Source organism: Simochromis diagramma, unplaced genomic scaffold (assembly GCF_900408965.1).
Source record: "Simochromis diagramma unplaced genomic scaffold, fSimDia1.1 OVJJ01000340.1, whole genome shotgun sequence".
Taxonomy (NCBI): Eukaryota; Metazoa; Chordata; class Actinopteri; order Cichliformes; family Cichlidae; genus Simochromis; species Simochromis diagramma.
In genome coordinates, this window is record NW_024387310.1 from 988 (window position 1) to 73,012 (window position 72,025).

The following is a 72,025-nucleotide window of genomic DNA, read 5'->3' on the forward strand; positions in this document are numbered from 1 at the left end:
TACTGCTAGCTAGTTTTTGTGATGGTGCTGTTTTTTTTATTATGTGCTCTTTGTTGTTTGCTTCTCTTCTGTTTTTTCTCCATACAGGTGACCCAGGTGTTTGTTTTTTTGTTTGTTTGTTTTTTTTCTTTCTTTCCCCCCTTCTCACCGTCTCTTCTCCCCTTTGGTTTTCTTTCTCTCCCTCTCTTTCTTTCATTCTTTCTCCCTGTCCTATCCCCCAGTTATGTCTGTCCCGTTTGTAGCAACTGAAAATAAAATAAATTCATAATTATAATAAAGGTCAATCAAATGGACCAATATGGCAAGGCCATGATGATCCACTTGGTAAAATAAATCCGCTTGGCATCTTTCTTGGCCTTAAGACAACAATTCTGATGGCTAAAGATCCAAACGGGACACAAAAAAAAAAAAAAGAAAAGAAAATTAGTAATAAACTTTGCTGAAATACTTTTGAGTTGTCCTTTCTTAGTTTTGAGAGGCAGTTGTTGACTGTAAACAGATATTTATATGACACAATCCTAAGCCTTCTGGAAAGCCTTCCTATAGGGAGTGCAGAATTATTAGGCAAGTTGTATTTTTGAGGAATAATTTTATTATTGAGCAACAACCATGTTCTCAATGAACCCAAAAAACTCATTAATATCAAAGCTGAATGTTTTTGGAAGTAGTTTTTAGTTTGTTTTGAGTTTTAGCTATTTTAGGGGGATATCTGTGTGTGCAGGTGACTATTACTGTGCCTAATTATTAGGCAACTTAACAAAAAACAAATTATACCCATTTCAATTATTTATTTTTACCAGTGAAACCAATATAACATCTCCACATTCACAAATATACATTTCTGACATTCAAAAACAAAACAAAAACAAATCAGCGACCAATATAGCCACCTTTCTTTGCAAGGACACTCAAAAGCCTGCCATCCATGGATTCTGTCAGTGTTTTGATCTGTTCACCACAGGGGCCGTCACTAGGTTTTAAGGACAGGGGGGGCTTAGCCCCCAAGAGATGCACACGACATGAATGAACGTAGTGAATGAGCACAAAATTTCACAAACAGAAAACAAAGACTGAGAAATTGTTTTCCTACTTTTTTGGACAGATTAAACATCCTAGGCCACCAATAGATCTATTGTTTTATTTCAGTCTGCTTTATAATACAATACAACAAAAAAAACAGAGGAAATGTGTTTGCTGCATCAATAACAAAAAACTGAAAATAAAAAAGTACATTTTTCTGGCTGCAATCACCAGTTACTTGGTGGGTGGAAGCATCAAAGAATGACGTCTGTTTTTAAGAGTGGCAAATCGGTCAATCACTCTGTTGTGACTCAGATGCTGAAGCGTGTCTTTTTCAGTAGACATGACTGCAAGACTGTGAAGTCTTTTCTGACCCATTGTTTGACGCAGCCAGAAGTGCAGCCGACGCAGTGCACTAAAGGACCGTTTCGCACGAGCAGCTGCTACAGGCACTGTTAGGGCAACTTGGATGGTTGCCTTCAGAGAGGGAAACATGTCTGAATCAAGGAGGTTGTACACAGACAACATATTTTTGGGTGGACATCCAGCCTCTGTTTTCCGGGTAAGAAAGTTTCTGGCCACCAGAACCTCCTCTTTTTTCAGGTCAAGTCTGTAGTGCTTTGCAAGTTCATTCAAGTGTGGTTCACTCAAGAAGTTCTCAGATTTAGGACTGCATGCCTGGACGCCTTTTAGCAGCCCTGCATCTACACTGCAAAATCTTTGATCAAGCTCGCCAACCATCCGATCCACACAAGGGAAAAGTAACTCTCTTTTCAATGTGTCTGAGTTGTTCCAATTCAGTGCGTGAACCCACAGTTGCCTCCAGGACAAAATCCTCCATTTTCCTCTGTTTGTGCCTTGTCTGGCACCCTGGTTCAGGGATACTGGGGGTGTTACACAGGGCCTTGTTTTCTCATACAGCTCTGTAGCAAATGCATCTGAGTGTTTTCCCTTAATTGTGTCACACACAGCTTGTTTGCAGATAAAAGCTTCTGCAGGTCTAAAGTCTCTTTCTGCAGGAATTTGTGGAGTCCTTCGGTTACAGACAGAATCAACTGAAACATCAGTAGTGCATAGACTGCTGAGAACTTGTAGAGCTTTGCTCTGAGACCAACAGCTATGGGGGATCCAATTGCAGATAGGCACTCCAAAATGGCAGGCAATGTCTCAAGAACTGCACTGATTGATCGCAACTGACATGCCCAGCGAGTGTTTGAAAGTTGCACAAGCTCAAGTTTTTGTCAATCCAAGCTTTGCCTGAGTCTCCATGAACTTATGATGATTGACTAGGGAGGTGCTGAAGAAAGAATACACACCTCCAACAAGCTGAAAAGCTCCACAGCCTCTGGGACAGCCTTGCAAGTATTGCACAAAACCAGGTTGAGTTGATGAGCATAACAATGCACATAGATAGCCTCAGGATGGAGCCTTCTAAAATGTGCTTGTACACCTCCAGTGGAGCCACTCATAACGGCTGCACCATCATATGTTTGTGCTACACACTTAAGCTCTGCAAGACCATAGTTTTGGATCTGCTGCTGAATCTCATTTGCAATGGACTGGGCATCAAATGGTTTTATCTCTGCAAGTGCAAGGAAACGCTCTTTCACTGCCCCCTCTGACACGTACCTGACACAAACAGCTAACTGCTCTGCCTTTTTTATCCCTTGCCTCATCCACCATGATGGAATAGACTTTAGACTTTGTCATTTCAGATACAATGACACTAGTAACTTCCTGGGCACAACAGTCAATCATGTCATTCTGGGATGTTGGCGAGATATACTGTGCATTTGATGGGGGATTATGTTTTTTGAAGAAAAGGATCAAACTCCTTCAAAAGCTCCATGCACGCAAGAAAATTCCCTCTGTTGGGCTGTCTTCACCTTCATCATGGCCACGAAAAGGGAGTCCCTGTCTCCCTAACATAGAGGTGACTGCAACAATTCGTCTGAGATACTCTCTTCTTTCGACTATCTCACTCACATTTGCAGTTGCTATCATCTGTGCCACATTTCCCTGTTTGCTAGTTCCCTGGTAGCTTTTTCCATGTAACAACACTGTCCTTATGTGTTTGAGCCATCTCATGCTTGCCAAAGATGACTAAAGCTTTCTTCCAGTTCTTGCAACCGCTACTGACCAAACTATCATGTTTGATGTTTTTTGCCAAACACTCTACATGGGAAGCAGAAAGCTGCATTCTGGTTGACTGAATATTCTAACCAGTTGTGCTTTTCAAACCAGCTGTGGTTAAATGCTTGCTTCTGTGTACCAAAAGTATCATGTGGATAGCTCTTCAGCTTCACCTGTCTGGGCCCCTGTGTCTTTGTCACCTAAATCAAACCCTGTAGTAGAATGAGTTGCTGCAGCTGCTTCATCATTTTCCCTCTCTTGGCCTGTTTGCTCTCCTCTCTCTGTAATAACTTGATCTTCCTCTGCCTCTCGATCCATTTGCTGCAGCTCCTCTGTCTCTCCTTGCTCTCTCTGACTTGAACTTGCCTGTTGACCTTTTTCTCCCTCAGCCTCTCCTTCTGCCTCACCCTTCAAGATACATTAAAACATACTGAATTGTAATGTAAATTGCTAATATCATGACTTCTGCTCCCGCTCCACAGTAATTTGTTGCTCCCAAATATTTTGAAGTTACAAACATTATATTTTGAGCACGCATGTGACTAAAATGGTTGCAATTTAAAGCCCTGAAAAATATTACTAAATTACTTGAATTGAAGTAATATTAAAATAGAACCCTCAAAAATATGTGAGTCAGGCTAATTTGACTTATATATATATCTCTCTCTTTGCTCTCTCCACTTTCTAACCTTGACTCTCCTAAATAAAAGCTCAAGTTAAACAGGTCTTATATGTTGTACCGTGACTGAAATGTTTCATATTTCATATCCATATTGAGTCCCATAAAATTCTAATCAGACTGTCTGCATCACAAATGACTCCATCCTTTGACTCACCTCTCCAGCAGACGTCTCTCCCCTCTGCCTCTCTGTGCTCCTCTGCCCTGACTCCTACAGGTTAATGGGGATGGAGTGATTATTATTATTTCCACTGATGATAACCATACCTGAATGAGCTCAGCTCGATTTTTCAGAGCTAAAACGAGTGACAGAAATTAACATTATGCTAACAATTTAACTTAGTGCGCTAGCCAGGTTTTTATTTATCAAAATGGGGAGCACCTGGTTCATTATTTACGTGGGACTCTCTGCTGTTAGCTGGAGCTAACTAATTGTTACTACCAGCCAGTGATGAAGACTTACTTTCTTGAAAAACTTGCGTATATCCATGATTTCTTGCCGTTTGCCACATGTACGCTAGTGTGTCCGCAGGTGTATACGAGCGGAGTGTAAAGTAGCAGTGAAAACGAGGACTGGATTTTCAGTCATGTGGATGTCCCCTGTGAACAACTGGGACGGATTGGATAACGAAGCACTGACGCTACCTTAACAATGTAAAGCGAAAGGGACCAACCGAGTTATGATCATATTTGTGTGAATAGCGACAGGTTTATATTATTATTTCTTTAAACTCATATTCCTGCATCTTTATATTGAATTTGTCTGCAAGTTCTGTAAAAAAAATCGAATAAGTTAAAAAAAAAAACTAAAAAAAAAACCCCACCAAATTATTTAGGGGGGCTTAAGAATATTTTAGGGAGGCTTCAGCACCCCTAAAATAGGCCTAACGACGCCACTGGTTCACCATCAACATTGCGTGCAGCAGCAACCACAGCCTCCAGACACTGTTCAGAGAGGTGTACTGTTTTCCCTCCTTGTAAATCTCACATTTGATGATGGACCACAGGTTCTCAATGGGGTTCAGATCAGGTGAACAAGGTGGCCATGTCATTAGTTTTTCTTCTTTTATACCCTTTCTTGCCAGCCACGCTGTGGAGTACTTGGACGCGTGTGATGGAGCATTGTCCTGCATGAAAATCATGTTTTTCTTGAAGGATGCAGACTTCTTCCTGTACCACTGCTTGAAGAAGGTGTCTTCCAGAAACTGGCAGTAGGACTGGGAGTTGAGCTTGACTCCATCCTCAACCCGAAAAGGCCCCACAAGCTCATCTTTGATGATACCAGCCCAAACCAGTACTCCACCTCCACCTTGCTGGCGTCTGAGTCGGACTGGAGCTCTCTGCCCTTTACCAATCCAGCCACGGGCCCATCCATCTGGCCCATCAAGACTCACTCTCATTTCATCAGTCCATAAAACCTTAGAAAAACCAGTCTTGAGATATTTCTTGGCCCAGTCTTGACGTTTCAGCTTGTGTGTCTTGTTCAGTGGTGGTCGTCTTTCAGCCTTTCTTACCTTGGCCATGTCTCTGAGTATTGCACACCTTGTGCTTTTCGGCACTCCAGTGATGTTGCAGCTCTGAAATATGGCCAAACTGGTGGCAAGTGGCATCTTGGCAGCTGCACGCTTGACTTTTCTCAGTTCATGGGCAGTTATTTTGCGCCTTGGTTTTTCCACACGCTTCTTGCGACCCTGTTGACTATTTTGAATGAAACGCTTGATTGTTCGATGATCACGCTTCAGAAGCTTTGCAATTTTGAGACTGCTGCATCCCTCTGCAAGATATCTCACTATTTTTGACTTTTCTGAGCCTGTCAAGTCCTTCTTTTGACCCATTTTGCCAAAGGAAAGGACGTTGCCTAATAATTATGCACACCTGATATAGGGTGTTGATGTCATTAGACCACACCCCTTCTCATTACAGAGATGCACATCACCTAATATGCTTAATTGGTAGTAGGCTTTCGAGCCTATACAGCTTGGAGTAAGACAACATGCATGAAGAGGATGATGTGGACACAATACTCATTTGCCTAATAATTCTGCACTCCCTGTAGATGATTTGAAGCTGTTATAGCTGCAAAGGGTGGGTCAACATCATATTAAACCCTTGGATTAAGAATGGAATTTTGCTCAAGTTCATACGCATGTGAAGGCAGACAAGAGAAATCTTTGACCAATATAGTGTATATTTAGATATATAAAATATTTAACAGTTGAAAGGTGAATCTCTTCACTCATCCATTCAAATGCCAGTGGATACCAGTAAGGTTATGAGCTGTGTCACAGCTTGTCACTGACTGACAGTGTGTGACACAGGCAGCTGCACTCCCTGTCAGGCTTCACCTCACATAATTCAAATCACTGAACTGGACCTCTGAAATGTATCTGCCATTTCTGTTTGTCTGGAGCATTTAAAATGACTAAATATTATATTTGGTGAAATCTATCAGATTAGATCTGTAATGTGATACATAGCATATGAAGTACATGAAGTACAACGAGCTATTGTTAAGAATATTTACCTGGTCATACACAAATGAATTCTTGTGCTAAATACTCATTTTTGTAGCTTCAGTGAACCCAGGCAGCCATGAGTTCCGATTAACCTGTGACAGAAAGAAGTGTAAGTGAGACTCCAGCAACTTGAGTACCTTGATCAACTACACGGCTTTGAAAGAGTATTTGCCCCTCCCTGATTTCCAAGTTTTGGGCATATTTAACACACCTAAATGTTTCAGATCATTCAACAAACTGTGACATTAGACAAAGGTGAATTTAAGTAAATCCAAAATTCAGTTTTAAAATCATGATTTCATTAATTAATGGGGACTAGCTCTTCAAATCTACCTAAACCTATGTGAAAAAGTCATCTGAAAACTCACCACCTCTGAATGACAATCAAAATCAAAATGGTTTTTAGAGTGGCCTAGTAAAAGTCCTGAGATGCTTTGGCATGACCATTCATTCTTGAAAACACTCCAGTATGGCTAAACACTTCTGCAAAGAAGAGTAGGTCACAAGTGTGAAAGAGACAGTCATCACTGATGCTTGCAGTTCTTGCCACCAAGGGTGGAGCAATCAGGTATTATGACATAGGGCTGTATTTGTTTTCTCTAATTCTTAATTTGTGACAAACAAATCAAGGATGGCAGGACATATTATTGTGTATGTATTCTTTATGTATTCTTTATTACAAATAAGAAGCTTTTTTGTTAAAAAGCATTATAAACATTTTTTTTTTATTAAAATCATCTATCATATATAAAATGTGACACTGAATGAAACACAGGTTCTTCATAGGAGAAGAAGATTAACAACAACAAAAAAATTATATATATATTAATTATATATATATATATATATATATATATATATATATATATATATATATATATATATACATATATATATATATATATACACATATATATATATATACACATATATATATACATATATATACTACCGACCAATAACCTGCCTCAGTACCACATGGAAGCTCCTATCAGGCATCATATCGGCTAAGATGAACAGGCACATGGGTCAATACATGAGCGGGACACAGAAAGGAATTGGCAAGAATACCAGAGGCGCAAAACACCAGCTACTGGTAGACAGAACAGTCAGCCGAGACTGCAAGACCAGACTGACCAACCTGTGCACTGCCTGGATTGATTACAAGAAGGCCTATGACTCAATGCCCCACAGCTGGATACTGGAATGCCTAGAATTGTACAAGATCAATGGGACCCTAAGAGCCTTCATCAGGAACTCAATGGGGATGTGGCGCACAACACTAGAGGCCAACTCCAAGCCCATAGCACAAGTCACCATCAAGTGCAGGATCTACCAAGGAGATGCTCTGTCCCCACTGCTGTTCTGCATAGGCCTGAACCCCCTCAGTGAGATCATTAACAAGACTGGCTACGGATACCGACTACGGAACGGAGCAGTTGTCAGCCACCTCCTGTACATGGATGACATCAAGTTGTATGCCAAGAGTGAACGAGACATCGATTCACTGATCCACACTACCAGGCTATACAGCAATGACATTGGAATGTCATTCGGACTGGAGAAGTGTAGTCGGATGGTAACAAAGAGAGGGAAGGTAGTCAGAACTGAGGGGATTGAACTACCAGAAGGCAACATTGCAGACATAGAGGACAGTTACAAGTACCTGGGGATCCCGCAGGCGAATGGGAACCATGAAGAGGCCGCTAGGAAAGCTGCAACCACCAAGTACCTGCAGAGGGTCAGGCAAGTCCTGAGGAGTCAGCTGAATGGTAAGAACAAGATCCGGGCCATCAACACGTACGCCCTGCCCGTGATCACGTACCCTGCTGGGGTAATAGGCTGGCCAAAGGAGGAGATAGAAGCCACTGACATAAAGACAAGAAAGCTCCTTACCATGCATGGAGGGTTTCACCCCAAGTTCAGCACCCTGAGGCTGTACGCTAAGCGGAAGGAAGGGGGCCGGGGACTGGTGAGTGTCAGCACCACAGTCCAGGATGAGACAACGAACATCCAAGAATACATTGGGAAGATGGCCCCAACTGACCGAGTGCTCAGTGAATACCTCAGGCAGCAGAAACCTAAGAAAGAGGAGGGAGGCGAGGAACCATCATGGAAGGACAGGCCCCTGCACGGTATGTACCACCGGCAGATAGAGGAGGTGGCTGATATCCAGAAATCCTACCAGTGGCTGGACAAAGCTGGACTGAAAGACAGCACAGAGGCACTAATCATGGCAGCACAAGAACAAGCTCTGAGTACAAGATCCATAGAGGCTGGGGTCTATCACACCAGGCAAGACTCCAGGTGCAGGCTGTGTAAAGATGCCCCAGAGACAATCCAGCACATAACAGCAGGGTGCAAGATGCTAGCAGGCAAGGCATACATGGAACACCATAACCAAGTGGCCGGCATAGTGTACAGGAACATCTGTGCCGAGTATAACCTGGAAGTCCCGAGGTCAAAATGGGAGATGCCCCCAAGGGTGGTGGAGAATGACCGAGCTAAGATCCTGTGGGACTTCCAGATACAGACGGACAAAATGGTGGTGGCTAACCAACCGGACATAGTGGTGGTAGACAAACAGAAGAAGACGGCCGTAGTGATCGATGTAGCGGTTCCGAATGACAGCAATATCAGGAAGAAGGAACACGAGAAGCTGGAGAAATACCAAGGGTTCAGAGAAGAGCTCGAGAAGATGTGGAGGGTGAAGGTAACAGTGGTCCCTGTGGTAATCGGAGCACTAGGTGCGGTGACTCCCAAGCTAGGCGAGTGGCTCCAGCAGATCCCGGGAACAACATCGGAGATCTCTGTCCAGAAGAGCACAGTCCTGGGTGTTAACTTGTTATTTTCTGTTTTATCGCGAGAGTACTGTTGCCCGCGAAGTGTTGTTGTTGTGGTCCGTATGAAAAATGGCGGAACGAATAAAGCGCTGTGAATGAGAGTACGACGCCGTGTCTTTTGAGTTAACATTGGTAGCAGAGGATGGTTTCCAATTACAAAGTACCACCAAAGCTTGATGAAGCCAGGCCATACGAATGCTGGAAGAATGAAGTCAATATCTGGAGAAGAGTTACGGAGCTGAATAAAAAGAAACAGGCACTCGCGGTGGCGCTGGGGCTCGAGGGAAGAGCCAGAGAAACGGCCATGGAGATACCCGCGGAAGATTTGGACAAAGATGACGGTATGGAAATACTACTTGCAAAACTTGACGCGGTGTTTCAGAGAGAAGAGAAAGACCGCGCTTATGAAGCCTACTCGTGTTTTGACTCCATTGCAAAGAACCATAGCGTGTCCATGGCAGACTACATTATAGACTTTGAACAGCGTTATAACCGGATGAAAAAGTACAACATGACGCTGCCTGACGCTGTGCTAGCATTTAAGCTTCTAGATACAGCTTGTCTTGATGAGAAAAGTCGACAGCTTGCACTGACAGCGTGCACGGACTTAACGTTTGCGTCTATGAAGTCTGCACTGAAACGGATTTTCGGAGGGAAAGTAACCGGAGTTTTCAGCGGAATTCAACTGAACCAAGAAGCAGTTTTCCTTACGGAACAAAAAGGTCCCAAAATACAAACGAAACAACGGTACTTCGTCGCGGAGTGGACAACGACAACCACTACAAGGTACCAACCCACTTGACAAGTTTGGCAAGCGAACAAGATGTGCTATTTGTCAGAGCACTTACCACTGGGCGAAAGACTGTCCTCATCGTAATGGTGACCAAGTAAAGCTAACTGAAGATGGGAAAGTGGAGGAGTGTAACATTACTTTGTACACTAAAGCCTCAATGACAGACTCTGAAATCTTCCTGACTGAGGCACTGGGGTCAGCCATTATTGATACTGCATGTACACGTACAGTTTGTGGTCAGAAGTGGCTAGATAGTTACATGCGTGACCTCAGCCAAGGCCAAGTAAACAAGCTGTTGCAATCAGAAACCCCCAGCTCCAGACCATTTCGCTTTGGGGATGGTATTGTAGTGTATTCCAGCAGAAAAGTGAAACTTCCAGCCAAAATTGGACAAACAAAATGTGACATTGAAAGTGAAGTAGTTCCTGTTGACATTCCACTACTACTGAGCAAAACGTCTCTCAAGAAAGCAGGGACTGTTCTAGACATGGAGAATGACAGTGTTGTCATGTTCAAGCAGCCTGTTCCCCTAGAGCTCACTAGTTCGGGACACTATTGTGTGAACATTAGAGATGAAAATACTACAGAAAGCTGCAATGAAAATGAAGTTCTCATGGTAACTGCTGAAATGTCTACAAAAGAGAAACAGAAAGTCCTTGTGAAACTTCATAAGCAGTTTGGTCATGCATCTGCAGAGAGGTTATTGAGGCTCATCCAAAGCTCTGGCAATACAGATAAACAATGTGCAGTTATTCTACAAGAGATAGTTCGTGACTGTGACATTTGTCAGAAATATTGCAAAACCAAGCCGAGACCTGCTGTTGGTCTACCCCTGGCTTCTGAGTATAATGAGACAGTAGCGATGGATCTACATGAGCTGGAGCCCAATGTGTGGTACCTTCACATCATCGATCACTTCACACGCTTCAGTGCCGGCAGCATCGTAAAGACAAAGAAAGCTGCAGAGATCGTCAACTCCTTCATTCACACCTGGATAAGCATTCACGGTGCCCCCAGACGGCTCTACACAGACAACGGCGGAGAGTTCAACAACACAGACATTCGGGACATGGCTGAAAACTTCAACATTGAGGTAAAAACAACAGCGGGGTATAGTCCCTGGAGCAACGGACTACTGGAGAGACATAACATGACACTTACAGAAATCCTCCTGAAGGTAAAAAAGGAACGAGGATGTGACTGGCACACTGCGCTAGACTGGGCCCTTATGGCCAAAAACAGTATACTTAATGTACATGGTTATAGTCCACATCAACTTGTGTTTGGCCAAAACCCCAACCTTCCTTCTGTGTTGATGGATAAGCCACCTGCCTTAGAGGGCACAACTGTAAGTGCAAGAGTAGCTGAACATATCTCCGCATTACATGCTTCCAGGAAAGCATTTACTGAGGCAGAGTGTTCAGAAAGGATCAGGAGAGCACTACGCAAACAACTTAGGCCTACAGATGACAAATATGAGGCAGGAGATAAAGTATACTACAAACGAGTCGACTGTACAGAGTGGAAGGGTCCAGGTGTAGTTATTGGGCAGGATGGAACTGTTGTATTTGTAAGACATGGGGGGACTCTTGTAAGAGTACACCAGTCAAGATTGACTAAAGTGGATTCACAGACTGGAGATAAACAAATACCACACAGTACTACTGATGATGACAACAAAGACGCAGTTGAAAATGATGACACTGACACACCCGATGGTGAACAGACTATTAGTGAGGAAGAAGACATCACTATTGACAGAGAAACTAACACTACAGAAAACATGTCTGTCACACAAACTGCAAATGAGCCCTCTACACCCACTGATTATGTCTCTGCAAATGTAAAGTTAAGATCAGGACAGCTGATTGCTTTTACCAACAGAGACAACGGTGTTCAACACACAGCCAGAGTGCTAGGCAGAGCGGGAAAAGCAAAAGGGCAATACAAAAACTGGTACAATGTGCAATATCTTGAGCATGATGGTAGTGAAGGTGAAAAGAAAGCTGTAGACATGTCACTTGTTGATGGTCTTTGCACTGAAGCTGAAAACAGAGATGCAGATGTACTCATAACAAAAGATATTTCCTTTGATTCTGCTAAGCAGCAGGAGATTGAGAGCTGGCAAAGTAATGGTGTGTTTGATGAAGTGAAAGACCTGGGTCAAAAATGTGTGTCTACTAGATGGGTCTGTACACTCAAAGAAACTACTAATGGTGTTGTCCCAAAGGCTCGACTTGTGGCACGGGGGTTTGAAGAGGTAAATACTAAAGAACTACAGAAAGACTCTCCAACATGTGCGTCTGAGTCCCTCAGACTGGTGCTAGCTGTGATATGTCAAAACAAGTGGAGAGTAAATTCAATGGACATTAAATCTGCCTTCTTGCAGGGAATGGAACTGTCAAGAGACATCTATCTTCGTCCCCCACCTGAAGCTGGCAAGGACAATGTTCTATGGAAACTGAAAAAGTGTGTTTATGGACTTGCAGATGCTTCACTTTATTGGTACAATAAGGTCAAAGACATTATGCTCAAAACTGGTGGTAAAATATCACAGGTTGATCCTGCAGTGTTCTATTGGCAGAATGAACAATCTGAGGTTACAGGAGTGCTTGCATGTCACGTTGATGATTTCCTTTGGGCTGGTTCAAGTCACTTTGCAACTCATATCATTCCTGTACTGAAATCTACCTTCCTTGTGGGCCGTGAAGAACATGACAGCTTTTCTTATGTTGGTATGGACATTTGTACAGTTAATGATGTAATAGAGGTGCATCAACAACTTTACATTGACAACCTACAACCGGTTCAGTTACAAGCAGCACGGGCTGTACAGAGGGAGGCTTCCTTAAGTGAAACAGAACGTGAGCAACTCAGGTCAAAAATAGGACAGATTTTGTGGGTTGCCAAACAAACAAGGCCTGATGTTATGTTTGACACATGTAGCCTTGGATCTAATATCAAAGATGCAACTGTACAGTCTATTCATGAAGTGAACAAAGTTATCCGTAAACTTAAGGCAGAGAAAGTGACTCTTAAGTTTCAGCACTTGGGTAACAGTGAGGATCTGGCATTGGTTGTTTTCAGTGATGCTTCATTGGCAACCTTCCTGATGGCGGTACTCAAGGAGGGGCATTAATCGCCCTTATGGGTAAAGGAGGAAAGTTTTGTCCTCTCTTCTGGCAGTCTAAAAAAATCAGGCGCATGGTCAGAAGTACACTGGCAGGAGAAACTCTTGCCATGTCAGATGGAATAGACAGTGCTGTCTTCCTGGCAACACTTTTTTCTGAGCTTACAACTGGTAACACTGGTCTAAACGCTCTTCCTTTGATCTGTGTAACTGATAATCATTCCTTGTTTGATGCACTCAAGTCTACTAAGCAGGTTACAGAGAAGAGACTGAGGCTAGAAATGAGCAGCATTAAAGAGCTCATACAAGCCAAGAAAATCAGACAGGTTTGTTGGTCAGATTCAAAATCTCAACTTGCTGATTGTCTGACAAAAAAGGGAGTTTCACCTTTAACCCTTCTAAAGGCACTAGATGAAGGACTCTGGATACTGTAATCCTTTGTCTACAAAGTTGTCTTTGCATTCAAATGTACCATTGTTTATTATGTGCAATGATAGTATGCTTTAAGTAAGCAAAGCACTTTTGAAATGTTTTTTTGTTTATATAAATATATACATATATGTATACAAATGTTTACAGGGGTGTGTTTATACTTTTTTTTTTTTTTTTTAAGAAAGAGGGAGATTGTTAACTTGTTATTTTCTGTTTTATCGCGAGAGTACTGTTGCCCGCGAAGTGTTGTTGTTGTGGTCCGTATGAAAAATGGCGGAACGAATAAAGCGCTGTGAATGAGAGTACGACGTCGTGTCTTTTGAGTTAACACTGGGAACAGCTAAGATACTGCGCAGGACCCTCAAGCTCCCAGGCCTCTGGTAGAGGACCCAAGCTTGAAGGATAAACCGCCCGCAGGGGCGTGCTGGGTGTTTTGTTTATATATAATTGAATACTTTGGTCAAAATTTCAATTTTGACCAAAGTATATAAAGGAGCACACAGCAAAGATCTGATACTTTGATTGACAGGAAAGGCTAGAGGAAGTGAACCACATGTGCCTTGATTTTAAAGCTTGACCGATAATCAGGCTGAGGTTTGCCCTCAAGGCTTCCAGTTTACAAAGAGAAATCAAAGACACTGTTCACAGCAGATCAAATATCAACATTAACAATATAAATAGATCAGTCTCCTCAGCATCTCCTGAAAATAGATGGTATTACATTGGATGGCATAAAAGAGGACTGATGCAACCTCCTGATGCTACTGTACAAGACAATGGAGAAGGTAGACATCCATGTCAGTGAGAGTTTATGTATTGTATTTTACCAATGTATGAGTATTACAATTGGTCTTATGAACAGGGCTGGACTGTCGCTCTCTCTGTCTCAGTCTCTCAACATGTATATACGCATATATGGCGAGGTGGTCAGAGGAATTATGATCCGAATGCAACAATACCACCTAAGAGAATTTCACCCCTAGGTAATAAAAACAAAACGGATTACACAGGTTCAAAAATACACTACTGAGGCAGATTGGTTCCAATAATAAAATACCTTTATTAAATATATTTGTTTAAAAAAAGGAATTATAAGCAGTTGCAGCACGGATCACAATAAAAGTTGACTGTAGCACAGCCTTTCATAGTGTCCTAAATTAAGTAACACAACCAATATATTAATATATATCAATATTGAGTCTTGAGACCTACCAGTAGCTGAGGACCACGAGAAGAGGAAGATCGCACATACAAACCAACCAAACTAATATTCAAACATCACACATACACACTTTTAAAACAAAGAAAATAAAAGGTTCACAATCCAAATAGCTTTTTACACTGCACAGGTGAACTGCAGCCTGCCAGGAGAGAACTGTAGATGTCATGGACCCGGGTCTGGGGACTCGGGGTCCATGGGCAGTGGGGACTATGACTGTTGTTATTATCATTATTATTATTATTATTATTGTCATTATTATTATCACTTGGTGTGTCGTCTGCATTGCCTCCTATCTCATCCGTATGTAGGCAGGTGTGTGTGTGTTGCTGTTTTCTGTGGCCATGTTACAGGCACCTTGTGGCCTGGCTTGAGGACTGGCCACACACCTGCTCCTCATCTGGGCTCGTCAGGGGAGCTATTTAGAAGAGCGATGGAGCTTCCACCGACGCTGGATTATTGAGTTTGACTTCACGGCAGTCTTCTAGCATAGTCAGAAAGTGTGAGTGTATGCCTGCTGGGATAAAGTGTGTAACGGCTGCCTCTATTGTTTTCCCTCAGGAGGAATGTGGGACGAGAAGGAGCAGTGAGCACGGGGAGTGCAGGGACACTGGGACTTTTCTGGGAAGAAAACACTACACGGGAGTCTGGGAAACTGGGGAATTTATTGTTGCTTACTTCACCACTCTGTAAATAAACACTGTTGCACTGAAGAGTCCGGCGTTTGGGTCCTGTTTCCCCACCTCCCCACGGTCTGCCAGCCAGACCGTGACAGTAGACAACACAGTAAACAAAACAAAACAGTTGACAAGACAAGACAGGAGTTTCTCAAAGGACGGGCCACAAAATAGTGACTGCTGCAGGCGGTTTCCTCAACTTGACTGAGCCGGACACTCAAACGGAGGTTATGGCTGGCAGCGATCTGGTTCCCAGAATTAAAAGGATGCTAACTGTCCTCTCCACAACGGCCGGAAATAAGTAAGTCGGCCACTCGGTAACTGTTGCAGAGCCTAAAATGCCCAAAAAAGTACTGGCACCTGATACCATGCTCAGGAAAGGCAAAGGAGCAATTCTTTGTGATTAGTGCTAGCAATAGTAGCCTCCAGTGACTATAAAGAGTTTCTTACTACTTGTTGCTGGTACTGCTGCTGATGGTGCAGCAGCTGCTGGAACACCTAACACGTCAGTTAATCCAACACATTTTGCAGCAAGTTTTTTTTTTATTTTTCTGTCTTAGCTTTTCTGCCTTTCGCCACTTTTTCTACACTAAACTCTGTTCTACAAGAAGCATTTGCAAAAAAAGAAGTGTGTAGCACTGTGAGAAATCTTGGAGTAGTTTTTGATCAGGATGCATCATTTAATGTGCACATTAAACAAATATGTTCATTTGTGAAATATCACCAAAACTTGAAACATCCTGTCTCAGAGTTATGTTGAAATGCTAGCTTATGCATTTAATACTTCCAGGCTTGACTACTGTAATTTATCAATATCAGGTCACTTGAAAAGAACCTGAAAAGCTTTCAGTTATCCAGAACAGTACCTTTTTATTCTAACAGAACACTTCATTCTCAGACTGCAGGTTTACTTGTGTTTCTTACAGTTTCTAAAAGTAGAATGTGAGTCAGAGCCTGTACTTGGATTTGGATACAGGGCAATTGGGATGAATCATAATACCAAAAAAGAGGGTGGTGAAATATAATTGTCGATTTCTCTGCTGGAATCCCTCCAGTTAGTTTTTGCCTGTCTGTGACTCTGTCTGCCTTTCAACTCTCTGACACTTCATATGCTGGCAAAGTCACAAGAGAGCTGAGCAGAGCTGTCAATCACAAGTAAACACATACACAGAAGAATGAGCGCGCATCTATCCCTAGGACATGTTATAATGATGCCTCCATGTGAATGGGTTAGTCATGCAGCAGGTGTTTAGTGTGTGTGTGTGTGTGTGTGTGTGTGTGTGTGTGTGTGTGTGTGTGTGTGTGTGTGTGTGTGTGTGTGTGTGTTCACATTATTTTATCAAAACTGAAAGAGCTTTTTCTTTTCAAACATCTTGTGTGTGTAGTTGTCCACCATGCTTAGTCCATTAATGTTTCCAAGTAGAAAACCAATAAATTAATTATGCTAAAATAAACACACATATTTTATGTTTGGGGTCGAATTCTTGCCACAGGTTTAAACAAAGAGAATAAAGTGCATTTGTTACCGGCGCCAGAACTGGGGGAAATCTGGACCGGCAGCAAGCGGCATACAGGCTACAGAGCACTGAGTAGGCAATTATGAAAAAACTGTGGATTAATAGGAGCTCATTATTTCTCACTGCCATTTATTTTCTTAAGATATACACAATACAACTCACACTAAACATGCATTCTTCCAATAAAATAACAGATTTCAAAAAACAAAAATAAAGTTAAAGCATTCTTTCAAAAGCAAATTAAATATAAATTAATTTAAAACAAACACTTAAAACACTCACAGCTAAAGCATAACAGCATAAACCAAAACAACCCATCTAACAATCATACAACCTTTCCCCACATTCGCGCCATATACACCATTACTTTTGTATTTGGCGTCACCTGTGTAATGATAACAGCAAATCCTTATTTGCCTAAAACATGATAATGTTTTATGTTGTTAATACTCCTAGACTGTAGGGGGAGCTAGAGAGCAGAGGGAGTTACCTTGGAGTAGACTGTGATGGGAAGCTTTGTTTACATGTGAACCACAGTTCGATAAAATACCTTCTCTTCAAGTAATGGTGTCATTCTTAAGAACCCACAACAACATAAAGAAACAAGACATGGTGTCAGAAGATGGACTTGAAGAAAGGTAACGGACTACAATATAGCAGTACCAGACGGATCAGCTTAGCAGTGAACGTAGTGTAGCTAACTCGCCGAGGGAGAGAAAAGAGACCTAGCGACGTAAGCATGGACGGCTTACACCCACCACCGATTCTTCAGTTGACTGGAAATGTGGCTGAAAATTGGAGAAGATTTAAGCAACGTTTCACGTTGTACCTATCAGCAATTGGACTTGACGAGGCAAGTGATAAAAAGCAAGCGTCAGTGTTTTTGCATATAGTGGGTGATGAGGCACTGGAAGTCTATAATAACTTCACGTTTACTGATGGTGACGGAATGAAGCTGAATAAAATAACGGAGAAGTTTGAGGCTTACTGCATACCTAAGAGAAATGTGACATTTGAGAGTCACAGATTCTTCACATGTGTACAGAAGACAGGGGAGACAATAGATCAGTATGTCACAGAGCTGCAGAACAGGAGTAAAACATGTGAATTTGGAGGACTGACAGACTCTTTGATAAAAGACAGACTTGTGTGCGGGATTCCAGACAACGGTCTGAGAGAGAGGCTACTGAGAGAGGAAAATCTTGACCTGGAAAAAGCATTAACACTGTGCAGAGCAGCTGAAACAGTGAGGGCACAAGCTAAAGAACTGCTTAGTGACAGCTGCAGAGTGGATGTTGTGAATAAGAACACACACAGAGTCAAAAAGGAGAGTGCTGCCGCTGAAATGAAACTGCAATGGAAATCGCCAGCAAACAGGGACAGAAAAGAAAAGACTTGTGGTCGCTGCGGAATGCAACATCCTCCTAAAAAATGTCCAGCATATGGGAAAAGATGCAATAATTGTAACAAAAATAACCATTATGCTAGGTGCTGCAAAGCTCAAACCCTGAAACAAAGTGCAGTCCATACTGTGGATGACGAAGACACAGAGGAACTCTATGTAGCTGCAGTGACAGACAATAAGACAGGTGAAAAGGACTGGATAATGACACTCAAAGTGAATGACACACTCATGAAAGTCAAGCTGGATACTGGAGCTCAAGTGAATGTCATATCAGAAGCAGAGTTCAAGAAAATCAGACCTAGACCTAAAATGCATGCAACGAAGGTGAAGGTGAGTGGATACTCAGGTGCAGAAATACCTGTGAAAGGAAAATGCATGGTTAAAGTGACACACGAAGACAAGGAGCACACGCTAACATTCATTGTGGTGCCGAAGACTGTGCAGCCTATACTAGGGTTACATGCCTGTGAGAGTCTGAACCTAGTGAAAAGAGTGCTCGTTGTGGAAACTGATGATGACATGGACTATAATGAGTTGATGAAGGAATATGGTGACCTATTTCAGGGACTTGGTTGCCTTGCTGGAGAACACACAATCAGAGTCGATGAAAGTGTAACACCAGTCATTCATCCATGCCGCAAAGTACCATTTGCTCTACAAAAGCCACTGAAAGCTGAGTTGGACAGGATGGAAAACCTGGAAGTGATTGAAAAGATTGATGAACCAACGGAGTGGGTGAGTTCTCTTGTTATTGTGGAGAAAAAGACTGGAAAGCTCAGAGTTTGCATGGATCCTAGAGATCTGAATAGAGCAATAAAGAGAGAACATTTCAAACTACCTACAAGAGAAGAGATAATGTCACAGTTTGCAAAAGCGAAGTACTTTAGCAAGCTAGATGCTTCATCAGGATTTTGGCAACTGAAGCTGGACGAAGCAAGTTCAAAACTGTGCACGTTCAACAGCCCATTTGGCAGGTACAGATTCCGGCGACTGCCGTTTGGCATTGCTTCAGCACCTGAGGTGTATCACAAGACAATACACATGATCTATGAACACCTGGAAGGAGTCGACACGTCAATGGATGACATCATTGTGTGGGGTAGCACAAAAGCTGAACATGACATGAGACTGAGAAATGTTCTTGAAGCAACCAGAAAAGCCAATCTGAAGCTGAACAGAGAGAAATGTCAGCTTGGGGCGCAGGAACTGACATTCGTTGGAGATATCCTGAGCAGTGAAGGCATCAGACCAGATCCTCAAAAGGTGTCTGCAATTGAAAACATGCCGAGGCCGCAATGCAAGAAAGATGTGCAGAGATTTAATGGCATGATAAACTACATGGGAAAATTCATACCCAATCTCTCAGAAAAAATGGCGCCACTGAGACAGCTAACTGAAAAGAGAATCGAATGGGAGTGGAATCATGAACATGAGAAAGCATGGCGTGACTTGAAAGATCTGCTTACAAAGGAACCAGTTCTGAAGTTTTATGATCCAATGAGACCTATTAAGATCTCATCAGATGCATCACAGAGTGGGCTTGGAGCTGTTCTTCTGCAGAAGTATGATGAGTGGCAGCCTGTTGCATATGCATCGCGATCCATGACAGACGCAGAGACAAGATATGCACAGATTGAAAAAGAACTGCTCAGCATAACATACGCCTGTGAGAGATTTCACCAGTTTGTGTCCGGGCAGGCCATCAGTGTTGAAACTGACCACAAGCCACTGATAGCATTGTTCCAAAAACCACTAAATGACTGTCTGCTGAGAATCCAAAAAATGATGATCCGGCTGCAACGTTACACGCTTAACGTGATGTACACACCTGGCAAGCTGATGTACACAGCTGACACATTATCCAGAGCTGTTGATCCGAATGAGCCAGCAAACACCAAGATGGATGATGATGTAAGAGCATATGTGAGCCTGGTCACAAGTGCACTTCCTGTTGCAGAAGGGAAGATGGAGCTCATCAGAACGGAGACAAGCAAAGATGGAACGTTAAAAGCACTGCGCAAAACCATCATAGATGGATGGCCCAGCTGTAAGCAAAACTGCTCACCTGTTATTCAAGAGTATTGGAACTGCAGAGCAGAACTGTCTGTAGTGGATGATGTGGTGTTCAAGGGAAGTAAAATTGTCATCCCAAAGAGCCTGCGAGGAGAGATGCTCAAAAAGATACACGCAGGGCATCTAGGCATGGAAAAATGTAAAAGGAGAGCACGTGAGGTGATGTACTGGCCACGGATTAATCAGGATGTGACAAATGAAGTGTCGAACTGTTCAACATGTCTGACATATCAAGCAAGCAATCCTGCCGAGCCACTAAAGCCGCACCCAGTGCCAGACCGACCATATCAGAAAGTGGGGGCTGACCTCTTTGTGTCTGGAGGAAAGGACTATATTGTGGTCACAGACTACTACTCTTTGTATCCGGAAGTATGTAGACTGCAAACAACAACAGCAGAGGCTGTAATCACCTCTATGAAAGCCGTATTTGCACGACACGGTGTGCCAAGTGAAGTGTTCACAGACAATGGACCACAATTCTCCAATATTAGGTTTGGACAGTTTGCCAAAGAATGGGACTTTGTCCATACAACATCAAGCCCGCACTACCCACAATCTAATGGACTAGTGGAAAAGTCCGTCCAAACAGTGAAGAGGCTGATGAGTAAGGCGAGAGACAGTGGTGCTGACTTCTACCAAAGCCTGCTAGTATACCGCACAACGCCACTTGAGTGTGGTATGTCACCAGCACAGCTTCTTATGGGACGACGCCTGAGATCAAACCTGCCCATTCAGGATAATCTGCTTAAAACAAAAGAGGGAAACAGCGTGAAGAAGTTTAAGGAGCAACAAAAAGCAAAGCAGAAGTTCTATTATGACAGGAACAAAAAACCTACCTGAACTGCATGCTGGGGATCAAGTGAGATTCAAAGACAAACCCAACGCATGGGCACAGAAAGCGACTGTTCTAAGGAAAGATCAACCACGATCATACATCATTCAGACAGAAGATGGAGCTATGCTGAGAAGAAATCGCCGAGATCTTCTTAAGGGACCAGTAGTAGTGGAGCAGAGGTTGGAGGCTGCTGAACAACCCCAACACACACATGAGACACTATCAACTGAAACACCTATGCATACACAAGAACAAACACTGAGAAGATCTGTAAGACAAGTAAAGCCACCTATGAGACTGATTGAACAGATGTAATATGTTGAAATGTTGTTTGGAAGGTGATGTCATAGTATCTATGCAAGTTTCACTATGTTTGGTTACTAGTGTTGAATGGACCATAATTGTTGAAAACTAGTTGTGTTGTTAACGTTACTTTGATAAAGCCTGGTTTAACAAGTAAAAAACAAATAGAGACTGTTTATGTTTGTGAAAGTAGGTATGTTATTTTATTGTTGAAAAAAAAGGAAGATGTAATGATAACAGCAAATCCTTATTTGCCTAGTATCATGTTTTATGTTGTTAATACTCCTAGACTGTAGGGGGAGCTAGAGAGCAGAGGGAGTTACCTCGGAGTAGACTGTGATGGCGAAGCTTTGTTTACATGTGAACCACAGTTTGATAAAATACCTTCTCTTCAAGTAATGGTGTCATTCTTAAGAACCCACAACAACATAAAGAAACAAGACTCACTTCACCTTTAAAAGTGAAGCCTTGTGGTTCCTGGAAGGAAAAACATGACTTTTTTGTCACAGTTTGCCGAGGCAAACGGCGTGGAGTGTGAAGAGTGGATCCAGGTGCAGACTTTCTAAAACTCAAACTGAACTGATGAGCAGTTTATTAAGGCAGACAGAACATTACAAAATAAAAGGGTAAAAATAATGCAAACTAAGCAATAACCTAAACTGGGTAAACTAGAGAGGAAGCACGAACTATGAAAAACCCTGGCGAACAGAAAAACAAACAAAACTCTAAAGATGGCAATGATGATGAGCATATATATATATATATATATATATATATATATATATATATATATATATATATATATATATGAAAACCTGAACACAGGACTTGGCATGAGAACAACACAGATGATCCGACAAAGACTGAATGAGAACGCACAGACTAAATACACACAGGAGGCTAATGAGAGAAGTGGGAGCACATGGGGGACAGCTGACACACATGAACATAACGATGTCACAGTGGAAGAGTAAAACTAAACACGATGAACACAGGAACACAAGACCTCTTCAAAATAAAACAGGAAACATAAGACGCAGACAAGACAACCTGAACTTTTTTTTTTTTTTTTTTTTTTTTTTTTTACCATCCCAGCTTTGCCGTAATGGTCCATTTGATTCACCTTTTATTGTTCATTTTATTTTCACTTACTGAATACGGGACAGACTTGACTGGGGGAAAGAAGGGGAGAAAGAAAAAGGGAAAGAGAAACAGCTGAGAAGAGGGACAGGGGAGAAGGGCAAAAAACAAAAACCAACAGAACGGGCAGAAAAAAAAGGAAAAGAAAAAAAATGCATATATCGATCACCTGGACCACCTGTTGAGAAAGAAAAAAGAAAACAAGCAGAAGAGAACAAGAGTAATAGAATAAACAACATCACAATCATATATGGGAATATGACAGTAAATACTAAATATTAAACATTATTGTGCAGCACATAAGATCAACAGAACACAGTGTGCTTTGAGGTAGGAGCCAAAAAGGGTGTAGTTTGTGGGTGTGAGCACCCGTGTGTACACCTGTGAGCATGGACGCGCTTGTTTTTTTTTTAAAAGGTTCTTTCATGTAATGATCTGCTAGAGGGTGTGGGGGGGCCACAGCCCCGTCCTCCAGGGTATGAAGCAGGTATGGAGGAGATCAAAACTCCAGACATCCAGAGGCCCCCAGAACACAAGAGACCAAGGAAGACCAACAGAGGGGCAGCCGCGCCACTGTCCCAGAAAGAGCTGAGGAGAGTCCCAGATGAGGGCTCACTCAGCAGCCGCGGAGCAGAAGCCAGGGGGAGTTGCAGTGACGCGCCCGTGAGCTCCGCCGGCAGCCAGCCGTGCCTGAGTGACCGAGCCCCAGGCCGAGAGGCCGAGGGCACCCCACCTCCGAAGTGGCCCGAGCGAGCCCCAGGCTCCAGGCCCCGATAAGCGGCCGCCAAGGAGTGAGCCGGTGTGTACCTGGACGCCCATCCCCGGACACAAAGAACCACCAACGCACCGATGTCTGAGGGAGTCCGCCACTGGCAGGGGAAGTGGTGGTAGGGGGAGATAGGCCTCCAAACCTTGGAGGGCCTAAGATGTCCCCAGAGAGGTGGCGCCTGACACCCAACCTGACATATAGACACAGAAATACAGGCACACACATATACAAACATCCATTCCCACCCTCATGCTGTCATATGCACTTACTCCACACTCAACCAACGTGGAGACAGACATAAAGAGACGCTGTACACACGATCACACTCCCCAAGCGTACTCTACGAACCGGGTCTAGGTACCCTTGCCCCTGGAGGGGGGAACTGCACCCAGACCCAGGTGGTGTTACCCTTTTCCCTGCGGTGGGGGGAGGCAGACCGCCCCGACTCCGCAGCAGCAGGGAGGCCCCACACTCCAGACCGCAGTCGGACGGCCAACTCCTCCTCCTAGCCCCCCCGCTCCAGCAGGTCGCAGAGAATGGGGGTGAGAGAAGACTCCAAACCTCCCTCCACCCGCTCATTGTAGTGTTGATGCATGTGTGTTCTAAGGTGACAACGTGAACTTGACAACGTAAGACACAGACATGAAACACATGAAGGGGAAAGGAGACTTGACATGGGTGGAAGACACAAGGGGAATCTAATAACAGAGAACTATAACAACCTAGGCATGATAAAAATGAACTTAGAAAACCTGAAGGGCTTAAACATAAACCATAAACTAAAACTCAAAACGCTGGGTCAAAAGACCCAGGATCGTGACATTTTTCAAGTCTTTGTCCTGTTTTTATGAGAAATGTACGACTTTAATGTGAAACATTCAGAGTTTTTTCTCTTGTTGTGTTTGTTTGAAGCTGCTTCCTGTTGGCTTCAGCTGTTTGGAGTTTCCATTTTCTAAACTTCTACATTCTGAACCTTCTTCAGCTCTGAACAGATGATGAAACACTGAATGATTTCAAGCTCACACTTTGTCTAATAAACTTACATCTTTCATTCTTTATACAGATTGGAGAGCTGTGGTTTGTCAAAGATCAGCTGTGATTATCTGGCAGCAGCACTGAAGTCCAACCCCTCCCATCTGAGAGAGCTGGACCTGAGTAACAATTACAAGCTGCAGGATTCAGGAGTGAAGCATCTGTGTGGTTTCCTGGAGAGTCCAGGATGTGGACTTGAAACTCTGGGGTCAGTCAGCATGTTTTAGTTGTGCTGAGATGAATATGATGTGAAAGTTGTGCTGACACTAAACTGCAGACATCAGGCTGATATTATACTGATCCACACTGAGGATCTTCATGGTAAAGTCTGTTTTCTTCTTCTCTGGTTTAGTCCATTGACTGCAGCAGAACAATGTTCACATTTCAAACCTTCAAAGAAGAAGAAAAGTCCTCCACTGGATAATTCACTGTGAAACTCTCCAACTCTTCATTCCACCTTAAAGTCTGTCTGACACTGAAATCCAAAGCAAAATGTGCGTTTGCTTTACAGACAGCAGTCCAACACAAATTCATACACATTCCCCAAAACACAGTCCAACATCCAAATCTCCTCCACTGCCAGCATGAATGATGGGAAAGAGAAGGAGGAACACTCTGACATTCAGGGTTAGAATGAGTTTCATAAAGCAGACTGTGAAGATCAAAGCTGCATTAGAAAGCTTACATGAATGAATGAGTGGACAGAAGTGGACAGAGATCATCTGAAGCACTTCAAAGGCTTTAAATCAGCACATTTCTCTTTATCAACTCTGTTAGTTTCTCTCAGTTTTCTGTGGAATGAAGCTAACAGCAGGCTAATAAGATGCTGACCAATAGGTTTCTATTAAAGGTTGTAATTTGTATATGAAAAAGTGCTTTGGCTCAGCAGGGATCAGCTTACAGGTAGAATACAGCTGCTGGATGGGATTAGCATGTCATAGCTATCTACCAAACTGCTAACTGGGGGATTTCAGGCCATCTATGGATCATTTTTGCTAACTGTTTATTCAGCTTAGGCTCACAGGGCTGCAGCCTGTGCCCTAGCTGTCATAGGGCAAGAGGCGTGGCCCACCTGCACAGGTGAACAGTCCATCACAGGGCCAACAGAGAGAGACAGAGAAGCACTCTCTCACATCCACACCTACAGCCAATTTAGAAGCACCAATGAACCTAAGCAGCATTTCATTGGACTGTGGGAGAACATCCAACCTCCACAGAAAGGCCAACAAGCTTCAACCTACAACCTTCTTGCTTTAAGGCACTAGTGCGAACCACTTTTCCCCATTTCAGCCCAAATCCTGCATCTTCCTGTTTCTGACTCCAGGCCAGCTCCACTAACACTTTCTCATCAGACACTGCCACCTAGTGGAGGAAGTCTTAGTTCCATTTGAAGCTTCAGATTACAGTTAGTTCCTTTACAAAGAGGTGGAGGTGGTGGGGCCACAGCACCATCATCACTGAGTGCCATAGGACACTTAACCTTTGTTTCCATATGCTGGGAACTTCCTGTTGTTCCAAGGAGGACTGGAAAATGTGTGAAAATCTCCCAGTCAGTTCCTCACAGCACACTTCAATCATTTCCCTCCCACAGCATCAGGACCAGGGCTTTTTCTCTCTTTGTTCCCACTAAGAGATTTCCACACAAACACCTCATCAGTGGGACTCTCAGAGCTACCAGCCCTTTGCTACAATCACAAAGCTCTTCATTGAAATCAATGATATCAAAGCTGGAATCAAATGAGTCCAAGTCTTCTGCTGATTCAGCATCACATTCATCTTTGCTCCTTGTTCTGCATCCCCACCATGGACTTCATTCCTTTCCAAGCCAGCCTTGAGTGTCCTTTATTCAGCTCATCCTCTGCTTTACTTTTACACCTGATTTTAGCTGCTTTATCTCTCTTTCAACAAGTTTCTGTGCCTCAATCTTTTTCTTCTCTCCCTCATAACAAGACAGCTTCTTCTGCCTGAGAACATGTTGGAGTGATTTACTAATCCAGGGCTGCTTATTGGGGAAAATACTTCCTGTTTTCAAAGTAATCCCCATTTTTCCCAGAAAGAAATGTAAGTAGAAATCGATGATCTAAGTGAGAACATGAGCCTTTAAAAAGTCCCAGTGGGTGCAGTCAAAGCAGTCCCTCAGTCCCAGTATAGAGTCTTTGGTCCAGACTGGAACAACTGTGTGCCCAGTTTGAGCTCTCTTCAGTGCTGTGACCTGACAGACCCAGAGGGGCCATCACATCACATTTAGAAGCTCCCCTAATGGAGCCACAACACATGTCCAACACTTAGTCTGTCTTGTTGGACCAACTGGAAGAAACGATTCAAGGACTTAGTCACAGAACAGAGATTCAAATCTCCAAAATCCAACTGGCTGCATCAGGACATATAGTCTGAAACTCTGCACAGTTTCCTGTTTGAAGCTGCTTCCTGTTGGCTTCAGCTGTTTGGAGTTTCCATTTTCTAAACTTCTACATTCTGAACCTTCTTCAGCTCTGAACAGATGATGAAACACTGAATGATTTCAAGCTCACTTTGTCTAATAAACTTACATCTTTCATCCTTTATACAGATTGATGCACTGTGGTTTGTCAAAGATCAGCTGTGATTATCTGGCAGCAGCACTGAAGTCCAACCCCTCCCATCTGAGAGAGCTGGAGCTGAGAGGAAACTACCTGAAGGATCCAGATGTGAAGCAGCTGTCTGATCTTCAGCAGAGTCCAGACTACAGACTGGAGACTCTGAGGTCAGTAGAGTGATGGAGTGAGTGGGTGGTGCTGTCAGCAGTATTGTACTAAACACAGTCAGTATGAAACAAAGATCCAGTGTTTCCTGTAAAGCTGCAGCTTCTCAGTGAAGCTGTGAGAGGAGAATGGTGACAGGCTTCAGGATTGGACACAAACACTTCCTGTTTCTGACCTTTATGGTCACCATAGTAACGGCTGACACACTCTGATCAAACACTGTCAACAGCCAATCAGCTCTCTGAACAAAGCAGCACGCAGACCAATGACTGCATTCATTTCCAAGTTTAAAGCAGTGAAGAACACAGTCTGTAGGTGAGGAAGAATTTAGTGAGAGCAGATGTTTGGATGGAATTCCTCCAGTTAACAGCTGGAACCGTCCATTTGGATTGTTGGGCTTGTTGTTGGGGTTCCTACAGAGCTCAGAGTGGACACACCAAGGTTCTTCTAATGAATGAAAGTCCAAACTCAAACTAGGAGGGAAAAACATTTTCATCAACTTCAATAAAAATCCAAAGATTAGAAAAAGTGAAGCAACAATGAGTCCTAGTACAGTCCCAGCACTGAAGTCCCTGCTGCTCTTTATACTGGATGTGCTGCATCACTGACTGACAGCTGATGAAGAGTCTCTGGAAACACTCGTTTATCTCCTCTGCTCTTCCTTCTTCTCTCTGCAGGTGGAGCTGATGATGGTAAACAGGACGGTGTGTGTGCTGAGAGAGGAGGAGCTGTGTCCTGATGATCCAGAGAGGTTGAAGCAGCAGCAGCTTGTGTGTAGAGACGCTCTGACTGGGCCATGTTACTGGGAGGTGGAGAGGAGAGCTTCATCCAGCAGTGACTGACAGAGGAATGAGAAGAAGTGCAGATGACTGTCAGTGCTGCAGAGTGAACTGCTCTGAGAACAGCTCCACTGTCAGACACAATGTAGAGTCCAGCATCATCCCTGTGTGTCCCTCTGGATCTGACAGAGGATCATCAGTGTATCTGGACTGCTCTGCTGCTGCTCTGTCCTTCTACAGTCTCTGCACAGTCTCTGTCTGACTCTGGCTTCAGACCCTCCTGGATCAAACTCACCTGGAAAGACTTTCAAACATCACTCAATAGATTTGAATACAGAATATATTTGATATATACTGTAGATGTACTGTAGAGTTGCAGTTTGTCACTTGTAAATACAGTCTGTGAGCAGCTATGAGCTGAAAGATCTTTCTAGAAACACGAAATGTTTTCACTCTTCTGTTGCTTTTTCATATATTTCCACAACATTTATATTCATCCCACCTGTCTCACCTGTTTCATGCTTTTATACATAATAACAGGACACGTGTGATCTGAGCGCTGCTGTGGTTGCTGTGCTACACGTCTTCATTTAGATAACAGAGACATCTAGTGGTTCAGAGGGAGAACTGCAGGAGGTGGAGCTGTGTTTTAGCATGGAAAACTTTTTATCTTTTAGGCGCAGATACAAATATGACAAGTATCAGTGTAAGATAGAAAAGGTCACATCAGTCAGCAGAGGGAACAGTGATCACACAGCAATGTAAGAATAGAAACATAACAGTGAATCTGGACATGTATACAGATGGAAGCAAACAAACAGGATGTAACACTACATAAAAGCCACAAATGAGAAGAAAACAAACCCAAAGGAAAATATATTTGATCTCAGGAATCCAAATCAGATGCTTTAGAGCAGGGGTCGGCAACCCTGGGCACGCGTGTCACAGCTGCCACGTGAAGGGTTAACTGATGGCACGACCATAGCTGGACTGGCCATCGGGCATACTGATGGTGATTTTTTGTTTTTAATGGGCCGATGATGTTTTTTTATTTTTTATAACGGTATAAACGATGGAAGGTGGTGGATTGGCCGGATGCAGGTCGATGTGTAAAAATAAGTCCGTTAACCCAGGAGGAGGAGAGACCCAAGGCAGTGACCGGGGTCACCCAGACCCCGGTCCCGTGACAATTTCTCAAAACTAAGTAGGCCTACACACCAGGGTTTGGACATGTGTGGACCCAAACTATACTTAAACTTTACCCTTTTTTGTGTCACCAAATACACTTTAATATCTTCTAGACAAGAATGTAGTGGCATAATCTTTAACCTCCTAAGATCCGAACTCCTCCGTGGCATTCATTTTTAATTTCTCTTTGATATTTGGGCTGATTGGGACCTGATGAATGTAAAAACAAAGAATTACCAGATTTTTTTTTTTTTTTTACCAAATTTTTGTTTCTGAGAAAATGAGAGCCACATATGAGGATATTGGTCTAAAATTTTGATAGCACAGTGGCAGTATAACATCCTCGTAAGTGGATATCAGGCCCTTGTAGAGCAAAATTGAGTATTTTGGTCTAAACAACCCAAAATGTGATGTCCACATATGTGGACGCCAGGTCCTAGGAGGTTAAATATCTGCTCACTTTGTCAAAATGAACCTAATCATCTCTGATGAATTCAGTGATGTCTGCCAGCTCACCTTGCAAGTGGTCGAGCTTATACCGCCGACAACGCGGTCTGACGAGCATTCTTTTTTTTTTTTTTGCCGATGCCCGTGATGCCACCCCCCACCACGATGCCGCCCCGGGCAACCGCCCGTGTTGCCCGTATCTAAAACCGCTACTGGACCCAGATAGACTGCAGGTCATAACTTCTTACCTGAAGTTCAGTTCACCTGACACTCGGACTGGCAGCCGCCTCGGGTCTCTGCTCCTCCTGCCTCCCCTTTCCCTCATCCACCTGCTGGCCTCCACCACTTACTAATGTTACTGAATCTGTGGAAGCTCCGCCATATCCACCACCAAACAACTGAGTTATTTTTACACACCGGCCAGCATCCGGCCAGTCCACCATCTTTCATTGTTTATGCCGTTACAAAAAAAATAATAATAAATCATCGTGCCATCAGTTACCCTTCACGTGCCAGCTGTGGCACGCGTGCCCAGGGTTGCCGACCCCTGCTCTACATGTTTAAAGGTGTCCAGTCCTGAGACACTGGGGGTGGAAACTGTCTGATGGGCTGACGGTGAAAAAGCCGTCGGCCTCTGGAAGGAAATTTTAATTTTAATTGGTTTGGTACTATTTTCATAACTAAAGTGTACATTTTCAAATCTCTCAGTACAAAACTCACATTTGATCACATTTGTAACACCACTAGTCATTCTTTCAAATCTGATGTCATGATTTCATTGTATTTGCACATATTTTCATTCCACTTAATCATTGTTGCAGAACATATGATCATTGTGATATATTCTGAGAACATTTGCTTTAATCACCCAAGCAAAACAGTAAGATCTTTTTTCAACTTAGTACTTTTATCAATCATTTCATTCAGGAGCAAATAATACAAGGTAAGCGTTTCAAATTGTCTTTGGTGATGAATGAGTGTAACTGAACTGTAAAACTTTACACAGCAAATATTACACTTATGTTCAGGCATAACAAAAAAAAACAAAAAACAAAAAACAAAAACCAACTATCAGGTGTTCAGTGTTGTATGACCCTAGAACTGGTCTACAGCCTACCACACCATCTTCAGATATAGCTGCACACATTGAGATGTTTCCCCCACGTTGTCCAGGGACTTGGATGGTAGCCCTTTGTCCAATAAGGTTATGTCCTCTGCGTCTAGTTTTTGCCAGATTGAAACCGGCCCCATCAACAAAAATATACTTGTGATGATTCACAGCAGCGTCCAGCTCCATCACCCTCTAAAATGATAATTTAGTTGTTTTTTTTTTTACAACTAATAGTTGTCAGTACTGTTAGAGTAATTGCATGCCAGTTTAGTGTTGTACCTGAATATACTCTGAATGCAGTTGTTTCACCCGGACATTGTTCCTCTCAAAAGGAACCAAGTAAATTTGTTTCATGGAAACCTGGTGCTTCTTCAAAAGCCGGGCAATCGTTGCAAGGCTAATTGATGGCACATTGGCAAAGGTGTCATTGCTGTTCTCAATAGCCTGTTTGATTTCAGACAGCCGTATGTCATTCCTTGCCCTGACCATTTCCACCACAGCCAACACCTGCTGGTCAGTCAAAACACGTGGGCGACCACCACCAGGTTGTCTCCTGTTAATTCTGAGGACAATCATATACTGTGAATATTGAAGTATTACAAATTACATTACTGTAAACTGACAATTGCATGTTGTTCATCTATACAATAGAGTACTATATCTTAGAAGTGAAGTTGCTATAGCAGACATACCGGTTTTCTTGGCGAAAAGTTCTGATGATAGAGCTGACAGTTGACCTTTGTAAATTAGGCTGTACCAACCTGGCAGCCTCAGCCATGGTAAAGCCTCTGTTAACCACATGGTCAACAATGATGGCCCGGACTTCATTAGAGATGATGGTGCGTTGTCTTCTGCCTACATTTCTCTGAAGACCACCTCTCTGTCGAGGAGCACCACCACCTCTTCGATGAAGGTTTCCTCTCCCTACGAGTCTATCCTGCTCCATATTTGAACAGTGCAAAGTCTCAAACACAGTTCTACTTATATGGTAACTAATTGTGATCATCAGGGGGAAACAATTAGTATTTCTAGATTGAAAGCTCTTGCAGCAATGTGTAACTTACAAATGACCAGACAACAATCAGTCAAGTTGAAAATCCATGGACATAATGAAGGATTCATTGATTAAACATTAAGATCAGTTGAATTAAATGATAGACAAATGTATTAAACTGAATAATAAGAGAAGCAAATCAAAAATTTGATAGTGATAACATTATGAAAGGCAGTAACTGTGAACAAAACATTTATTTAGATGAAACACTTATTTTGTGTAGTGAAAAGGATATTTTGTCATAATGTGTATTGTACTGACACAATTGAAAATATGCTGAAATGTTTGAAAAACGTGCACTTTTGATGATCTGTTGTGATATAAGTACTAAGAGTTTTGAAAATGTACCAATTGCTTGTGAAAACTGCGCCAAACCAATTAAAAAAACTGTAATGAAGACGCCGTCAATTTTAGAAACTCCCACCATGCTGTCAGAGAAGAGCTGATGTTGATGCTTTTAAAGCATTCATGTCGTTGGATGTTTGAGCTGATAAATGGTAGGTCTGAGATCTCTAGATTATTGCAAAGTGCTTGTTCTACATCTAGCCAAGGTTCATCTAAGAGGGTATGTTTTAGCCATCCTGAGATAAACTGAAGCCTGTTGGCTAAGAAGTAGTGCTGAAAGTTAGGCAGTTCTAGTCCTCCTTTATCCTTGGTCTTTTGTAGTGTTTTTAAGCTTATACGTGGGGGTTTATTTTTCCAAAGGAATTTGGACATACATGAATCTAGAGATCTGAACCAATCTTGTGGCGGTTTAGTTGGGATCATTGAGAATAAATAATTTATTTTTGGTAAGACCATCATTTTTATAGCGGCAACCCTTCCCATGAGTGATATTGGTAGACATTTCCATCTAGCCAGATCATCTTCTACCTTCTTTAAAAGTGGGATATGGTTTAATTTAGTTAGATCTGCAAGCTTGGGAGAAGCATTAATACCTAAATATTTTATATTTCCCGATTGCAGTGGTGTAGAAGAGGAATTATGGAGGGAGCAATTAATCGGTAGAACTGTAGATTTTGACCAGTTAATTGAGTAATCTGATATTCTTGCAAAAGAGTTTATCAATTCAATCACCCCAGAGATATTGGTTTGTGAATTTTGGAGAAAGAGTAACACATCATCTGCATAAAGGCTGATTTTATGTTCCACGTTCTTGCATTTTATGCCCTTAATTACTGAATTCTGTCTAATTGCTGCTGCTAGTGGTTCAATAAAAATTGCAAACAGTGAAGGGGAGAGTGGGCATCCCTGCCTGGTGCCCCTCAAGAGACAGAAGCTGGAGGATGTCTGGTCATTTGTTCTAACACAAGCTGTTGGGGAATTATATAATATTTTTAACCAGTTTATGAAAGAGGATCCAAAACCAAATTTGTGTAAAGTTGCAAATAGAAATTTCCAGTTAACTCTGTCAAATGCTTTTTCTGCGTCTAAAGAGAATATTGTAGTTTCTAGGTTTTTACTGTATGAGTAGTCTATCAAATTAAGTAATCTACGTGTATTTGTTGATGAGTGCCTACCTTTTATGAAACCAGTTTGGTCAGGATGAATTAAGAGGGGGGTTATTTTCTCCAGTCTCTTTGAGAGGGCTTTGCAGATTATTTTAAGGTCTACATTTATAAGGGATATTGGACGATAGCTTGAGGGATATACAGGGTCTTTGTCTGGTTTTAGAAGGAGATTAATGTTTGCAGAATTCATATTTGATAGAAGTCTGCCCTTTTCTTTAATTTCCAACAACGTTCTGTAGAAAACTGGTGCTAGAATCGACCAGAATTCTTTGTAGAATTCTGCAGGAAAGCCGTCTGGACCTGGAGCCTTATTATTGGGCATACTTATCAGGGCTTCCTGGGGTTCGCCTGGTGTCAGTGGTGAATCCAGTGCCATTGCTTGAGTGTCTAATAATTTTGGAAGAGTTGTGTTGTCCAAAAACTGATCAATTTCCTTTTCAGATGGGTTTATTTGTGGTGAATACAACGTTTTATAGAAATCCCTGAAAATGTTGTTTATTTGTATCGGATCATATATTGTGTTCCCAGATGAATCTTGAACAGCACATATAGTTGTTTTTTATTTATTTATTTTTAGCTGGTTTGCTAGAAATTGACCGAATTTATTACCATGTTCATAATTTTGTAAGCGTAGTCTTTGTACTAAGAATTTTGTTTTTTTTTATCAATTATCTCATTTAATTCTAGTTTTGTTTTGCGTATTTTGTTCAATGTTTCCTGATCTTGGTGGGACGCGTAGGCTTCTTCTAGTGAGTTGATGTTTTTTTTCTAATTCCTGAATATTTTTGTTTTCTTTTTTCTTTTTATGTGATGAGAAAGAAATTATTTTACCTCTCATCACAGCTTTCCCTGCTTCCCATAGAACAGAAGCTGATGTTCCGGGAGTGTCATTATAGTCTAAATATGAAGTCCACTCTTTTTTAAAATATTTAATAAAGTCTTCATCTTTAAGTAGTGATATATTAAATCTCCAGTTTTTACTTGGCGTAGTATTATTCTTGTGCATTAGTGTTAAAGATACAGGAGCATGATCGCTGACAGCTATAGGGTGAATCTCAGTGTCTGAAATGTCGCTCAGCAGTGAGCTGCTGACTAGGAAATAATCCAGACGAGAGTAAGAGTGATGGACATGTGAGAAAAAAGTATATTCCTTACTGGTGGGGTGAAGGGAGCGCCATGCATCGCAAAGACCAAAGTCGCTCATATACTGTTTGATTATATTTGTGGATTGCCAATTACGCTGAGTTCCTGCTGTATTGAGCCTATCCATGTCTTCATTTAGTCCAAGGTTGAGGTCGCCTCCAAGAACAAGTGTGCCATCTAAGTGTTCAGAGAGTGCACTGAAAAAAACATGAAAGAATGAGGGATCATCAACATTTGGACCATATACAGGGAGTGCAGAATTATTAGGCAAGTTGTATTTTTGAGGAATAATTTTATTATTGAACAACAACCATGTTCTCAATGAACCCAAAAAACTCATTAATATCAAAGCTGAATGTTTTTGGAAGTAGTTTTTAGTTTGTTTTTAGTTTTAGCTATTTTAGGGGGATATCTGTGTGTGCAGGTGACTATTACTGTGCATAATTATTAGGCAACTTAACAAAAAACAAATATATACCCATTTCAATTATTTATTTTTACCAGTGAAACCAATATAACATCTCCACATTCACAAATATACATTTCTGACATTCAAAAACAAAACAAAAACAAATCAGCGACCAATATAGCCACCTTTCTTTGCAAGGACACTCAAAAGCCTGCCATCCATGGATTCTGTCAGTGTTTTGATCTGTTCACCATCAACATTGCGTGCAGCAGCAACCACAGCCTCCCAGACACTGTTCAGAGAGGTGTACTGTTTTCCCTCCTTGTAAATCTCACATTTAATGATGGACCACAGGTTGTCAATGGGGTTCAGATCAGGTGAACAAGGTGGCCATGTCATTAGTTTTTCTTCTTTTATACCCTTTCTTGCCAGCCACGCTGTGGAGTACTTGGACGCGTGTGATGGAGCATTGTCCTGCATGAAAATCATGTTTTTCTTGAAGGATGCAGACTTCTTCCTGTACCACTGCTTGAAGAAGGTGTCTTCCAGGAACTGGCAGTAGGACTGGGAGTTGAGCTTGACTCCATCCTCAACCCAAAAAGGCCCCACAAGCTCATCTTTGATGATACCAGCCCAAACCAGTACTCCACCTCCACCTTGCTGGCGTCTGAGTCGGACTGGAGCTCTCTGCCCTTTACCAATCCAGCCACGGGCCCATCCATCTGGCCCATCAAGACTCACTCTCATTTCATCAGTCCATAAAACCTTAGAAAAATCAGTCTTGAGATATTTCTTGGCCCAGTCTTGATGTTTCAGCTTGTGTGTCTTGTTCAGTGGTGGTCGTCTTTCAGCCTTTCTTACCTTGGCCATGTCTCTGAGTATTGCACACCTTGTGCTTTTGGGCACTCCAGTGATGTTGCAGCTCTGAAATATGGCCAAACTGGTGGCAAGTGGCATCTTGGCAGCTGCACGCTTGACTTTTCTCAGTTCATGGGCAGTTATTTTGCGCCTTGGTTTTTCCACATGCTTCTTGTGACCCTGTTGACTATTTTGAATGAAACGCTTGATTGTTCGATGATCACGCTTCAGAAGCTTTGCAATTTTGAGACTGCTGCATCCCTCTGCAAGATATCTCACTATTTTTGACTTTTCTGAGCCTGTCAAGTCCTTCTTTTGACCCATTTTGCCAAAGGAAAGGACGTTGCCTAATAATTATGCACACCTGATATAGGGTGTTGATGTCATTAGACCACACCCCTTCTCATTACAGAGATGCACATCACCTAATATGCTTAATTGGTAGTAGGCTTTCGAGCCTATACAGCTTGGAGTAAGACAACATGCATGAAGAGGATGATGTGGACAAAATACTCATTTGCCTAATAATTCTGCACTCCCTGTAATTATGGTTTTTGCTGTAATTAAACAGTCATGCGGAAATGTGGCAACCACAGAACTTTAGAGGCCTTTTGTTCAATTATGTGTGGACTGTTTCTTTAGTCTCATACACAAATTGTTCTCAGTGTCTATGAGACTGATGAAATATCCATGTGTGCTGAAAGAGACTGTGCTGGTCTGACCCCCTCAACCTAGGTATTGTGGGTAATGAAAGAGCAGATAGGTTGGCTAAAGCAGCTGTTAAAAAAGTAGACATAGATGTGCAGATACCATTGTTGAAATCTGAGGGGAAAGTATAGTTTGGACACAAAGTAAGAATTTCTGGAGAATGGCATGGGATAATGGAACAAAAGGGAGACATGGGGTACAAAACACAATAGAAGTTAAGAGGAGTGGTGGGTTAAATAGGCAGCAGGAGAATACAAACAGGTCATTGCTTTCTAAATGGTTCTCTTTTTATGATGGGGAAACATCCGACTGGGTTATGTGATGGTGTAATGCTATGGAGACGGGTGAACATGTGGTTATTAGTTGCAGGAAGTATAGAAGTCAAAGGAGAGTGTTGAGGGTAGGAACTGGTGGTGAAATGAAACTTACATTTGAAAAAGTGGTTAATCAGTTAAGTCCTGATGAGGTGAAAGGAGTGGTTTTTCATTTTTGAGAAATACTGATGTCATCAAGAGGATCTGAGGATCTGGAAGAGAAGTAAGAGTAAAAGCCAGGAGATGGCAGTAGTGCAACATCTTTGGATGCAAGCTGCTGTTAAAAATGACAGAAGAAGAAGTTTGCTTGATCGTTCCTCAGCTCGTCTGTGTGAAGCTGAGTGTAAAGAGGCTCCTGCTGTCAGAGAAACACTCTGACTGTTTCACAGAGTCAGACATGTTCAGACTGAATTTCAGTCAGAAACTCAGCATCACATTGATGAAGCTGCAGATTAATTGTGGTTAATTTCTGATTAATTTCTTTGCTGCCAGCTGAAATTTAAATGTAATTTAAAAGAAGGATTCAAGGTTATTGGGTTTTTGAACCCAAAGATATCACATGAACGTATATGAATTGTATGATATGTCTCTTCTATTTTTCCATCCATCCGTTTGCTTCCACATCTCCTTTTCAGGGTCGTGGGCGGTGCTGGAGCTGTCATCTTCTTCTTCTATTTTTCTATGATCATATTTTGATGTTGACTGTGATTGGTTTTATTTGTTTCTTCGGCGGTTGTAGTGTTTTAATATTTAGACTTTTTTCCATTATTGTAATTGTGTATAAAGTTTGATTTGAATGAAATTTACACTCAAATGCTTTCAGTGTTGCTGTGTTGAGTGTTTGCATGATTAACGTTTGTATGGAAGACTGGTGGGGGAGGCTGTTACATCTTGCAGGAGGTCTCCTCTCTCCAGGAACTCACTCTGCAGGTGGGGGAGATACAGGAGAGGTGGAGGAAGAACTCAGCCTGGGTGTCTATGTCTTGTGTAGTCTGGAGGATAAGTGTATGACGGGGTGGGTGCAGTTTTCTCTGTGGTGGGATCGGGTGGGCCGTCCCGGGCTCTGTGGGGTCGGGCGGCGCTACTGAACTGGGCCCCGGTCCGGATGGGCCTGGGCCCCCTTGCCCCTCCCTTCCTTCCCTCCCCATCTCCAGCTGCCTCCCTCTTCCCGCTCCACCACAATCACCCACACATGCAGGGCCTTGGGGTAAGGGTGTGTCACCAGGGTGCAGGGGAGGCATCCCCCCCTCTGTCCCCTTCTGACTGCCTGTGCCTCAATTTTATCCCACAACTTAGACATTCACATTACTCACACTCTCATAACACATACATATAGGACCTTGGGGGTGGGCACGCTACACGGCATCCAGAAGACCATCAGGGTGTACGACCTCACCCGTGGCGTCATTGCCCACCTCTCAATTTTAAATACACGTATACATTGAGGTCTATCAGGAGGGGCTCTGCGCTTACCTGCTGCTGAGTAATTGCACATGTGAGCATGAGGGTGGGAATGGATGTTTGTATCTGTGTGTGCCTGTTTGTCTGTGTCTATATGTCAGGTCGGGTATCAGATGCCACCTCTCTGGGGACATCTCAGGTCCTCCAAGGTATGGAGGCCTATCTCCCCCCACCACTCCCCCTGCCAGTGGCAGACGTACAGTTTAATTTCCAAAACTTGCATATGATCTTCAGTTTGCAGCTGGACTATCACATAGCAGCTGGAGCAGTCTCAAATGGAGGCCAGTCCACTGCTGCCACCTGTGGCCAAGTGCCATAGCCTACTACTAGATGAACTTGTGACACACATCTGCAGTAGAGGCTGAGTGGCTGCTCTCACACCTGGAGCATCCAAATCGACCCACAAACACGTTGAAAGATGCAATGCCATCAATGTGGATTGTCAAGACTGAGAGACCTCTTCCCTCTGACCCCTCCCCAAACCCTCAAACCCTCCTACCCACCTCGACATACAAACTCTGTGTGGCTTCACGTGTTCTGTTGATGTTTACATGATCGAAATAACTTGAACACAAACACCAACAAACAAAGAGGAAGAGCGCACCGGAAGGAAACAACTACAAGTCCCAGCATCCTCTGTGTTTAGGGAGCAGCAGTGAAAGTGAAAGTATTGAGCCTCCATTCAGAGCAGCAGAAGGAGGAAGGTGGAGCTGAGGCAGGTGAGTGTTAACATGAATATGTTTCTTCTTATGACATAAAATAATTCCACGCTGTTCGTGTCTGTGGGTGAAATGTGAGGCCGGTCGGCTCCTCTGAGCGCTGGTTTCCTGTAAGTAGAGAGGAAGTGAGTTTAGCTGAGCCTCCGTTTAGTGTGAGAGAGCAGGAGGAGAGTGAGAGCTGTGCTGAGGCAGGGTGAGTGTTAACACCGCTCTGACATTACTGTGTCTCTGTGGCGGGAACAACAGGCTCCGTCAGTGGAGGCAAAAATAATCAGACTTTGGTTTTTCAAATGCGTACTTTAAGGCTGCAGACCCTGAATTGGGATACAGCCCATGAGTGGAGTTCAGGGTGACGTTATGAAACTGTGACGTTTGAGCCACTTCCTGTTCTCAGTCCCAGCGTCCTGATCACCGAGGTTTCTGTTGCTCTGATATTGATTATATTGGTAAACAGGCTGTAGCATAAACATCAAACACAGCTGAAGCAGTTTTTGGATGGTTGGCTTCAAATGATCCGTCGGTTTGAAAAGTAAAAACAATTTAAAAAAGGTGAAGCTGATGCAGGGTGAGTGTTAACACCAGGACTTTAGAGGGAAGAAGAGTCACAGCTCAGCATGTTGTTGACGCGTTGTTGTTCAATCGGGGGAAGACATCTGAATCATTACAGGGGGAATGGCTTTCACAACTTTAATGAATTTACTTTTTTACTTTAATTTGAGTACATGATATGCCATAATTATCTATGAGTTTGTTATATGTTAACACATTTCCGTCATTGTCTAAAAAGTGTAAAACTGTCCAAATGCCACGATCCATCCAATCCTTATAAAAGATGGATTTTCTTTTATCGTATACATCTGTTGTTCCAAATCGAATTTGTATGTGGAGAAAAAATATGCTTGTGTATCATTTTCCAGTACTGGAGAACCTGTTTGTGAAAATTGGATAATTTAATTTGGAAATTTCAAAGTCGCACTTTATAAGAAATTCAATGCCACCCAGCTTCTCCAAAATTACTTTGGGGAAATAAAACCAAATACTGTTTGAATTATTTATGAAAGATTGCAACCATTTGAGTTTGATGGAACCATCATTGCTTCAAAATCAATCGCATTCAAACCTCCTCCTTCAAATGACTTCACTATATCATTCTTCCTAACATAATGTTGCTTGTTTCTCCAAATGTAATTGAAATTAATTCGATTTATATTATTGATTAGACTATTGGAAACATATAAACATTGTGATGGATAAATCAGTCGAGAGATATCTTCTGTTTTAGTAAGCAAGACGCGTCCAAAGATGGAGAGGTGTCTTTGTAGCCTGTAAGCTGTTTTGATTTCTGGGTAATTTGCTCAAAATTTAGATTTTCTCTATTATTTGTGTTCTTTGACATTATAATACCCAAATATTTAATGTCAGTTTTAATAGCTATGTTAAGAGAGCTACTAGGTCACAATCATGAATAGTTAATAATTCACATTTTCTAATATTCAGGTACAAACCAGAAGCCTTTGAGAAAAGTGAAATTTCATTCATGTTCTATAAAAACTGACGATTCCTCGTCTAACATTAAAGCGTTTAGATGTTCCAAAAGGTAAAGAAACAGAACTATTGAGTCAGAGTATAATAAAGAAATTAAATCTATGAAGTTTTTTTTACCAAAACCAAAATAGGGTAGAGCTTTTAAAATAAAAGGATGTTCGACCGTATCAAATGCCTTATAAAAGTCTAAAAAAAGAATGACACCATCATCTTCAATTAAGTGATTAGAATCCAGTAGATCTAAAACCAATCTAATATTATTGGTCGTAGATTATCGATTAGTCTTTTATCTTTACCAGGTTTGGGAATAAGGGAGATAAGATCCTGTTTCATTGTCGTTGCTAACATTTCATTACTAATGATTTCATTAATAGTTTTGAAGAAAAATTATTTCATTTCTTTCCAGAAGAATTTATAAAAGATTGCAGTCAAGCCGTCCTGACCAGGAGCTTTGATTGATTGATTGATTGATTGATTGATTGATTGATTGATTGTACTTTCTTCATCCCGAGGGAAATTGGGTCAAGGCTGCCAGCTGTGCCAGCGCCGTCTTACCCATCCGACCATACATACATTACACAAACATCACATGGGGAAGACAGGTCAGAGGGGTATAACATGGAAAAGCACAACATGAGGAAAGATAAGGAGAAAAAAATAACTCCCCCCAGACTGAGCTCCAACAGGGAGATCAGTTTGAGAACAGAAAAAAACACCTCTGCACATAGCACATGAAAAAACTCTTAATACACCAAAGAAACACATGACAAGCAACAGGGATGGGTAAAGGGTGAGAGACAGCCAGTGTAGACAGTACATCCAGGCCTGCAGCCTATGCGCTGGTCTCCATGATCCACCGTCAGCATCGGAAGGGAATAAGCGTCGAAGGCGTTTGGAGGGGGGATGAGTGTATATCAGCATGTGTATATGTGTGTGTGTGTGTGTGTCCAGAGTTCAGCTGAGACAGTGTCCTTCGCCCTGCCAGGCTAAGTAAACAGTCTTCCAGCCAACCCAGGTGGCCTTGCATGGAATGGGAAGAACAGTCTCAACACAGTCGTTATCAGGGTGTTGTTGTTCAGCTCCAGCCTTGAGACCGCAGCTGGCGCCGAAGGGGTCTCCGCATGAAGTGATGGTGGTTTTTACTGTAGTGCGAACAACTCATGTGAATTTCAAAGCTGTTCTAACAGCTTTGTCCATTTTCAGTTTGTTTAAGGCTTGATCTCAGTCATCCAGTGATATATCAGAATCACACATTTCTCTGAATACAGAATCGATTTTTGGAGTATAAGGTTCAATCTGATCACAAAAACTTAATGAATCAGTAATTAAATATTTTGAGGAGTATAAATTTGAGTAAAATTTATGTTTTTCTTCCGCTATAGTCTTATGATTTGTGCATTCCTCCCCATTTATGATTAATGTATTAATAGATTTATTTTCTTGCCTCCGTTTCTCCAAATTGTAGAAATATGAAGCACTTTTTCAGCTTCTTCTATCCATTTTGCACGAGCTCTAATGTAAGCTCCATGAGCCTTTTTCTTGTATAGATCATCTAATTGAGTAAAGACAACAGGGATTTCTTATCAGCCTCTGACATAAAATGTCTATTACAATAGTTATTTGTATTGTAAAGTAATTTACTTTCAAATTCCTTCTGTTGTCTACTTTTCATTTTACTAAACGTAATTGAAAATTCTCTAACTTTAAATTTAAAAATTCCCATCTGTGTATGTAATTGCCAATTGTTACAAAAAAATTAAAAAAAATATTTTTTGACACATTTAATTAATTAATTATTTATTTCACGTTTTAATTAATTATTGCGACATTTAAATAATTATTTAATGGTGTATTTAATTAATTCATTTTGGCACAGTTGACTCCTTCAGGTCTCACCATAAATTTATTTTATCTGTCAACCTCACCCATCAAACCCAGGGGGCGGGGTTAACGCTGATCGAGTCAGAACCATTGCTTTGGCCTGGTGGCCATTGTTTTTAGAAGGCGTTACTGCACACCAACAACTGCCATGTGGAAACTAACAGAACTGCACTTTGAAAAACTCTGTTTGTGTCTCACCAAATACCGTTTTAATATTTTTTAGCCGAGAATGTAGCGGTTTAATCTTCAGATGTCTGGTCGGTTTGTCAAGATACAGCTTCTTTGCAAAAGTGCTTCGATGATTTTGGAGATGTCTGCCCAGCCCAGTCTCACGGCAAAGCGTGGGACAGACCCGCTCGCCTCGCAAGCAATCGAGCTGTTATTACCACCGACAAAGCGCAGGCCCCGGTACACAGCTGTAATAACCCCCGCTGACACTGACTTCATTTACTGAGGTTATATTTATCGAGTTTTTATCTCCTGATGTTCGTATGTGTCATACGTGTTCCAGTCGCCAATTCTGAATTATAACTAACATTAAAAACATGTTTAAGGAGGAGAGAGAGCAAAAAAATTCGATTAACATCTGATGTTTGGGTTTTTGTTCAGTAATCAGCGTGACCTGATAAACGCATAAAAGAAATAACGTTGGTGTTTCCGTCATGTAGTAACTGTTAGGTTTCACTGTACAAAGGTGGTTCGACACTATGAAACACACACAGACTTCATGATGTTCGCCTCATTTTTTTATTGTGAATATTAATCATGAGGGTAAACGGCCCTGTACACCACGGAGCGAGGTCAGCATGTCCACCATATCTTCAGCTCTCTGAGTTAACCCATCAAACTAATCTAACGCTCATCTACGAATAATTCACGGCTCATATCAATATGATTTTACAGAAAATCATCCTTATTACTGCCAACTATTCCAGATACCATCAAATGTTAAAGGAAAATATCAGGATGAGTGTCTGTGAGCTGAGAAGGACGTGAAGCGAGCAGTTTATCCCAGAGCTGAAGCTGCTCTGTGTGCAGAGATGAGCTCAGATTCCTGCTGTGATTGATCAACAGTCACAGAAATGTAGACTTGTAGTTATTACTGCAGTATGGTCACAGCAGATACTGATAAACATGTATTATGAGGATGGATGATCAAGTTTCTCACTCTCTCCTTTAAATCTCAGTTTGTTTCTTCTTCACAGTTTATCTGTTAATTTATTAATGAATAACACTGAAAGAGTTTCTGTTATATTTCCCCTTGAACATCAGCTTATTAGGGCGGCATTAGGAAATAGCCCCCCTCCAAAGAATGAATAAATGAATGATGATAATAATAAAATGATTAAAAAGCAGAGCTCAGAGTGGTAGAATGGTCAAACATGGATCCACGGGTGGTTCAACTGCATTTGGTGACGTGACTAAAGCAAATCTTTCAAATAATCCCACCATCAACGGGATGTTGTCTCCTTTACTACGGTTACTTTACTTGGTCACTGTGTGAATTTCTTTGAAATGAACCAAATTCTTTTATTTGTTGGTTGTTGCATATTTAACCGATTGTCATGGTTCGGATTTTGAGGAAGAGACTACGACTGGGATATAGTTTGGGTCAGCAGAGATCATTTATTGAAACACACATTACAGTGTGGGAAGAGCCGGACTTCTTCTTCGTTTGCACAAAGACAGAAAGCTTTATAGTCATTCTGACGTCACACAGTTAGACCTTACTGGCAATGATAACAGTTCCTCGCACTCAAAAAGTTCCCCTTATATGGACATCAACTGCTACTTTAGAGAAAAACAAGTGTGTATTACATTGTGCACTTTGTGATAGTGTAGCTCTCAGAGAGACTGTCCTAAGACAACCTTTCTGTTCTTATTAAGTGTGTGTGTGTTGTTACAGGCCGGCGTACGTGCAGAACTGAACGCAGACAGGCCGGTGTCCAAGTACTGATCATCTGTATGCATTAATATTTGCTCAAAGTAACATAGATGTGATTCAAAGATTATTCTGTCAACTGATTCAACAATGGTAAATGATTAATCAATGATAGCTGATTATAAGAATACAAAATAAAATATCTCCTGGTCACATTCCTCCTCTTTGGGCTGGCTTGCCAGCCCAACTCACACCAGGATTTGTCTCCAAACAAACAAACACGTTATGACACTTATCAACCCCAACACCTCCGTTGTTTTCCAATTGTCCCACAACCCAGCTGATCTTTTAGCTTCAGACTCGAGTTTCAGCCTGTCACGCTTCAGGCCTCCTTGCCACCTCCTCTTGGAGTGAAGAAACGCCCTCGGATTCTTCTTTCTTCGACCCCCCAGGTGGACTACTGGGGAGGACCGGTGTACAGGGGAAGAGGATTATTCTGCCTCTATGTTCCCCCTGTGTGGTTCGGGATGGAGCTGATCTCTAGCAAGCTCTCTTCCAGGCCCACCTCCTTATAAGAACATTTGCAGTGTGTGTACAAAAGCGAACAACAGACATCAAAACCAATTGGGCATTCTTAATTCTAACTTCCATTTAAATGTAGTACTCAGTTTCTGATCATCTAATTATGCTTCTCACTGGTTCTCTAAATTGTCTAGAAACCTTTAATTTTGCCATACCTAAATTATTAGAACACCAATGAAATCATAGACCCCTTATATAGCTTTTTTGCCTTTATGAGCACTATAATGAGCAACAACCTGCAATCTGTATCAAAAATCTTCATGGTTACACCTGCAATCAAAGACCAGATGCATTTTATATCCGTTTTAATTCTTCCTTATCTAAAACCTCCTCAGTTTCAGGTTAGTTTTAATTAGTCTCAATTAATGGTTCTAGTGGTATTTGCAATCTCCCTACTGCAAACTGCACAAGAACATTACACATCCTCTCTAAAAACACTCTTCCGCCAAGCTGTAACCCTGTGTAAAAACATTAGTCAGCAGTCACATGTTAAGCTCCTTTCACTCCCAATGTACCTAAAAAGCAAATCCGTTAAATCAAGCAGCTTATTTACAACCACCTGTAAATCATAAGAGTAATAAAAGATTCAGCACAACAGACAAGTATCATGTTCAGGATTTCTCCGATCATTAAGTCACTATTATTGCCACAATTTGTCTTAGTCACACTTGAGCAATGTTACTCCACTAGTTTATCACTCAGAGCCCCCTAATGGCCAGTTAGTGAGCTCTAGGTCAAACTGTCCCCAAATTAGTTCTTTGTTATTATTACTTGTTTTATTATTATTCTTTGTTTTCATGTCACTTGTCTGTTTTCTACTGCCCCCATTCTTACCAAAGCAAAGCAAACATTAGCAGCACACTGACCGCAATCAGGCATCCACACTCCAGAGGTGCTATAAAAAGATTCCCTGTCAGAGGAAAACATTAAGAACTGTAACGCTGTAAAGACGAATATATAAATGTTAACGCTGCGCAGTTACCTCTGTAAGCAACACACGACACAAAAATAGCATTTAAAAGTTCACTCATCCTTGAATATTTTGTCATCCTTCTACTCCTGTAAAAAGAAACACACATAAATTCATCCACCCTCTTGTTCTATCTAGGTGGAGGCTAACCTTAAGTCGTAGTCAAGTCTTGTCATCTTTTACCAGTCAGTCCGTTTGTTTTATTTCCAGTCTTTCATCCGTTCATTCATTCATTCATCCATTCTTTCTTTCTTTGCTGATAGTGGAAAACATCGCCGCATTTAGATTTCCGCCCTCAGCAAAATGACGTCATTTCCAAAAAGAAAAACAAGAACTTGAGATCGGATTACCTCGCTGAATCCTTTTTTTTTTTAGACAGGGGCTCTCGTTTCTAATTGTCCCCACAAGTGTTTCCTCCAGAGCCCATTTCAATGCGGAGAAACTCACAACAATTTTCTCGCCGACGTGTAATGCTTGTAATTTCCGATGTGCAGATCTGCTTAAAGAAAAGATTCAGAAACAAAAATCAGTGCACTGTTCAAAATATAAAACAAAAATCAAAAGTAAATAAAAAGAAGCCTGGGTCTTCGGACTTGTCACTGAATATTCCTCCCATCAGTAAAAATGCCAAACCTAAACCTAGACAGAGTCAAATCAACACCACCTCAACCTTTTCATATTCATAAACCTATATGTTTTGCGTTTGTGAAACAAAATTGAACCGTTTCCATATTAAGTACTTTGAGCTCTTGAAATATTTTAATTCTCTTAATTCTGCCAGTTTGTCTCAACACTTATTCAATGACTTTTATTCAACTGCAACCTGATCACTCAAATCTTAGCTGTTCGAATTGCCTAGGGTTCAACAAAGTCTAGATCCCAGTTATCATGGAACTTGAACGGGTGTACGATGATTTACTTACAGTAATTTGGAATCATCACTCAACCCAGCTCTACTACTGGCACTGCGTGACTTTTCTCACACTGGAAACCAGAATTTAGTACAGATCTTTAATACCTCAGGCAATCGTGTTCAAGGGCTGGCCCCCTTTCTCTTCTTCTTTGTCCGTGTGTTCTTCCTTTTATTAAATCTCCATCACAATGATGTGGCGCTCTGAAATAAGACTCACACTGTTAATTCATCGTTTTCACTCTGCACCACCGCTCAGGCTGTTTTCTTTTCTTCTGTTTTAGTGTACAGTAAACAATTGAGTCGAGGCCTTAAGCCCCAGATATCTCGCACAGGCATCGTTTTCATAACCAAATCGCTCTGGACTCTGCTCCCCAGACCACACAAATGCCCTCTGGGCTTATTATTGTAGCAGATTCTGTATTTGACTTTGTTGTGTGCAGCACTGAGCCTTTGTCAGTAAAGCATTCTTCATTGCAGCAGCTGGAGCATTGTGTGTCACTTTTAGTGAATTGAATCAACATTTTGATTTTGGTGCATGGGTGTGTATCAGTTTTCACTCCCTCAACGAGTGCATAAGTGTTCATGTGTGTGTTTCTCTTCATTCTAAGTCGGCGCCTGCAGAAGTGTGTGTTCGTGTGTTGGTGTATGTTTGTGTTCATCACCTTCCTGTTCTGTTGTTTAGGTAAACCAGCAGCCTGAAGCCTGCCCTGGGGTCCTGCCCTCCTCTTTGGGTCTGTTTGCATCCGTTGTTGCAGCTGCCTGCATCTTCTCCTTATAACTTGACCCTTTTGCTTCTGTAGGTCTTTCAGGGTTTGCTCCTGCTGTTGGAGCTTTGCGTCAGGTCTGACGACCTCCTGCTCCAGCAAGCTTTCGCCTGATTTCAAGTCCTTTACGTCAAACTACAAGTCTGACTGCTGAGTTCAACTAGCAACCAGCTCCTCCGGAGCCGTGCTCAGTTTCTGCTCTGATGCCTTGAGCTCTTACTGAGGGCAAAAACCTCAGAGTCTTTTCCTTCCACGTCAGATTGGAGTCTGTTTATGTTGTCCTTACTTTGCTCCACGGCCTTCTACAGCTCTGCTGTTCGGCTCTTCTCAGAGGTCAGCATTCTTTTGCTCAACCTCCCTTTTCCTCCGGGCTTAATGCGCTTCTCGTCACAGCTCTGTCAGCTGAGGCTTTAGCATTCTCTTTCTGCAGCACTGTTGACATCCTCAAGTTGTTGTCGTGAGTCCAGCTGCTGTGGCCTTCAGGGATCAAAGGGTCAAAGATGGTAGCGGAGAGGGCAACGATGGTAGAGGGGAGGGTAGGAGTCCAGGTCAGCTTCGGCTTTCAGAAAAAACAAAAACAAAACAACCACAGGCGAACAGGAAAATGATGTTGTGTTGGCTGTGTTATCCAGAGAGGGGAGAAACAACGGGGCCTCCTCTCCCCCCTTTTTTGTTTTTTCTCACCATATAATCAATTCATAACCCCCCCAGTTGGCAGGACAACACAGGTACGTGTTAAAATTCTTAAAATCATGTTCAAAAATCTAAAAAGGAATTTTCTGTCATTCAGTAATCATTTGTCTTAAGCAATCAACAAAAGCATGTCACAACTTAACTCTTTTAACCACTAAATTTGTCGTGTCATCTTTGGTTGGTCAGACCAGTGTCTTTTCTTTTGAAGTTAAGTTGTTGTCCTGCAACCCAGAGAGTGTATTTATCAGTTGTGGATAAACTATATCATTTAAAAACAGGTGTATGTTAAGTGTCGCTACTTTAACCTTGCTTGTACGTGCACATGTATGTAAGCTGTTTCTTCATTGCATGTGTGGGTGCGTCTGTATGTGGGTTAATTTAACTTTTCCTCAAACGAGGCATTTCTCTAACACGCACATGTGTCCGTTCCACACCCTTCTCATACCTTTCTCTGGTTGTGTGTGGTTTTATTTGTTTCAGTCATTTACCAGGAACATCTTTTCCTTTTTTCCATGTCTTCCACCAGAGGTTAACACTGGTGAGATTCAGGGACACAGCACCAGGAGCAGTTCAGCGAGAAAAACACGCCTAAAACTTCATTCTTTCTTTTTCCCGGATGGGGTGGGGACAACTCTGGTGTCCAGCCGTGAATTTTTAGCCAAAGCTTGGCCTGTCTTCTGCTGCCGTACTCAGGTTTCCAGGTTAAGAAAAAACCACCTGTATGAAGACACTAAACATACATTTAGTATTTGTATAAACATAACTGCCTAAACTATTAAACTTGATTTAACTCTTTACTAGCTTTAAACCCCATAAATAAAAATTTCATATGTTCTTGACTGCAAACACAAAAACTGCTTGATGTTGTTACTAATAATGACAGTCAGGAAAGGAGGAGATGAGGCCTCAACAATCTTGGGTTGTAGCTGTGCTTCAGGTTAGAGTGAGTGTCCATGGAATAAATGTAAGTCAGTGAACTGGAAACATGACTGTGTTCAAACTTTGTTTTCCTTTTTATAATGAGTCTAATCAAAGGTGGACAGAAGTATCTCCACTGTGACTTTTCTGTGTCACCATCAGAGCTTCTGCACAGTGTGTTTCTGGGGCAGATAACATTGCAGCATTATGGAGACATTATGGAGACAAAAAGAAAAGCGTCTGGATTTCTTTAAGTTAAACTTAAAGAAATCCAGACGCTTTTCTTGGACTGCTGGTTTCAGTGTTTAGTCTCATTCACACACTCCCTCAGACTCTTCACACACACTGATTTGCTGACATAAACACACTCCTGTGTGCTTCACACACACACTGAGGACCATCTACAGACTGTGAGCTCCGTCTTCTTTGTCTTTGGAGCCGAACTCTGACAAAGTTAGGAACAAAACTTTCTCCAGCGTGTGAACTTTCCTCCTAGACTCAGTCTGAGCAGTCAGACCACATATTTCTAAAGCAGCACATGAAGGTGTGGCTCACACACACACAGGTGAAGGAAACAGCTGCAGTATTAAAAACTGCTTCACTGTCTACAAATACATGAACTGAATGTTTCTTTCAGGCTGTAAAAACCTTATTTATCCTCCATTACAGTCCTGCATTCAGAGCATTACTTCTGTTATATTAGTACATGTATTTTATTCTGATGAACACATGAAACTCTGAGCTGGATTGAATCCATTGAATCAGAGTCCAGGACTCAGACTAAACACACTGAATGTGTCCTGAGCTCGGCCGCTGTTCCACAGTAACTGCTGTCAGAGTCACTGTTACTGAGTTAGCTTAGCTAGCAGAGCAGCTAGCAGTTAGAGTATGAACTCTGTAAGCAGTCAGCTCGGTCCTGGACATGGTTACTGACATAAAGCTGCTCTCTGCAGCCATGTTTGACCTGCTGCTTTGTAGGACTACAGTAATGGAGGATTTGGAGGCTGAACTGGGCTCTGTGACACTTTTTGTAGTGAACTGATGAAAGCTGCGTCTCAGATGGATGTTAGTCCAACACATCAGACACGACCTCTGCAGCTCTCAGTTGATGTGCACATGAATGATTTGTGTTTCCTCTGCAGGTGAAGGTAGAAAGTGTGTGTGAGCTGATGTGAATTGAGCAGCATGGATCAGTGTGAGGACAGAGAGGAGGGAGTCCCTCCCTCTAAAAGCACTCTGTGTGGGGAACATGAGAGCCAGACCAAAGCTCAGAGGTGAGATGACCATCTCTAACTGTCCATGACTCTTCTCCATGTCACAGCTCAGCACTCACATCACTGCTCCATCATTATTCACAGGAACCAGCCTGGACCTCCACCCAGCTCTGTGTCCTCTAAGAGCAAACGGGTGAAGCATTTCTTTCGTAATTTAGGGCAAAAAAAGTCATCTGACGAAAAGTAAGTTCATGTCAGTATTAAAATGTTTGAAATTTTAATCAGCTTTTTACTATTTAATGATTTAAATAATATACTATTTAATACTTTATACTTTTTATGTAATGTATTGGACACATTGGATGTGACACATGTTTCATGTTCACTTACTTTTAGCGTCAATCAGAAACCATCCAGCTCTGTGTCCTTACAGAGTGACCGGTCTAATCGTCGAGGCATTGATTTTAAATCCCAGCCTGTGTCCGCTGCAGAGAGGTGAGCTCTTAGTAACAAGAACTCTCTGATTTAAATGATTTTGATGTTTCCTGGTTTCTAAAATGCATCTCTGTAGCAGAGCAGTGTCTCCAAGGACACACAGGCTCAGCTGTAACTGTCAGTTTATCTGGTTTAAGACACATTTAGACACAATTGGCTGTTTTTAACTATGTATTTTAATCAGAGGTGTAAATTCAGACCTCACACATCTGGATCCTAAACTATGATAGAAACAGCTGCTAGCAGTGGGTAGTTTGACTTTGATACGCTGCTCTAGAAAGCAAACAAAGGTTTGTGCAGCTCCTCTTCAGAAAAGTGTTCAGAGAGCAGCTGCTGTATTAGACAAAGGCTCCTCGTGTGAGCCCAGATGTGTGTAACAGCTGGATGAAGGAGAACCATCACAGTCGCGTCTCCATCCCGCCTTTATTAATGAACTTCCTGTTGCTTGCCGATGACAGGAACACAACGTGTTTGTGCCACGTGATGCTGCAGGATTTGTTAACGTGTCCATGATGGTAACATCTCCTCGTCTAACTGCAAACACATGAGCGCTCCTAACGGCAGCTATCACAGCCACACAGGCAGACTGTGTCTCACTGTTGCATTCAGGGACATTTGTTTTCCTGTAAAAAGCTGAACTCTAATCTAAGAGGACTGTTACTGACAGGAAACAGCTGCATTATCTGCAGTCTGTGTGATCACAGCTGCTTCAATCACTTTATCAGAGAATTGATCATTGAATAAAACATGTTTGTGTCTGCAGAGGTCAGAGGTCACAGTCTGCAGGATCCAGCTGTCCGTCTGTGAGCAGTGAACGGTCCAAACATTACCCTCCAGACTTCAGTGCTGAACCTGGACCAACGAGGTCAGAGACCTGTGATGACTCCTTTACATGTTTGTGTTTTCCTGGATAAATATGACCAAAGATTGATTAAAAATATAAAAATATTAGACTTTGTCCTGTAGCGCTGTGTGGCAGGCAGGATTGGACCCAAACACAACTGGATGAAGTCAAAGAGGCAGCTTTATTTCAGCTGTGAACATGCAAACAGCAGAAATAAGAAAACATAACTGTAGGTTTGCAGTGAATGAAGCCTCAGCTCGACGCTCCACTTTGTCCCTCTTTTCCTTCTCCAAACAGCCACGTCAGGAGTCTCTGATGGAGTTTTAAAATATTTAATTACAAATGTCCGAAGATGGGTTCAGGATACCTGAATCCACAATTATTAAAGCTAAAATAGTTCACAGGGTTTGGACTTTGTTAGGTGACGAGAGAACGTCAAAGTGTTTTTTATCTTTAAACAGTATTTTTATCACTTCAGTTGCTCTCACAGCCCTGTTTGTTATTTTACCAGAGCTCTTATGTTTCACTCAGTGCTCCCACCAAACACCTTGGAGGACACATTAGTGTGATTTAGATTTCATTGGTGTAAACACCAGTCACACAAGCTAACCCATGGAGGCAGCAGCAGGCTTTGTGTTTGGTAAAGTCTGTTGGCTTAAACTAAGAGAGTTTAGTTTGTTAGCACAAAGAGCTGTCAGCTAAAGCCCCGAATGCACTTTGAATACAGATGAACTGAGAAAAACACTTTAAATACAGCAAACAGTCAAACTGACAACATCTTGTTCTGCTGATCATCCACAGCAGTACGTTTAGCATTCATGCTAGCAGCAGGCTATGACTGTCCACAAGGCTTAATATACGTGTGTGTTTGATATAATGCCAACAAGTACAAATAGGTGTTCTTACAGGTCTTAATCACAGAGGTCTGATAAGTCTGGTGACTTTCACACTCAGCAATTTTGCTGCCTTTTATTTTATATTGGCCTTTTTAAAGCCCTTCAAAGTCTCCCACATTCATACAGAGCTTTTAACACCAAACTCCTTTACAGTCCTTCTCCTCTCACACACGATCACACGACTGATTTGTCTGCAGCGGCTGTGTTACTGCTAGTATTTTATTATGTGTGTAATCTCCTCATATTGTTCCTGTGGTTTAGTTTGACTTCCTTCTGCAAACTCAGCTGCTCTGTTGCTGATACACGTCTCCATGAATATGATTGATCAGATGCTGCCAACACCATGTGTTTCATGTGAACGCTCAGCTGAAACCCTGGGTTGACTTATCGAGTTAATAACAAGCTTCACGTGACTGTGAATGCTAAAGTGAATCCAGATAAAGGAAAGAGACCCTGCTAATGTTGGACTCACTTCTTAGTGTAGATCCCAGGAGGAAGTTCAACATAGCCATTCTTTGTGCTAGCTCGACCAAACCTGAGACCACAGTGCAGGATAATGATCATCATCTGTCTCTGTCAAGGACATTTAAACTCCACAAATAACAAACATAATTATATTTGATCATTAAAAATGATGATTAAACAAAGTGTCAAACATACTGAAGTAGAAGGACTGATGTTTGTGTTAAAATACCCTCTTAAAGCTGAAATACTGATTCAGCTTCTTTACTCAAGTAAAGGTAAAAGAGTACAGGCTCTGAAATGTACTCACAGTATTAAAGTAAAAACTCCATCTTTGAAGGAAATTTCTGCCAGTTTTTGTGCAAAGTTACCTGAATTTCTACCTCCAACATTAATATGAGAGAATTATCTGAACTTTTATTCTAATGAATTTAATCAGCTTGAACATTTTGTAGCACAAAAGTAGAAAAAACCCAAAGGGAATAAAAAATAGCTCCGTTTGCTGTTGCCTGCATTGTAGATGAGCGGCTTTGCCTCAACACCTAAACAGGAAAATGAGTTTAGTCAAGTATTAAAGTGGGATTGAAGAGGTCAGGAAACCAGAGATCAGGTGTTGTGGTGCAGCATGGTCACAAGAATCATTTAGAAATGGGTCAAAATATTTTCTCTTCTAGATTTTTTGCACAGTCTGATGTGCTGCTGCTCTGAGGTTTACTGCTCTCTGTGTGCTTAGAAAACTGTGAGGTACAAGTAGATTTGACACAAGTTATAATGGCTGATTTCCATATAACGGTGGAATACAGGGACTTAATCGTTAAGTTAGAAGAAAGTTTGAAGCCTAATCTTGAAAGTAGAGATAGTGTCTGTCTCCTGAATCCAAACTGGAAGCTGGTTCCACAGAAGAGGGGCCTGAAAACTGAAGGCTCTGCCTCCCATTCTACTTTTCCACGGGTGGGATGTGTGCGTCACTGAAATATCTGAGTTGGGCATCTCTGATCATTTTCCTGTGTTGTTCACTCTGACACTGCGCTGCTCAGTAGATAAGCCGTACGGCTGGGTCTAGGGATGCTTTTTAAGTAAAGGTTTAACTACAGCCAGCTAGGGATGGGTACCGTTTAGATTTGAAAACCTGCTAAATCAGAATCAGTTGCTGATGATGGCTTTTTTCTTTTTCATTAATCACGTATAATCTTAACTCAAAGTGAACATAGACTTGATTGAAGTAACTCAGATCAGCCAATTCAAAATGCTAATTCAATCAACTCTGAGTTTATGGCTAGACTCAGTTTGTTGGCCCTGCACCTTAAAACTATTCCCTGTTTGTCCCTCGTGTTTTTTGGATATTGTTTTCACATCTTATGTCACGGCTAGCGGGGCGAGCCATGTTGAATTTAATAAAGGACCCAAGATGCCGACATTGCTGTGACGTGAGTGAGCTTTATTGAAATAATGAAGTGCAGTGGAGATGGCCTGTGCAGAAGCTAAGATAACCTCTACTGAAAAAACCAAAAAACTAACCTGAAACCTTAAACGGAGACACGGGGAGACAACACAGACAAACCAGCAACAAGCAGGAGAAAACAAAGGGCTCATATACACAAAAGAGCAATCAGGGAATGAGAAAAGGGAGACACAGCAGGATTCATTGGACATAACCAGACAAGGGGAAGCAAAAGTAGACACACTAACATAGGACATGGCACTGTCAAAATAAAACAGGAAGTGAACACAGAGACACAATACTAACACAGTACAGAGGGAACACAGAAACCAAAACATCAGAACTAGAAAATCTTAATCAGAATGAAATTGTAACAAAAGACAATAACAATCAAAACAAAACTACTGAGTCCACAGACTCGGGACATACATCGGCTCAAACTGTGGTCGTAAATATTTTGTACTTGTAAATCAGACTGTGTAGTTGTGAACTGAGTTTTGTAACATTGTAAAACAAAATATCTGGAAAGTTTATGTTTTCGCGTTCATTGATTTGTGTGTGTAAAAATGTAAAAATGTAATAAATGTAAGAAACATTAGAACTACTTTTGCTGACACAAAGTTTGGCGAGCACTGCAAGTTGTCCCTTTAAACCAGTCACTGATATAAAGAGAGCACCTTGTTCCAGGGCATCTGAGCATGGAGGGAAAGCTTTATGCAGGAGATGGTAAGAGCTGTTGGGACTAAAGAAACTGAGCAAGAAACTACAGACATCTGGAAACTGAGTTGTTAATTCTCAGTGGGATCAGCAGGACTAGCAAAGCTTCACCATGACAGTCATCTGATTGACTGAACCCATCCAAACATCACTTCATGGACCTTTAGCTTGTGTCTGTGTGTGGACAGACATAACATGAGCTAATTATACATTACTCCTCCACAGAGTGGACCAGCAGAGAGCAGAGGTTTCCACTGGTCAGTCTGCACAGCAACATCAAACACACCTGGACTCTGTGGTTATGGTTTGTAGTACTACGTTTACATTTGTTCTTTTCAGTCACCTCTATGCTGCACTTTGTGGACCAGAGGATTGTCAGTGTGTCCAACATAAATCAGAGTTTGGGCTCCATCATTTCAGTCAGATTGGGGTGACTGTAGCTCAGGAGGGGAGCAGGTCAGCTACTAGTCAGAAGGTTTGTGAATCAAACCCTGGCTGGCAAATGTACTGGGTAACGTACTAAACCCAAGCTGCCCTCTGATGCATCCATCAGAGTGTGAAAGAAAGTATTTAAGCATAGAACAATGTGCTTGGTTGAATGAGGCATGTTGTATAAATGCTTTGTGTGCACAGAGTATCAAAGAGAGCTATAGAAGAACCAGTCCATTTACCACTGGGTAATTCATATAGTCTTCTTTTCCAGCGGCTGGAGGACAACATCACCATGTTTGTGAAGAACGAGCTGAAGAAGATCCAGAAGCTTCTGAGTCCAGATCACCCAGAAACTTTAAAGAGCCAGATGGAGGATGAGGAGATGTTTGAAGGTGAGGATGAAGATGAAAGAAAGAGCTGCAGAGAAGCATTTCTGAAGATCACACTCCACTTCTTGAGGAGACTTAAGCAGCATGAGATGGCTGACCATCTGCAGAGCAGTAAGAGAATTTCTCTAAAGACTGAATATTGATCTTTCCTAATAGCTCAAGAAATGGACCAATAGACATTCATCCTTTCAGGGTACTGAAAGGCTATGATATTTATTGTATAATATGTTTTTCTGAATTTCTTACCTTCAGAAATATTTGCTTCACTCCGTAAATGAGAACTTAAAGCCCAACTGAAGAAGAAGTTCCAGTGTGTGTTTGAGGGCATCGCTAAAGCAGGAAGCCCAACCCTCCTGAATCAGATCTACACAGAGCTCTACATCACAGAGGGAGGGACTGCAGAGGTCAATGATGAACATGAGGTCAGACAGATTGAAACAGCATCCAGGAAACCAGACAGACCAGAAACAACAATCAGACAAGAAGACATCTTTAAAGCCTCACCTGGAAGAGACGAACCAATCAGAACAGTGCTGACAAAGGGAGTGGCTGGCATTGGGAAAACAGTCTTAACACAGAAATACAGCCTGGACTGGGCTGAAGACAAAGCCAACCAGGACATCCAGTTCATATTTCCATTCACTTTCAGAGAGCTGAATGTGCTGAAAGAGGAAAAGTTCAGCTTGGTGGAGCTTGTTCATCACTTCTTTAATCAAACTAACGAATCAGGAATCTGCAGGCTTGAAGACTTCCAGGTTGTGTTCATACTTGATGGTCTGGATGAGTGTCGACTTCATTTGGACTTCAACAAAACTAAAATCTTGACTGAAACAAGAAAGTCCACCTCATTGGATGAGCTGCTGACAAACCTCATCAGAGGGAACCTGCTCCCATCTGCTCGCCTTTGGATAACAACACGACCTGCAGCAGCCAATCAGATCCCTCCTCAGTGTGTCGACATGGTGACAGAGGTCAGAGGGTTCACTGACCCACAGAAGGAGGAGTACTTCAGGAAGAGATTCAGAGATGAGGAGCAGGCCAGCAGGATCATCTCCCACATCAAGAAAGCTCGAAGCCTCCACATCATGTGTCACATCCCAGTCTTCTGCTGGATCATTGCTACAGTTCTGGAGGATGTGCTGGAAACCAGAGAGGAAGGAGAGCTTCCCAACACCCTGACTGAGATGTACATCCACTTCCTGGTGGTTCAGGCCAAAGTCAAGAGTATCAAATATGATGGAGGAGCTGAGACAGATCCACACTGGAGTCCAGAGAGCAGGAAGATGATTGAGTCACTGGGAAAACTGGCCTTTGATCAGCTGCAGAAAGGAAACCTGATCTTCTATGAAGCAGACCTGACAGAGTGTGGCATCGATATCAGAGCAGCCTCAGTGTACTCAGGAGTGTTCACACAGATCTTTAAAGAGGAGAAACAACTGTACCAGGACAAGGTGTTCTGCTTTGTTCATCTCAGTGTTCAGGAGTTTCTGGCTGCTCTTCATGTCCACCTGACCTTCATCAACTCTGGACTCAATCTGCTGGAAGACAAACAAACAACTTGGAAGGTGTTTCAAACAAGAAAATCTTCAAAGAAATACTTCTACCAGTGTGCTGTGGACAAGGCCTTACAGAGCCCCAATGGACACCTGGACTTGTTCCTTCGTTTTCTCTTGGGTCTGAAGACTAATCAAACTCGTTTGCAAGGCCTGAGGACACAGACAGGAAGTAGCTCACAGACCAATCAGGAAGCAGTTCAGTACATCAAGGAGAAGCTCAGTGAGAATCTGTCTGCAGAGAAAAGCATCAATCTGTTTCACTGTCTGAATGAACTGAATGATCGTTCTCTACTGGAGGAGATCCAACAGTCCCTCAGTTCAGGACGTCTCTCCACAGATAAACTGTCTCCTGCTCAGTGGTCAGCTCTGGTCTTCATCTTACTGTCATCAGAAAAAGATCTGGATGTGTTTGACCTGAAGAAATACTTTGCTTCAGAGGAGGCTCTTCTGAGGCTGCTGCCAGTGGTCAAAGTCTCTAAAAAAGCTCTGTAAGTTATAAAGTTTTTATTATTTAATTTGGTTGGTATGTTATGAAAAACACACTGCCATCAACTTCTGTTTTGTTTTTGTCAAAATCACTGTAATATAATCACTGTACCTTTATATACATGTGACTTGTATTAATGCTGCTGCCCTCTTGTGGCTAAAGTGTAATTATGTTCTTGTTATTAGGGAGGATTTGAGAGTAACATGCCAAGTGAGTCAGCAGCTTCGCTTTAGCTTAAAAAATCCAAATTCTTATGTCATCAGTTATAGTTGCATGTGTTCATTATCATAATTTAACCTTTAATATTGATGTCTTAAATTTATTTTGAGTAAACTAGCAATAATTTTATTGTTGTATTAAATAAATACATCACTAATGAATTATTTATTTCAGTAATTAATTAAAAAATATATTGATAATGAATTATCAGTTAATTTCATTTAAAATAATTCATTATTTATTTATGTACAATTCAAATTAGTTAATTACATATTTTGTTGGTTTGTTTTCTATTTTAATTATTTTACTGACACATTTAATGAATTATTTAATGATGTATTTATTTAATTCATGTTGCTACTCCTGGCCCTGCATCGCTGTTCATAAATACATTTTATTTGTCAGCTTCACCCATCAAAGTCAGGGGGCGGGGTTAATGCTGACCAAGTCAACACCATTGCTTTGGTCTGGTGGGCGTTCTTTTAGTGGGCTTTTCTCAATACTAAGTAGGCCTACACACCAGGGTTTGGACATGTGTGGACCCAAACTATACTTTTACCCTTTTTTGTGTGTCACCAAATACACTTTTAATATTTTCTAGACAAGAATGTAGTGGCATAATCTTTAAGCTCTTTTGGCTCCAAACAGAAGTGACAGACTTGAGCAGGGTTCATTTAAAGGCTGACAGAAGTGGAGTGGTGACGGGGAGATGTTTGACAGGACAGTGTTTCAGCCTCCACAGGTTCATGTTGTGCTCCATCAGTCAGTGAAGATGAAGTCAGTGCTGATGAGGCTGTAGAGTGTGTGAGGGATGTGAATGAGGATGATGAAGATCTGATGATAGCAGATAAAAACAGGCTGCAGAGACTTTGAGCCATACAGGGCACACAGTGTGTGTACAGAACAGCTGAAATCATTATGGAGGCCTCACTGGAATATGGAAGCATCACAGTACAGCTTCAGTGAAGCATTAAAGTCTCTGATATGAGATGAGAAATGAAGCAGCCAGAGCTTTTTCATGAGTGGAAATCCACTGTGACTGTGAGCTGCTGCTACAGCCTCCAGATTAGCCAGCAGTAGAGCAGGGCGATATGGCCAAAAATATTTATCACGATATATATTTGAAAATTTGCGATAACGATATTACTGACGATATAATTGATGCGAGACAAAATACAACTCCACAACATTACTAGCGCAAAAAGACAACCTTCCATTTATTTTCACTTAAATAAGAAGCTGGTTTTTATGTACATTAAAGCTTTATAAAAATTTAACAGTGCAAATGCAAATTCCTTGCTGAAAGTTTAACCAAAAGGCATTTCCAGTAGAAATGGGCTGACATATCCTGAGCATAACCATGTATAATATCCACTGAAGTTAAAAAGAGGTGCTTTGCAACATTAAACTGCAGTATGCAGTACGCATTTTTCGGACCATAAGGTGCACGGGATTATAAGGCACATTAAGCGAAACAACGCAGTCAGATAAATCAAACTTTATTAAACTCATTCTTCTTGCTTCCTCCACTTCTGTACCATTGATTCATTAATGTTGAATTCTCTGGCAGCTGCTCTATTCCCATGTTGTTGCAGTATATTAACGACTAACCTCGTATTGTGGATGGATTATCTCAGTTGTTCTCCTGACTGAAGTTTGGTCCGTTTACAGCATCCTGCCATGCGATTGCATTTGTCTCTAACCATGAGGAACCTTAACATTAACTTTTATAAGTGGAAAAGTGTTAGTGTTCGTCCTCCAGCTTCACTGTTTATGTTATGCTAACATAGCTGTGTCGCTAGCGATCACGTAACACATAATTATATACCAGCTAGCTAGGGTTGCCAACCGTCCCTTAAAAAACGGAATCGTCCCGTATTTCGAAACAAAAGTACACGTCCCGTATTGAGCTAATAAGGGACGCACTTTGTCCCGTAATACAGTGATAATCAAAAGTAGTCTATAAATGTTTATGGATTTAACGCTTTGCTTGAAAACATAATTCCCAGCCCCTCTCCTGCTCTGTGACCAATGAGCTGACAGCACACTTATGACAATTCGAGTATGACAATTCAGATTACTGCTCATCTCATTGGTCGAGGAAAGGTCACTTGCGGAGAAAATACCGGAAGACAACAGATGACCACAACAAGAAGCATGGCCAACAGGGAAACAAACGCCGACACTGCGGTGCAAGTCTCGGACGACAGTACACCTAAAGCTGGGCAGACACTGTGCGATTTTTTCAGTCACGTTATTCAGCTCCTGCTCAAACTGCACGATTGACTCGCAGTTGGTAGGTCACGATGCAGGTCTCACACTATACCACCCGATGCTCTGATGCGACCTGAGTGCTCACACTGTGCCTCCATAAAATGAAGATTATAACAGAAAATCTGTCGCTCGCTCTCTCTCTCTCTCTGTCTTTCTCTCACACAGACACACCACCACCATCAACTTTGTTAAATTGCTAATGAAAAACACTGATCAGGCAGCTGTGATTGAGCAGCAGTGTAAATCCAACTATTTTCACGGTTGTTGTGGTCGTGATAATTTTGTGATGCCACATCGAAAAGGCTCTGATGAGCTTTCCAAAGTTCTACAAGTTGTGCCTCCATCGCTTGTGTCCAGATCACAGCCGTGCTGCTCCATCTTTTTCACCGATGTTTACATGTTTGCGCGTGAGCAGTGTGAGCGCCTGTGGTGACACCCTCACGAGCGATTGATGATCGGGAGCTGGTCGTGAGGTGTTAATCACTTCTCGTTACCCCACATATACTACACGACGCACAATGAAGGCCAAAATCGGTCCGATCACTCAAAAATCGGCTCAAAATGGGCCTAAAACCGCACAGTATAAGCCCAGCATTAGAGCAGCAATGTTTGTTCCCCTCAGAGAAAGGGAAGAATGGGAAAAGGAAAACACCTGGCTGGAAAAAGTTAATATGGGCATGTGCAGTGAATATCAGCGCTATGTGGCCAGAAGTGTGATAATATAACTTATTTTGTGTAATAAACAACTGCAAGGATAGATGATTACAACAAATTGATGACTAATACATAAAAGTAATACATAGATGAATAATGATGATGAGTTATGATGCGTAATCATGGGAACAAGTGGGTTTACAAACAGGAGCAGCTGATTAGCATTAGAAAAGCTGAAATAATACCTCAACTGAAGCCAATTGTATTAAATGCATTAAATGTGCACTGTTACAAGAATATTTTTCTTTCTATTGTTTTCTATTATTTTAAATTAAGCAGGACAGAGTTCTTTTAAAGAAAGATTTACTTATATTCTCAAAAGTTAAGCATGACAGGCTTCTGTTTAAGAAAGAGACCTGTTTTACTGTGTTAATGTTGTCATTTTGAGCTAAAAATAAATGGCTAAATGATCATTTGTTTCACATGTGTTCATATCACAAAGAATAGAATATGCATCTACTTAAATCAACTTCAAGTCAAATGGTTAAAAAAATAATTTCACACACAAAAAAAGAGCTAAAAAATTCACCACACTGGGAAGGGCGAAGACAACTGGGTCGCCCGGCCCTGGCCACGAGGTGTCCCTTATTTATTTTTCAGGGAGTTGGCAACCCTACAGCTAGCCCAACTTCAGTAACCCTACAAATGTCACTGCTGTTTAGTTTCCTGTCTTCATTTATGTTGGAAGTGATAGCAGAGCTGTACGTTTGATTTTTTTTCAGAAATCTCTCAGTCAGAACATGCAATATCATGCTTAGGTAACTAGCGAAACTAGCGAGCTAACTTCCGCTAGCTTCCTGCTAACTTCTAACTCCGTTAAATGTAATAAATTTTGTTTTCATGGATGCCTGGAAGTTAAACTTCATAGTTACACCTGGTAAAGCAGCAATGCTGATCGTTTTATTAAAGATGAAAGAATTTAGACAGTTTTTAACTCTCAGTGATGCTGCAGTGTTCGTTTGACCTGAAGCATACGGAGTTTAGGACCCAGATTACTCCCAGATTTAAGAGCATCTTAGTCCGACAAATACGACAATAACAACGGCCGCTTGCATGTTCTGCAAAAAAATGTGCTTTGTCGTGTATCTGACGGACAAACACCAAACCAGTTCCACATCACTGAAGTTGCACCATTTTTACAAACCAATTCTGGTTCATTTGTTTCACTCAACAATCGGCCATGTGCGTATGAAAACAAAGGCACTGCGCATGCGCGTTTTACTCCCATTCTATCGCGATATTTCATTTTCCTATCGTTGCCTAACATTATACCGGTATTACCGTGAACGGTATAATATGGCCCAGCCCTAGCCAGCAGCTCATCCTGCTCAACATTTCCTCACCAACTTTAATGGAAGTGTGATGTTTTCAGCTGGAGTGATGGTCAGGGTGGCCTCCCTCTCCTCTTCTTCTCCTCTTCCTCTTTCATTTGTAAAGCCACTTCTGCTGCTTTCATTCATTTGGAAGTCCTGTAGCTGAGTTTGGGAGAGACTAACAGCCTCGGCAGCAGAGGGGAGAAAGGCTGTAACACCACCACTTTACTCTGTTCTACCTGTCACATCATTTTATCAGGAAACAAATATGCTCATGTTTTTACTATGTTTGTCTTGAAGATGTAAGAAGATCACATGGTGCTTTTTATTATTGTGTTGGTTTGTTTGCTGTCTCTTGGATGGAGCCCAGCTGTGCGTGGCCCCTGGGCCTGTGGTCAGAGTGTGTGCTGGATAATCCGGCCCAGGATGAGGCCAAACTGACATGGGATGAAATGTCTGTCACATAATTGAGCTTAGTGTAGTTTCATTTCTGCACAATTTAAAAACAACCAAAACTTTGTTCTGTCTTTTCTATGTTATACTGTAGACTTTCTTTGATACTGTGTCCAAAAGGAGCAGCTTTTACTTTGAAGGGGAGGCGTCTCTGTTTCCTCTTCAGGTTGGATGATGGAAGCAAATTAGTAGCTGTGTCCCAAAACGTCGGCTGCATCCTCCAGAGGCTGCATTTGAAGGCCGATTACGTCACAGCCAGGCGATGAAGGCTGTCCGTATTTGTCGACTCCTTCAAACGCGGCCGACAAATGCGTCCTTCATTTCCCCGAATTTGAAGGATTCGTCGGGTGTGTCCTTCGTGGCCCACCATATCCCAGAATTCATAGCGCGGCCCAGCCAAATTTCAGCTGCCAACAATGGCGGCTGCTACTAAGTTTTCAAATTACTCTTATTAATCTTTCTGGGTCACAAAATAAACTTTTAACATATTTTCAGGTGAGAAAGTAGCTGTGTAAACTTCAAATATCTGCTTGGTTTATCAAGACATCGCATATTTGCAAAAGTGTGCCGACGTTTTCGGAGACGTCTGTTACCCACCCGCTCGCTAGCAAGCCGGGGGGTTCAATGGTCACTCCAGCCGGCGAGAGCAGTGGACGCCCGGCTTCATCGTTTTCAGACCCCCGCTCTTTTGCTACTCAGGTGAAACATGATATATAAGTCACTCGGATAACTTAAAAATGTAATTGTTTGCCTTTTTTCTGTGTTTTATTTGTTCCGGAGTAAATCGGTTTGGCTGAGATCAAAGTTCCTCCGGGATTTTCACACAGCTGAATAAACGTTAAACAGAAAACTGATTAAACAGAAGTGTGAGATGGTCGAGAATTTATGCCAGTGTCCTGTTATATTTTAGATAGCAAGGAGCAGACGGCCGAGTTTATTAAACTCCACCGACACAGCGGTGACGCAAATCTGAAGGCTAGACCGTCCCATTTCACAGCCTCGCACTTCCAGCCTGTTTTGTCTTTGGAGGACCCGGCCCATGTAGACAGCGAATACCGGGTCCTCCGAAGGATGCAGCCGACGTTTTGGGACACAGCTAGTGTGTGATGTTCTTTCAGTGTTGCACTTTGTAGACGCTCCCTGAGCACTGGTCTCACAGCCAGCTGCACATAGAGACCAGTGTTGTTAGTCCAGGTCAGAAGATGACTTGTTGGAATGAAAATGAGCTTGTAGTTTGTCTGCTTTAATAATGTGACTGGAAAAAGGTGTTGGACTTCAAATATGTCCATTTCTTTCACACTTCACCTTTAAAAGTGAAGCCTTGTGGTTCCTGGAAGGAAAAACACGACTTTTTCAAGTCTTTGTCCTGTTTTTATGATAAATGTACGACTTTAATGTGAAACATTCAGAGTTTTTTCTCTTGTTGTGTTTGTTTGAAGCTGCTTCCTGTTGGCTTCAGCTGTTTGGAGTTTCCATTTTCTAAACTTCTACATTCTGAACCTTCTTCAGCTCTGAACAGATGATGAAACACTGAATGATTTCAAGCTCACACTTTGTCTAATAAACTTACATCTTTCATTCTTTATACAGATTGATTGACTGTGGTTTGTCAGAGATCAGCTGTGATTATCTGGCAGCAGCACTGAAGTCCAACCCCTCCCATCTGAGACAGCTGGACCTGAGCTACAACTACAAGCTGCAGGATTCAGGAGTGAAGCATCTGTGTGGTTTCCTGGAGAGTCCAGGATGTGGACTTGAAACTCTGAGGTCAGTCAGCATGTTTTAGTTGTGCTGAGATGAATATGATGTGAAAGTTGTGCTGACACTAAACTGCAGACATCAGGCTGATATTATACTGATCCACACTGAGGATCTTCATGGTAAAGTCTGTTTTCTTCTTCTCTGGTTTAGTCCATTGACTGCAGCAGAACAATGTTCACATTTCAAACAGTGAGACTCAACGTATGGCCCGCGGCCCACACGCGGCCTGCCCACCTTTCCTGATTCAGAGAGAGGGGACCCTGATGAACTGTGTAGTGTTCTTCCTCACAGTTCTAAGTATCAGACACAACAATGAATAATCCACAGCTGACTGTCTTTAGCAGGTCAAAGGTCACGGCACACAGCAGACAGTGGGAAATATTATAACTCTGATCATTTATCAGCACATATCCATATGTATAAAAACAAAGCTGACACTGTGAGACTTGATCAGAGGTGTGATCATCACAGCAGAGGCCTTTGTGTCAAAGTCACTGAGGATCAAACAGAAACACATGAAGCAGATTTTCCTGTTCTGGCTTTTTATAGCAGATAACCTTCAAAATATTCTGCAGTCCATCAAAAACTGAAGCAAACCATGAATCAACATGTGAACATGAGCTGATGCTGCTGAAGTGAAGCAAAGTTACAGAGGTTTGATTACAGACACAGCTGAGAGTTTGTAATCTGTCATCATTTTAAAAGGTTTACATTTCTTCAGTATTGAACAGCAGAAATGAGGCTTTGTTTTGGGAGGCCGACAGCAGTGAACACAACAGCAGACTGGTGCGTAATAAGCAGTGAATAATGCAGGAAACAGATTTTTGAAGGTAAACTGTTCTTGAAGTACACTGAGAGAGAGAGAGCTGTGCAGGAAGTAAAGGTCAAAGTCAGAGAGAATTCATGACGATGTTCATCAAACGTAAAGCGTAGTTTGGATCTTCTTCTGCTGCTGGTTCAGTCAGTTTTGGTTGGAGACAGATGAAACCTGCAGCTTCAGGATCTGTGAGCTGTCCACTTTCAGCCCCGACGGCGTGTCCGTGTACGTGCCGTCGAGTGAACGATCCACGCTCTGTGTTTCCATCTTTGTGTGTTTAGCTGCTCTCATTTACTGTTTTATCTGTTTGCTTGTTGTTGAAATACTTTTGGGAGCTTTAACCTGAGATTCTGGCAAAATACATTTATATTAAAAATCGATTCAGGATTGAATGAATCAACATCGCTTTATTCAAATTAAAACCATTTAAATAGGAAAATCCATTCTTTTTTACAGCCGCCTCTAATGCTGGGTAATGTCAGCTGGTCCATGTGCAGCTGGCTGTGAGGCTCAGGGAGCGTCTACAAAGTGCAACACTGAAAGAACATCATCCATAAATATTGAGTAATAACTGGACTCTCATACAGCGAGACTCAAATGCCTTTAAACATCAGCTTATCCTGCTGATCCAAGTCCAACACTGAGTTTGTAAAAACATGTTTGTCAATCATTTTGTTTGGTTTCTGAGGACAATGATTCAATAACTTGCTGCTAATACACAACATTTCATCATATTTCCTCATAACCCTCTTTTGTCTGACCATTTGATCCCATTTGAATTTGCAATAAAGGATCCACAGAGTTTGGTGACAATAATAACAGTAGATGTTTGTGTGAAAGTGCTGGAAGCAAATGAGTGTGTGATGTTCTTTCAGTGTTGCACTTTGTAGACGCTCCCTGAGCACTGGTCTCACAGCCAGCTGCACATAGAGACCAGTGTTGTTAGTCCAGGTCAGAAGATGACTTGTTGGAATGAAAATGAGCTTGTAGTTTGTCTGCTTTAATAATGTGACTGGAAAAAGGTGTTGGACTTCAAATATGTCCATTTCTTTCACACTTCACCTTTAAAAGTGAAGCCTTGTGGTTCCTGGAAGGCGGGTAAGCCTTGGCTGTGAACTGCCAAAATGAGCGTTCAGGCAAAGTTTGGGTTGGTTGACGCTTTTAAATTGAGTTCGGGATTTTAGAGATGAGGCCAGAAAACTGTTGGACAATACTGGTTATTGATCACAACAAGTTGGACTTTATCGGTTGGACCGTTAACTCAAATTTGTCGCAATTGTTTAGGCGCTAAGCTGACAGATGTGACACGTGGTTGTAAATATAAGACGTCTTTGTGTTACTATAAATAAGAGATCTCGTGTGAAAGGCGTCTGAGGCAGTGCTGGAGCTATTTTTAGACTTGTGTGTGTGAGTGTGAAAATGCAAATTAGTAAGCATGTGAACTGTTTTAAACCACAGTTGGTTTTACAAATACGCTGCCAACATTGTTGAGTGTGTGTTTAAGACGCCATTTATGTTCATTGGGGCTTAAATAAAGTTTTGAGTTGCCCTAGTGAATGTATAGTAATTGACTGAGTTTTGATATATATATATAAATATAGTGAGTGCACTGTATATATTTAAGACTAACTATTACTTTTAGGAGTAACCTCTCATCAGCAATAATGCTGGTGTGTTTTATTTTTTCTATTCTATGTGTGTGCTGTGAGATTAATAGAGGTTTCAATTGTTTTCTTTGACTGTCTTTTCTGATTGAAGGCATGTCTAAAATACTCTTAGGAAAGCGTGTTGTGAGTATTTCCTCAACTCTTGTCACGTTTAAGTGTGTGATGCTGTGAGTAGCAGGTTTTGGTGATTGGGGTGTATTTGTACCAAACTAATAATAATATAACACTATGAAAGTTGATAGTAGAGTGGTGCAGAAGTGGAATGTGAGAGAAAAGGCGGTGTGTGTGTGAGACGATCTGACAAACGCAAAGAATTTAGTATTTAGAAGTGTGTGTGGTGAAATAAGGGTGATTGTTTTAGATCAAGACTTAGTAAAACAAGAGTTTTATTAGCCTGTAAAAAAAAAAACCAGGAGAGATAGAAACAGAAATATGGTTCTGAGCAGCTGCAAGGTTGACAGGAATTGGTGTGTGACAGGAACTTTGCTGCCCATAAGGAACTGACTGTGACAAGTGAGCACACAGAGAGAGAAACATACGAGGGTAAACTCCAGGCAGATGAAGCAAATGGAGGTTTTGAAGAAAAGAAATGAAAGGTATTAATTGTATGCTTTAGTGTGTCACATACAGTGGACTTCTTTCAACCTACATCTTGAGTACAGCCGGCCAAACCATTGATTAACAGAATTGGGAGGAAACAGCCAGATTTTGGCTTAAAATTTTACAGCTTGACCTCCCACTTGTCCCGATCCTGAGAAGAGCTCATAGGACAGTTTATTCCTGATGAAGACCGGCAGAACATCGTGGACTTCAAGATTAACAGCAGGCAAAAGACAGTGCAACTGAAACTACACTGACGATACCAGCAGCAGCATGGAAGAAAAGCACGTGATGGACAATGCACGGTGAACTGCAGGCTGGTAAGAACAGTGTGACAACTGTTTAAAGACCCTGAATGGGATATTTTGCCAGGCTGGGATTTAATCTAAAAGGAAAATACTGAAAAGAGCAAACGAGAAGAAAACAGAGAAGAAAACGACTGTGTTTGCTGGGGATCACAAGACAACAAAGGACACTAAGGAAGGGCACAGGGGCCATGGGAAGGTGAAGCCCAGACGAGTTCGACTGCGAGAATAGGGGTACAATTGGGTTGAAATTGAAGCCGGAACTCAGGATGGTTTAGGGATGTCCACGTCACAAACAAGGTAAACAAGAAGAAGGTAAAATAAAGAGAGAAAATAACTGACATTACATTAATGAATAGAAGACACACATACACGATATTACATAGATTTATTTTTTTGGATAAAAGGGAGCTTATACATGAAATGATTTTTTATACATTTGCATTTTGTGCCTTTAAGGGAGTTGTGGCTCAATTCGTCTCTTGTGGGTCACGAGCCTTTGGCTGCGCTATGATTAGCCCATCTACTGTGAGGTGTATGAGTTATTGAAGGATTTGCACACGCTTACAGACACAGGTCCCTAAACACACATGACAGTATTGTTCCAGGCAAAAGGCCTCAAATTAATTTAGCGTTTAACTGAACTTGAGCTGGCGCCTGTAAAGTGACAGAAAAGAGGAACTGAATAGGAGTTTCTTGCTTTAGGAAGGACCAAAGGAAGGAAAGCATATATTTTGGTTAGTCTGATAAACTAGAATGAGAAGGTATTGTTACATCAAAGGAGCCAGATGAAATAAAAAGGCTATACCAAAACAGGTTATAACATAGGAAATGTGAGTTTTAAATGAAGTTAGTGTTAACACAGGAGTTGTTTCAAGGCAGCGTTTGCTATGATAAATGTATGCAGGAGTAATTGCTTATATGTTTAAACTTAATTGATTAAGTGGTTGTTTTTTTTGGATCTTTTAGTGAATAGGCGCTTATAATGATTTTCTGTGAAAGGAGATTCTAGGTCAGAGGTGGAGGCCTTGCAGCACGAGAGTTCTGTTTCAGGATGTTGATGATTAGATAAGGCAAGTGACAGGAAACGCATGCAGGGACGTGAGCAGCGTTTTAAGGTTTTAATGATGAGTAACGTTGAAGAATATATAAATACAGTCCAGAAGTCAAGAAGTAATTAGGATCAGGCTTTTGATTAAGAGTCCCAAAGTGTAAGTTAGGGGTGCAGGAAAGGTGTTTGGTTTGCTTTACAGAAGATCTCGGCGACCACAGGGTGGGATCCTGGAGGCCCGAGGCATGATGGACCACAAGAGAGGGACCGAGAACCTAATCTTACGCATGGAGTGTTTTCGGGGGAGCTGGTGTTATTACTGGACCACTTAGATGCATGAGTTGTCTGTTTGCTGACCAGAGGCACGGCTAGAGAGGGTCAGACGGGAGTGGTGACCCCGATGTCCATGATGCCATGGATGGACATGGAAGCACTGAGTGGGCCGAGGAGTGACCCAACACAATGTATTGTGACCTCTGGTGTTCCGAGGTCGAGGAGGGAGTATTGAGATTGGAGAGATATTTGCTGCCATTGTTAAGGCTCCTGTTCTCACTTGAACATCGATTTCTACTTACATTTCTTTCTGGGAAATGGGGATTACTTTGGAAACAGGAAGTATTTTCCCCAATAAGCAGCCCTGGTTAGTAATCACCTCCCACATGTTCTCAGGCAGAAGAAGCTGTCTTGTTTGAGGGGAGAGAAGAAAGATTGAGGCACAGAAACTGTTGAAAGAGATAAAGCAGCTTAAAATCAGGTGTAAAAGTAAAGCAGAGGATGAGCTGAATAGGACACTCAAGGTGGCTTGGAAAGGAAAAGTCCATGGTGGGGATGCAGGCACAAGGAACAAGATGATGTGATGCTGAATCAGCACGAAGACTTGGACTCATTTGATTCCAGCTTTGATATCATTGTTTCAATGAAGAGCTTTGTGATTGTAGCAAAGGCTGGTGCTCTGAGGTCCCACTGTAGAGGTGTTTGTGTGGAAATCTCTTAGTGGGACCAAAGAGAGAAAAAGCCCTGGTCCTGATGCTGTGGGAGGGAAATGTTGAAGTGTGCTGTGAGGACTGACTGGGAGATTTTCACACATTTTCCAGTCCTCCTTGGAACAACAGGAAGTTCCCAGCTATGGAAACAAAGGTTAAGTGTCCTATGGCACTCAGTGATGATGGTGCTGTGGCCCCACCACCTCCACCTCTTTGTAAAGGAACTACTGTAATCTGAGCTTCAAATGGAACTAAGACTTCCTCCACTAGGTGGCAGTGTCTGATGAGAAGTGTTAGTGGAGCTGGCCTGGAGTCAGAAACAGGAAGATGCAGGATTTGGGCTGAAGTGGGGAAAAGTGGTTCGCACTGTGCCTTAAAGAAGAGGTTGTAGGTTGAAGCTGTTGTTGGCTTTCTGTGGAGGTTGGATGTTCTCCTACAGTCCAATGAATGCTGCTTAGGTTCATTGGTGCTTCTAAATTGGCTGTAGGTGTGGATGTGAGAGAGTGCTTCTCTGTCTCTCTCTGTTGGCCCTGTGATGATGCTACCTGTGCAGGTGGACCACGCCTCTTGCCCTATGACAGCTAGGGCACAGGCTGCAGCCCTGTGAGCCTAAGATGAATAAACAGTTAGCAAAGATGATCCATAGATGCTTGAAATCCCCCATTAGCAGTTTGGTAGATAGCTATGACATGCTAATCCCATCCACAGCTGTTTCTACCTGTAAGCTGATCCCTGCTGAGCCAAAGCACTTTTTCATATACAAATTACAACCTTTATAGAAACCTATTGGTCACGATCTTTATGCCTGCTGTTAGCTTCATTCCACAGAAAACTGAGAGAGAAACTGACAGAGTTGATAAAGAATAAAGAGAAATGTGCTGATTTAAAGCCTTTGAAGTGCTTCAGATGACTTCTGTCCACTTCTGTCCACTCATTCATTCATGTAAGCTTTCTAATGCAGCTTTGATCTTCACAGTCTGCTTCATGAACTCATTCTAACCCTGAATGTCAGAGTGTTCCTCCTTCTCTTTCCCATCATTCATGCTGGCAGTGGAGGAGATTTGGATGTTGGCTGTGTTTTGGATGATGTGTGTATGTTTGTGTTGGACTGCTGTCTGTAAAGCAAACGCACATTCTGCTTTGGATTTCAGTGTCAGACAGACTTTAAGGTGGAATGAAGAGTTGGAGAGTTTCACAGTGATTATCCAGTGGAGGATTTTCTCTTCTTTGAAGGTTTGAAATGTGACATTGTTCTGCTGCCGTCAATGGACTAAACCAAGGAAGAAGAAAACAGACTTTACCATGAGATCCTCAGTGTGGATCATTAATATCAGCCTGATGTCTGCAGTTTAGTGTCAGCACAACTTTCACATCATTTCATCTCAGCACAACTAAAACATGCTGACTGACCTCAGAGTTTCAAGTCCACATCCTGGACTCTCCAGGAAACCACACAGATGCTTCACTCCTGAATCCTGCAGCTTGTTGTGTAGCTCCGGTCCAGCTGTCTCAGATGGGAGGGGTTGGACTTCAGTGCTGCTGCCAGATATCACGCTGATCTCGTACAAACCACAGCCCCACATCTGTTAAAGATGAAAGATGTAGTTTATTAGACAAAGTGTGAGCTTGAAAACATTCAGTGTTTCATCATCTGTTCAGAGCTGAAGAAGGTTCAGATGTAAGAGTTTAGAAAATGGAAACTCCAAACAGCTGAAGCCAACAGGAAGCAGCTTCACAAACACAACAAGAGAAAAAACTCGAATGTTTCACTTAAAGTCGTACATTTATCATAAAAACAGGACAAAGACTTGAAAAAGTCGTGTTTTTT

At 42.0% G+C, this 72,025-nt stretch overlaps 1 protein-coding gene, 1 long non-coding RNA gene and 1 pseudogene across 2 annotated transcripts; 2 read left to right on the plus strand and 1 right to left on the minus strand.

Annotated features, from left to right (window-relative positions):
• The first annotated feature begins 24,703 nt into the window (after positions 1-24,703).
• Positions 24,704-28,074, plus strand: LOC120717146. The gene is made up of 3 exons (XR_005692099.1): positions 24,704-24,724; positions 27,086-27,259; positions 27,935-28,074. It is a non-coding gene; the product is annotated as an uncharacterized LOC120717146 (long non-coding RNA).
• A 2,975-nt stretch (positions 28,075-31,049) lies between these two features.
• LOC120717144 lies at positions 31,050-31,798 on the minus strand. Its single transcript, XM_040004991.1, has 2 exons — positions 31,475-31,798; positions 31,050-31,344 (listed from the first exon to the last, which is right to left on the minus strand). The coding sequence occupies exons 1-2, from the start codon at positions 31,786-31,788 to the stop codon at positions 31,050-31,052; spliced, it is 609 nt and encodes a 202-aa protein (XP_039860925.1). The 5' UTR covers positions 31,789-31,798.
• An 18,535-nt stretch (positions 31,799-50,333) lies between these two features.
• On the plus strand, positions 50,334-57,869 carry LOC120717145 (annotated as a pseudogene).
• Positions 57,870-72,025: the final 14,156 nt, after the last annotated feature.

Bases quoted from the DNA above. Each gene is read 5' to 3' on its own strand.
- LOC120717144 (XM_040004991.1), bottom strand. From the start codon at position 31,788: ATGATCACAATTAGTTACCATATAAGTAGAACTGTGTTTGAGACTTTG. The intron at 31,345-31,474 runs GTATGTCTGCTA...GATTGTCCTCAG, and splicing joins ACTTTTCGCCAAGAAAACCG to AATTAACAGGAGACAACCTG.